This window comes from Sinohyriopsis cumingii, chromosome 6, assembly GCF_028554795.1.
Source record: "Sinohyriopsis cumingii isolate HCF-2022 chromosome 6, ASM2855479v2, whole genome shotgun sequence".
NCBI lineage: Eukaryota > Metazoa > Mollusca > Bivalvia > Unionida > Unionidae > Sinohyriopsis > Sinohyriopsis cumingii.
The window spans coordinates 77,119,311-77,191,399 of record NC_142966.1 but is presented as its reverse complement, the minus strand read 5'-3'; the positions used below and the strand labels follow the sequence as shown (position 1 = coordinate 77,191,399).

The window sequence follows — 72,089 nt, the reverse complement described above, 5'->3', positions numbered from 1 at the left end:
CGTACCTTCCTTCTTTGTCGTCGTTTCGTAGTGACCATGTTGGCACGAAACATGCGATACGGCAACTTCCTCGACACTGGACAATCGTGTTCGGCCACTTCTGTCGATGCTCTCTAATGACGCCCGATCACTCTGCAAGCTTAAGTTCGTGGTGGATAGATATAAATTAATATGTCATTAGGCCCAATGGACCGGGGACAAGGCATTCTTTCTTTTTTTTCTTCCCAAGAGGTCCAGCACAGCAATAGGGCTGGAATGTTATTTTATCGTTGGTGAAAAGCACATCACAGCTTACTGTTGAATTGTTGGTTTATATCATGTCGTACCTTATCTGAGCTCATCTCATCTCATCATTTTATCTATTAGTTCTTAATACTGTATTGGAGTGCAGGTAAATGGCCTCTTCGAAGAAAAAATATAAAGACTGTAAAAAAAATTTTAAAAAAAGATGTAAAAGTTTAAAAATTGGAATGTTAAAACTGTCAAACAATAGACATTACAAAAATGCATTTTAAAAAGTGAGATTTATTACTATATTTTAAATATATGCATCTATCTCATATTCATTCATGGAAATATTTCCCAATATTTAATTACTCGTATTTATCAGTTTATTTATTGTCTCTCCTACAACTCCGATTTCCGGAACTCACAACAGCTGCAAAATAGCAGCTGTTCAAACCACTTCATTTATTTTACATTAAAACACTGATTCCTGCTTAATTTGAAATTTACTTATTTGGTTTAATTTCATATATGCCGGCGGTGGCCTTCCATAAAAGATACGAGTATTTGCAATTATTTGCCTGCCAACAACTTGAACATTACTCTGTTATTTCCGTCAAATCTACTTGACGGAAACTGCCAATCAATGTTTAGATAGTAGTATTTTTTACGAGAAGGATAGCCTGGCTCCCGAACTTGGTATTGCTTCAGCCTATTGTTGGCAGAACTTATTATATAAAAATCATAGATAACCAGTCTATATGCTTAAATAGGGGCCGGACACCAAGCTAATTTCAGACGTGTTTAATAAGTAATGCGCAGATAGCTCCGAAGGTATTCCGATTGATTATCTATTACAGTAAACCAGTCAGATCCGCGTGGATAATGGCGACAGTAGAATCAATGGTTCAAGTGGAAGATCACAGAGAACCTGAAAAACCAATAGATCGAGAGAAGGTATATGCATGAACGCTAATGACGCGCTAATTTTACACTCTTTTCTTCAATATACTTGAAACCAAAATCTTTAGATCGCATCACTTGTGGTTAGTTAGACCTCGGATACCAAATTTAGAGAAGGAACATATTTTCGTACTTCATTGCCTACATCGGAACTATACAATGTAAGGTTAGTAATAATGCTGTGGACAAATTTGGCAGTAAAATACGAACGCAAGCCAAATTATAATACATTTCGGCACGGTGACAGTTTAAACAAAGAAATATTTGTAAACACGACTCGTCTTTTTATTGGATTGTTATTGTTTACCAATCATTAAAATAGCGTACTGTGTAGTCCCACAGTGTAAAACGCCTCCCCATATATTTCTGTTGTTGTGGTAGCTGTCCTTCTGCCTAAATAACAGCGTTATGTAGCGTGTTCCGAGGTCAACGAAATTCGAAATGAGAAATCAAATTTTCAGGAATATCTCACCACAGGAGTCTGATGTTTTAACAATAAATTACAAAATCTCTGACAACACAAAATCATCTTATTGGTACATATTTTTAACACTGCGGTCACAAAGTCTTTCTACAGGACTCCATGGGGCGGAAGTAGCCAGATCAGAGCACAGGATGAATAACACTTTTAAAGTAATTTTACAAAATAAAAAGTTTAACTTGCCTTTTATTTCAGATTGTATCATATGATAATTTTATATAAATTTCCTGAATAGAAACATTCAGTTAAAATTAGTATAGTAGAAATGACAGTTGATGACATCATCACACTTCAGATATTAAGGCCAAGACGAATGCTGGACCCAGTAGTATTAAAAGATAACACAGATTCTGCGCTGTGATCAGTACGAGTATTAGACCCGAACTCTTATTTACTTCATGGTAGAATCTGGTGAAATCAGCTACTTCTGCTTGATGGAGTCCTGTAGAAAGACTTTGACCGTAATGATGAAAATAAAGATCAATTCGCCGAATAAGATTAATGCGATGGTCGTCAGAGAGTTAGGCATTGGTACATTACTGTCTTTTGAATGGATATGTGTAGCTTTTTCAGTCGTCTTGCAATTCTGAAGTGACAAAAGTTGAATCGATTGGATGGTTGGGTCATGCTTGCACTCCTTATGGTAATTTATAGTACAGTGATTTCATCTTGTGTGAGATTTCATTGTACTTTATTGATAAAACATCAGACTTGTGATCTCACACACATGGTAGCCCAATTTGATGATCTTCTTCAAACTGAAGTCATATTCTTTAGTCAAACTTTACTTACTCTGATGTTGTTTCTGATAATTTCAAATTCTGACAGCATGGAATTTTTTTTCTAACAAAATTTAACTTTCTTATTTAGACCTGTCCGCTGCTGCTGAGGGTGTTTTACAATACAGGCAGACATCATGCTATGAGTGAATATTCTCGGGGCAGTGTCCCAACAAATGAGCTTCAGATATACACATGGTAAGACAATAATCCTGATAATATTGTTGACTGTGTCATCCATGCATTAGTAATGAAGGGTACAGTGAGCAATAATGCCACTTTTGAGGTCAAAACAACTCAGCTGTTATAGTAACTGCAGTATACTATTATCTGTATTTCTTGATCTTTTATTTAACTTTTCTTGCTCTTTCATTTAACGATTGTCTCCGTTTCATGACCAACTTGACATTTGTTAGTCTTAAACCATGTATATGATGAGAGGTCAATAAAGAACTATTTTAAAGAAAGATGTTTTGATGCTCTTAACAATTTAATTTTTAAAAAATGATATAACACTGAACAGAGGGTACTATATTTAGCTGGTTATGGTTTCCTTCTGTAAAAAAAATGCTTACTTCACAGCCCAAAGTGACATGATCTTTACATTCTGGTACCAAGCATTACCCAAATGTACTATAGAGCCCTGAACACTGGGATAGACTGGCCAGAGGATTTTAAAACTAGGAGTCCAGCACTCCCATTTTGGTAAAAATAGGAGTCCCACCATCAAAAGTTGCAGTCCCTTCTTTCCTACAGAATCAACACAGACGTGAGTACATCTATTTTTAGGTGGAGAGGTTTTCGTAATGTGATCACTCACTTTAATATAGCTTCATTACAACAGTCCATTGACAGGATTGCAAATTTATGGTTTATTTGTTTACATACTTGTAGTAATTTTAGGCAATGGTTAAATAGTATCTGATTTGCTGTTTTTTCCCCGTATTTTTGCAAATACGTGTTAAGTCAGAAAACAGACCTTAAAGCGCATCTCGCAAATTCCACAACATAGCATTGTCCCATACGTTTCTGACCTACATAATTTGCATTTTAAAGTTAAATCTTTAATAAAAATATCATGCAGGAAATTGATAGTTGCTACCCTACTCAGAAAATAGTTAATGGTCAATCAGCTATCAAAACATATGCTTGTGAATGGGCAAGAGTTTGTTTGTCAACGTAATTGATATCAAAACTAGGCCTAGCTAATGATGTCTTGATGAATACATTTCACTACAACACTAGAACTAACTGAGCTAAGGCGAGGGTCATTTAAAAAAGTATGGTCAGTCAATATACCTCTTAAATAGCTCTTGTTCGTCCATCAGAGTGATACTGAATTTTGTCAATCCAAGTAAGGACTTATTCCAAACACTAAGCTAGGCATCACACACTTTCTTACACTTAGCTACAGTCCCATCCAAACTATCAATTCTAGCAGCTTTAGCACTCTTCTGAATCTCGATACAATCTTTGTAAGTTTGCCGTTTAACCCCAAAATACTTACCCAAATTTACGAATGGCATTTTGTCTAAGTCTTGATTCTGAGGTCACATGCACTACTTATTCCAATCCATTCAGAAATAAACACAATAACGAAAGCTAAAGTTGTTTATTTGATGTACTTTTATAAATGACCACATGTACATCCCTGGGTCTTTCTGCCTCCGAATTCAATCGGTGTAAATATCAGTACATTTTCCCACCCGGCCACCAGTTGAAGCCTTTGAACTTGCCACCCAGCTATTGCATCATGTTCTTTTTGATGTACTCTTACAATGGCAACATGTATGTACATCAAGGGGTCACTGAATTCTGTCACTGTAAATATCAGCACAGCTAATTGATCAACACATTTTCCCACAAAGCAGGTGGCTGAAGCAGGAATAGCAAGTCTTTGAATTTTTCCGCACATCTACTACATGCGTATGGAGGACTCCAGCCTCGGTGATTTTCTGTGTCCCAGATCAAAAATTGGTGTCCAAATACGCATAATTAAGCATTTCTGAGACCGCTGATTGGCATACATGCCAACCATTATGCTTTTGGCGTAATCATTATGCATTTTTTCACCGCATTACGCGTAACTGTATTCGGATTACGCGTTTTCGATATATCCCCTTCCAAAAAAATTAATAATTTGTTTTCTCATTTTTATTAACATTCCATTAATCCAACAGCCCGTATTCTAGAAAAGACAGCTTCATTGTTACTACAACATAAGAGGATGCTAGTCTGAAGACTTGCATGCACTTTCCCAACAGTTATGTTCTATTTATAGCAGTTGCCCTACTTCAAGAAACATGCTGGTTTCTACTTTTAACTTTTGACCTCGGTTACTATTTGTAGCAGCTGTATGGCTTAGTGAGGAGAGAACAGACTGGTTTTCTAACTTTTGATCTTTGTTCGCAGATTCTTTGTTCGAATTCAAACAGAACCAGTCTGTAGGTATTTGGTGACCATTCTGTATGCAAGATTGGCACCGTTTTCATTTTGGATAAACTAGATTGGCACCATTTTCATTTTTGATAAACTACATATTGTTAGCAGAAAACCACTTATTGCAATGACTTCACAATTGTAAGTACCTATGACAATGATTGAATTCAGAAGCAGAAAGACCAGAGGTCTACATGTGGTTATTTGTAAGAGTACATCAAATAAACAACTTTAGATTTTATTATTTCCGAGTGTAGCTGAATAAGTAGTGCATGTGACCTCGAAATCAAATCAAATATGTTGAGACTTAGAGATAATCCCATTTGTAAGATTCAGAAGAGCGCTAAAGTTGCTAGAACTGATAATACAGTTGGAACAGTAGCTAAGTGTAAGAAATGCATGATGCCTGGTTTAGTGTTTGGAATAAGGCCTTTCCTTGGATTGACAAAATTCAGTCACACTCTGATGGACAAACAAGAGCTATATGTCACTGTTGTAAAAAATGTGGAAATCAAACTCGGTGACAACCAATATTTTTTCTTATCTGAAAAGTTCACATTTTCTGGGAGAGGAATGCAACTTTTGCTGGTGGGACTACAATTTTCACCAGAATGTGAGTCCTGGACTCCTAGTTTTAAAATCTTAGCAAGACCTCTGTTAAAGAAGCTGAAGAAAAAAATGACTCATCAACTTACACTTTTCCGTATTACATTGGTAAGTGGAATCTATGATCTTTAACCCTTTATCTTTAACCTAAGCAAATTTAAATACTTTTTACATAATAGTTCAGATATTATCTTATTAGTACTTGACATGGTACACTAGTATTGTATATCTTACTCCCTACTTGGGCAGAGCTATTTAACATGGAATTGTGCAAGAAAAAGCAAACCAGATTACAAAATTGTTAGTGATCTTGGACTGCTTGGAATTTTAGCATAGCAAAATTAGAAATTTTTCGGAAAGTTAAAATGCTTCAGCAATTCAGAAGGGATCAACTGCATGTGGGTTAGACCTGGCAAGTCTGACTAATGTTAATGTCCAGATGTAACAAGAGTGATGCAAGTTGACAAAGACCAGGTGACAGGCTTGACATTGATATCAAAGAGAACTTCCCTGAAACCAGATATTCCATAAAGTCCATCAAATCAGTCTGAAGCAGCCATTTCAGGGAAATTAGAAAATTTGGCCTCAAAAGACATCTGGTTGCTTTATGCAGATTGATTGTTTAAATGTCCTTGACAAAGGTGACTGTTTAGGCTGGGTTAACTACCTGTTTAAATAGCTGTACAAGTTTCCTAGTTAATATATTATTTCTTTTCAGGATGGATGCTACCTTGAAGGAGCTAACAAGTCTTGTTAAGGAAGTTAACCCAGATGCAAGAAGAAAAGGAACATTTTTTGATTTTGCAGTTGTGTTCCCCGATTCCAGGACACAAACCTACAGAATGCGTGAAATTGGCACTACCTGCTCAGGACACAGGGGTGCTGATGATAGCGTTACTCTGGCAACAAAGCGTTTCCAGATTGGGGATTACTTGGATATTGCTGTCACGCCACCACGAGGGGGAGGAGGAGGAGGAGGGCCCATGCAGAGGAGGGGTAGACCATATTGAGAACTGACTGCTATGTTAAAAGACCTGCCTTTTTATTCAGAGATGGTGTTTTTCTCCCAGGACATGTGATCTGTACATATCACCACTAAAGTTAACGAATATATTCTATATCAGAGTACCTGAAAATATCTTAAAGACATGTTAGCCACACAAAACCTGTAAGCACGATTATTAAATGTTATACTGGGTACATGAATGCTTAATTTTTAAGTGCCAAGTTCATGCACTTATTTATGTTAAGAATATGATTAAGGAAATGCTTTTAGTGATTATCTGGTTTTTCAAAGTGTTTCAACAACTGCGTCAAGTAAAGCTGTAAATTTGCAGAAATCTGGCTGTTCTTTGGTTATGTCTCCTATTACCTAACATGTAGTTCCGATTCATAGGATATAGACATTGTCATCGTACATGACTCATTGTGGCTCTGCAGATAATGGGATTAAACAGTTTTAAGTTTAGTCTTTGTTCATTTAAAGTTATTCATAACACATTTATTGAAACATAAGTGGTCTATTTGTGTGAACCTTGATTTCATAAATCACACAAGGTGGACTTGATTGAATTGTGAAATATTGTTTTTAGTCGTACATTAAGAACTGTAATATGGACTTGTGTGTGTACAGTTTTAAATAAATTATTTTATGAAAAACTCTTAATGATTTTTAAAGTTATAATAGTTAAAGGTATTGCATATAGAACACGTAGAATTTATGAAATTTACTTACATATACTGCAAACTCTTGAAATTGCACACATTTGAAATTTAAAAAGTTGGCAAGCTACCACCAGGAAGATATTGTCAAGGCTAAGCGTTTCTCATTACATTGTTATGACTCTATGATCTTAAAGTAACAGAAAAGAGTGAAAACCAACAAGTTTTATAAAATTCAACAAACAATTTATTTTCCTAGAATACAAAGTGAAAACAAAAATGATGGTATTGTGAATTATATCCCAAATAATCCAAGAATTTCTAACACAAGTCCTATGATTAAAGTTCTGAATAAACTTTAGTGGTATTACAAAATAAATCCAATGATAGAAATGTTCATGTGCCTGTGATGGCCTGGATAGTAACAATGTGCCAACAGCCTTTTTTTGAATCACAATAATAAAGAATATATCCTTGTTTGAATTGCACTAGAAATCCAGGTCTCTATTGCCTAGAATATTATTTTAGATGAGCACTTTGTATTTCCAGTGAATAAATTTGAATGGACACTGCAGTTAGAATTATTTCTACATTAGATGTTATTGTAGGAATAAATTTTTCCAATAAACAGGATTTTATGCTCCTACCTGACCAATGTCACAATTTGCATTTCCTATAAAAAGTTATTTTGTAATGGAAAATGTAATTCTAGAAAGTTCCACATGTTTACAAGATAAAATCTTAGTTATAGTTAGAAGGTCTGTTACTAAAATTATAATAAAGAACATGGTAAACACAATGTTCTTGACTGAGTTTAAAATAATTCTAATATTTATCCTTCATTTAGAAAAAGGTATTCTCGTTTTCAAACTGTCACTGATTTTGGACAAGGTCAGCTATACAATTTTACATTTCCCAAAACATATTGAATTATAAAAACATAGAAAAAACTTACAATTCAATTAAATATACATAACAATAACCGAAAAATAAGTACATCAAAAGAAAATGATGCAGAAACTGGTCGGCAAGATCAAAGGCTTTGACTAAGAGTCTTGGTGGGAAAAAGTACTGATATTTACAGTGCTTGAATTCAAAGGCAGAAAGACCCAGAGATGTACATGTGGTTATTTATAAGAGTACATCAAATAAACAACTTTAGCTTTCGTTATAGTGTTCATTTCCGAGTGTAGCTGAATAAGCAGTGCATGTGACCTTGGAATCAAGACATGTTGAGTTAGAGAAAATGCCATTCACAAATTTGGATAAGTATTTGGGGTTAAACAGCACTGATGGTATAACGGTACCAATTGCGCAAGTCTAGGTGGGCGGAGCTTAAGGTGTATGGAACATTGTATTCAGAATTAAAGAACAAAACTAGCTGTGATTGGTGCATTATGTAAGACTTGTACTTTCTGTTTGGCTTAAAAAAAAGTTGAGCCTCTTGGCAACATGTGAGTTTGTGTTAATTTCTATCTAGATCATATTTTGTATTTTTTATGATTTTTTTAAAATATGGTACACATGACTGAAAATGTGCTTGTTGTGACTAGATAACTCTTACCCCTGTCTAGTTCCAGTAGAGTTATCTCTCTTAAATGCAATGGAGTACCTGGTTATGTCATTGTCAAATTGACAATCTAGCGTTGTTCTATATGACAGCGTGTGACATGCATGCCCAAGTAGGACAGAAAGTATATTTATTTCACAAAACATTAGCATTGAGGTATATGGAAAAACAATTGGTACCGTGATACCTAAAGGAAAGAATAGCCTCACAGTGTTTCCATAGAAACGCATGCATGTGGGCGGCATTTATGAACTATACTAGTTTGATGTAGGAAAACAAATGCATGCTGAACACTTTTGGTCAAATATTGAAAGTTCTTTAAGAATAAAATGTATGAAATCTTCAGAAAATAGCACAAGATGGCTTTGGATGGGGACTTTTGATAACTATAGCTATGATAGATATAGACTTGTGTTACCTGATGCCTTTATGTATGTGCTGTTACCTCTTAGATTGGAATGCATGCAACAAAATAAGTTATGTAAACATAATATAGTTGATTTTGGTCAAATATTGGCTATTGTACCTGCAAAAGATGAAAAATCATGTGTACATAAACAACTATCTTGTTCTTGTAAGGCATGCCATAAACCAGGATAGAGAACACTCTAACTTGTAGATAGATCACTTGTACCATGTGGGATGTTCTGGCATGAGTAATTTTTAGGTAATTTATTAAGGATTTGTTATTCCTTCCCATTTTGATTTGAATTGTCCTGCTCTAATTGTCCCTTTTTTTTTACACTCTCCTGCTTTGAAATTGTTCATGTAGTTAGTTCAGTTCTCTTGCATTCCCTTTTGTTGAAGTAGCAGTGAATACCAACAAACAAGACCAGTTTCCTTAAGTCAGCATTTCCCATTGGCACTTGTATAAGCCCAATTATAATCTACTATTGACTTTCAATTAATCCTATTTCTTTCTGTCAAGCTGCTCCTGTGGAATTTCCATGTTTGGTCCAACATTACAGAATGATAACCATTTTAGTCACACAGTGCGTATTCATTCCATTCAAATCCACACTGTTCTTGAAACTTTGAATCCCATCGCAAGAATCCAAATTGGCATGAGATGATATCTGCATGGTTATGGAAGGCTGCACTCTACATGCCGGCATTGTAGAAAATATGAACTATGTGATATGAAAGAGCTGCGTCATCTTAGAAATTAAAATTACATGACTCTTGAGGTCTCCACTAAACATAGGAGTCTAAATGTTAGGTTCTCACTTTGTCAGTAATGTATTTTGAGATAATTTAATTGCAATGAAGTTAATACAGGTTGTTGATGAACTCATCTATATTACATGGATAATGTATTCAAGGTTACCACACCTTATGTATATCATTCAGTTATCTCCCTTACACCAGTCATAACATTTCAAGGAAATAAAATCTCACATTTTCAGTGACTGATTATGAAAATAAAGAGAAGATTTGTGAAGTATTATATTAGCCCTCAATCTTGATGCAAATGTAAGTAGCAGCAATTTGATAATTTCTCACAGTAAAGTTTACAAGTTTAAAAACTGATAAGGTATGTTCTGCTTGGCTCTGAGATAAGTTTCTCTCTATCTTATGCCAATTATTATTAAATTCTTATGTAGAAGAAATATACTTTATATGTATCTATATTATCTAAATTATTCACCCTTTTATATTAGATGGAAATGAACACAACTTCACTTGAAATTTGAGTCCTGTAAGGGATGTTATAGCACAGTTGCCTTTGGGCTGTCCTTTTACCTGTTGGGCCCTGCCCCATATATTTGTCCAAGGTAAGGTCATCAAACTTTCACTTCTCATTTTTCGCATTGCTGATTTTGCCACCTTTAATTCCTTTATCATAAGCTACCTCTCCCTTTTAGATAAACACTTTCCTCCTGTTTTTAACTCCATTTGATGTGCTATACTTAGTGTTTATATTTGGCATTTTTCTGTATTTTATTCCCCTAATTTCACCTCCCAATCCAAACATAACCACTTAGAAGCTGCGATTTACTATATTTGGTGACTGACTGGCTTATTGAAACAATTTTATTCACATTACAAAGGAGGAAAGCTTACTATTTGTGTTACAAAGAGGATGGGTAGGTGGACCTTTGTGTGAGGACTGGTGGTTAGTGACCTCTTGTATCTGTAGATAGTGTAAAGTGGTCAAAGCTTATACTTTATAATAAGATTGGGTCATGTCCACCTGTCTCTGATGTTAAGTTCTGCACCTACCAAACAAATATAAATTCCTTTCTTTTAGGTGAATGGTACATTTTGAAGTAGGACAGGTGCATACTATTTGGTACATTGACCTTTGACCTAGTTATTACATAATATGATATAATGTGATTTATCCCATATCACCTATGTGAAGTTCATTAATTGCTGATATGAATAAGATACAACTCATAGTTGAAAGAATTCATTTTATTTCAAAAGATGATTTTGATGGTGAAGCAAAAGTATGAAAACAATAGTTCAAACAGCTCAATGACATTTCTATACACATTCATATAAGACATAGGTTAGTACCTCATCAAATTGTTTTTCACAAGTGAGACTAAGTATATTTGTTACTTATACAGTCCCGAACTATTTCACAGATTATTGGAAAAATTAAGGTTTGCTATAGGTATAACGGTACCAATTGCGCAAGTCTAGGTGGGCGGAGCTTAAGGTGTATGGAACATTGTATTCAGAATTAAAGAACAAAACTAGCTGTGATTGGTGCATTATGTAAGACTTGTACTTTCTGTTTGGCTTAAAAAAAAGTTGAGCCTCTTGGCAACATGTGAGTTTGTGTTAATTTCTATCTAGATCATATTTTGTATTTTTTATGATTTTTTTAAAATATGGTACACATGACTGAAAATGTGCTTGTTGTGACTAGATAACTCTTACCCCTGTCTAGTTCCAGTAGAGTTATCTCTCTTAAATGCAATGGAGTACCTGGTTATGTCATTGTCAAATTGACAATCTAGCATTGTTCTATATGACAGCGTGTGACATGCATGCCCAAGTAGGACAGAAAGTATATTTATTTCACAAAACATTAGCATTGAGGTATATGGAAAAACAATTGGTACCGTGATACCTAAAGAAGATTATAATGAGATTCAGAAGAGTGCTAAAGTTGCTAGAATTGATAGTTCGGATGGGACAGTAGCCAAGTGTAAGAAAGTGTGTGATGCCTAGCTAAGTGCTTGGAATAAGTCCATCCTTGGATTGACAAAATTCAGTCTCACTCAGATGGACAAACAAGAGCTATGTCAGTGTTATAAAGAATGTAGAAATTAAACTCAGTGGCAACCAATAGTTCTTTAATTTGCTTAGTTTTCTGGGAGAGATTCCTAGTTTTAAAATCCTAGCAAGACCTCTGTTACACATCTAAGACATATATTTATTGAAAACAGCTGAAAAGTTAATGAGATGCAGTGTATACATTCACATGGGACAGAACTGATAGGAATGTAATAAAATATTACATGTATGATGCTGTCAGGCAATCCTGCACACCTAAGGATTGTATCACAATGTTATTTATCTTTGGAGTAAATTCTAATTGTTCATTGTATTCAAAACATCTACCTTAACTTTAAATGAACTAATCATATTTTTTACAGAAAATTTAAGCAGACACAAGTATACCCCTCATGCTCTACCAATTCAGTTTTAGTCTCAATTCTGTGCAGGCACCATTTTACGTGTTCATCTTCAGACTTACTGTTTTCAGCAGCAAATGATTATTTTCCATACTCGTATATAGGTCATTATGTTTTCAGATTTCATGTGTCCATCTAGTTTATATACTGGATACTAATGTTTAGTCCAAGCCGTCATCTGCACTGAAGAAAAATCCAGTTTAAAAGATGTAGCACATTTTTATTTTTTTATTTATCAAATCAGTATCAGTAATTGACCTTTACATCAGGTTTTCAAGAATGAACTGTTTTGTGTAAGAGGTGTTACAGTGCAGTAAAAATGGCTGTTGCAATTTGTTTTTTGTTTTGCAGCAATGATGAACATATTATTTCAGCTGTATTTAACCAGAATTCGCAAATTCAACAATATGAATCTCCAAATCAAAGTCGAATAAAATGTAACGTGGAATTAAGTTACCTAAAAACAATAGGTTTAGGCAGTAAAAATATTGAAAATGCTTAATGCAGGATTAGCTAGCACACAGATATGAATAAAATGGCTCAAGTATATAATATTTTAAACTTTCTATGGAATGATATTAAATAGAAAACTTGTTAAGAAAAATTGTGCACATTTTTTTTTTTAATGGTACAGAATCTTTGTTCTGATGAATGATGCAGAATCTAGCTATTCTATGTTCAAAAAAAAGAAAATTTCAAGGCATTTTATTTTTGAGGATATAATTTTTCCTGAGTTTGCTTAAATTTGGAAATACTGCATAAGCCTTTTTCAGAAATGACATTTATGATAATAACAATTTCCACCGCATCTTTAAATCACACACTTCATAAACGTTAGTTTTCTCACTTTGAGACTTGCAAACACCAACACTTGTGATAGCCGTTCCTAATATTAATCCTCCACATGGTGATTAAGATTCTTGTTGAATATCATGATCCCTCACACACAGAGATAGGAGTAGATAGTAATCCTTGTGTCAGTCAATCCACCATGCAATCTCATTGTCATCATTGGAGTTACGTGTGTGATTTGGATTTTTAACGTAGCTTTAACAAGTTTTCATGACCTGTCAACCAAACTTTATCCTTTGTGGGTGGATTGCACCTGGCATAGGGAAGAGATATTGACTGGGTGAGTCAAAACAGTTCAAGTTCACTGACTGAAAGAAGAAATATATTTTGCATGTAATAAGAATAGTTCTATTTCACAGACCTGGTGCACTTGCACTTAGTGTTAAGTTAGTAATTTCAGTGCCAAAAGGCAGTGGTCAAGGCCATGAGTAAAAGACGAAAAATGGTTTGTGCACATAAATTTTAGTTATAAATGTTAAGGACTATTAAGCATGGGACAGGCATATAAATATGCTGTTCACTGTACTCATTATTGTCCTTTTTAGTGTCGTGATGGACTGTATGACTCAATCTTGCTAGTGCAGTAATAATCCTGCAGGTTTTGATAGATATCTGTTAAGCTGGGTAATTAGTTTGCTTCCAGTATTTATGCACTGGCCATAAAGGCAGAGCATATTTTGTTTATGCCATCTGTCTGTTGCCAGTCTGTTTTGTTTCCACACAATAACTCCACTATCTACACTAACCAAACACTGTGCATGTCTTCCACTTCAAGCAAGTATGAAGAATGCATTACTCACACAGACTTGGGTACAAAAATTAAAGTTGTCATGAACCTTTTTGAATTTTCGAGGAATTAATTTGGCCTCATTTTTATTAAAAAATTTTAGCACCTTACTGGAAATTACTAAAGTTCTGTGTGGATCATGGCATGGATCTTCAATCTGGAAATCACTCTTAGGTCTGTCTGGACTATGACAAAACTTTAAACACATCACATAATTATTTAAGTTTTTAATAATTGAGGCATACATTTTTGTTTTCATAACAGTAAGGATGATTCAGTTGTAAAAAGTACATCTCGTCTATATGTAGTAAACATAAATTACTTGTATCTTTGAAAAAATATTTGATATACATTGGTCTATTTTTGGTCCTACACCAGCAGTTAAGCTTATTTCACTTCATCCAGTATATTATTCAAAGTATCCAACTTTTCCTTTTCTTTTTACTATTCTTTTCCTTGGTAGTTCTCCTCAAAGAGAATTCTTGTGTCACAAAAATTATTTTCCATTGTCTCAGCCTTTTTCCTGGCAGTTCTTCTCAATGAGTTTGCCTAATTCACAAAAATTATTTTCCAAGCTCAAAATATTCAGGGCTGTTAACAGCATTTATGGAAAAATGTATGCTGTGTGTCAAATGCAAGACGCCCCCCCCCCCCCGCCCAGCTCCTGTAATTTATTAATAGCTTTAAAACCCCTACAACTGACCCAGAATTACATAACTCTGCAGCATTTGCTATCCTATCACACATTAGAACAATGTGTGGAAATGTGACAATTGCTGCTGCTATGTCAGAGGTACTGGTACTAGTAACTTATCCATAAGGTTTTATCACTGAACTGTTTAAACAACTTTTCGATATTGTAGTGTGAGTGATTTTGTTTTAAAAGTGACAAGTTTTATTGATCTGATATGACCTTCAAGAGCAACTGAGCCACAATTGCTGTAATTGCTTTGTACACACAAAAAAAAATGCCTGTCCCCGTAAGTCTCACTTAACAAACATGTTGCTTAGTTTAACCGATACCAGTTTGTCTACATTGCAATGCCACACAATGTTCAAACCATTTAATGAAAATTTATTCATGTCGTTGTCAATTTCCTTCCCTCTAAATTCCTTCTTTTTTTGTCAAAATACTCAATTTTTAATGTGTTTTAAATTATTAAAATTTCTTCAGTCACCAACTTTTTCTGCTTTTTTTCTCTCACAAAGATGAATGCAAAATGTTTGATTAGCGGAATGTTACAAAACACACTTGGTAATTGATTAATAATTGCAATCAGATATTTTGATTCTTTTCAGCCAGGCAATAAGTTGTCTAAATCAGTGATGAATGATTATGTCATTGATGCCTTTGTGGATGGATGGCCTACCCCTTCCCTAAAAATTTCTTGAAGTTTTGCCATTCTTAAAAATTACCCTTTGGATGAATAAATACATGGAAGATTCAAAGCCCTGAATATTATTTAATATATATTTGTATATTGAAAACACTCCTTTTTATATCAGTACATCTGCTTATAGGAATGTTAAAAAACATCAAAGAGTTTATAGGAGTTTTCTAGGAAAAAATGCCTTTTTATCAAATTCAAGGAGCAAACCCAAATTAAAGTAATTAATTTTCAAGGACTGTTAGAACCTTGGAATACTAAAATTTCAAGGAAAAATGCTTTAAGGTTAAGACCACTATGACTGAAAGAAAAACAAAATTTTGAACAATAATTAGAGTCATACACCATCTGCAGTATAGTTACCAAACTTGGTGCATGACTTGGTTTACACTTAAGGTCATATATTTAAGGATTTTTCAGGTTACCATCGGGTAAGGAAGAATCTAATCACTTTCTGAATCAAATTATCAATACTTAAGGTCACAGAGTTTGGTTTCTGCACAATAATTAGAGTTGTCCACCATCAACAGTTACCAGACTGTGCACTTAGGGTCATATATTTAAGGATGTTCATACATTACCTTTGGGTAAGGGAGAATCTGAATGCTTTCTGAATCAAAATATCAATGCTCATGGTCACTATGACCACACAAAAAATGTATTTTGCACAATTACTCGAGTTGTCTAAAGTTACAAAACTCTGTGGATGGTTTGCACTTTGGGTAAGGAAGAAACCAATACCTTTAAGAATCAAAGTGACCAAGGTCAATTTCACTGACTGAAGAAAAAAAATTGTTTCTGCACAATAAACTCAAGTTGTCCATTGTCTACAATCTTTGTGTATATTAAGTAATGAAGAACCCTATCAATCTTGCTTTAAGGTCACTGAATGAAAGAAAACTGGTTTCTGCCCAACAACAAGAGTTGTCCACCATGTAGTTTTCAGTCTTTGTGGATGGTCTGCACTTAGGGTCAAGGATTTAAGGATTTGTATATGTTTATCTTTTATTTTGTATACATTTCACAGAATTTTAACATCTGTATGTTTTAAAGGTTATCTTCTTGTACTTTATGTTTTCATTTATTTGGAATGGTTTATCGTTTTAAATTGTATACAGTTCATTTGACACAGCTTGAACTTTTTAGTTGCCACCATAGTCACTATTGCACTGATGTACCATAAAATGCCACATACATACAGACATACCTACATAAATACAGACATACCTACACACATACATATTCATACCTACACACGTACATACAGACATACCTACACACATACATAGTCATACCTACCCACATACATACATACATATCTACACAAATACAGACATATCTATGCACATATATAGACATACCTATACACATACAGGCATACCTGCACACATAGATACAGACACACATACATACAGACATACCCACACATGTTAGGGAGAACCCAATCAATTCTGGGTTCAGATGTCAAAGTCACTGCTAATGAATGAGGAAAACTAGATTTGGCTTGTGTTCTTAATCATCTACAATTGCCAAACTTTGTGGAAGGCTGAACCCTATTACTTTTCGGTTCAAAAAGACATGGTTACTAACTGAAAGAAAATATTTGCCAATACAATTGAGTTTCCATCGTCTACAGCTACTAAACTTTGTGGATGGTTTGCACTTAGAATTAAGAAAGAACCCTATTAATTTAGGGGTCAAAAAGTCAACAGTCAAGGTCACTGAATGAAAGAATAATAAGAGTCCCATGAAGGGAATAATGCTCTGCTGGTCGAAAAGAATTTGCAGGAATTCAAGATAAAACCATTTCTTCTTTTTAACTCCAGAGTGTTGAAACCATTTCTGATATTATTCAGTGATATAGTTTGTTCAAATTAGCTGCTTTGGTGAAGATTTTGTATGTCAGATTGGCACATTTCATAGACAAAATTTGAAGTCTCTGGTTTTCGATATGACCATTCATTCAGGGGTGTAGCAACAGCATGATTTTCATAACAACTGTCATGTCAGCCATATTGGGTGTATAAGTGGCAGCCATATTACACATCAGATACTATTTCTGACTGCCACAAAACTTCAATATTTTGGATGTATTCAAGCAAGTTTTATAAAAATTTTCGTAATGCTGTTTTTTGACTTGTATGCAAGAATTTTGTGGACACAACTAGTTTCAGTTTTTAAGGGATTACTATGAAACTTTCTACACATTATGCTCATCATTTGAAGATGCACATATCGACAGATCACTTTGCTCTCACAGCCTTTTTTTTATGGAGTTATTTTCCTTGCAGCTGTATCCAGTGTAAGACACAATCTTGTGAACACAGCTTGTCTTGCAGTTCTTTTATGGTTTCCTATTTTGGTACATACGATCAACAAAAGAAATGCAAATATTAACAAATCTTCATGTGCCAGTCATTTTGATAAAAGCTGTTGTTGTTATAGGGTTTAACACCATTTTTCAGCACAAGATAGGCTATACATGGTGGCCAGTATAACCTGGAAAACCCAGGAAAGAACCACTGACCCATGAGAAGCTACTGGCAAGCTTTCTCACATACATTGGCCAAGCTTGAGACTTGAACCCACACAGACAGAGGTGAGATGGCAGTGATGTAAATTGTGAGCACTTTAAACCACTAGGCCACTCAGAGGCCCCAGTAAAAGCTGTTGGTCTTCCTTACTTACAAATGGATGCAATGTATCACCAAATACTGTAAATGCAGCTACTCTTATATTTAGTGGATTGCTGTGAAACTTAGCACATAGTATGGTCATCATCAGAAGATAAGTCTTATGTTGTTGTTGTGGGGTTTAACACATTTTTCAGCACACGATAGGCTATACATGCTGGCCAGTATTAATGGTGGAGGAAGAACCCAGGCAAACCCCAGAAAGAACCATCGACCCACGAGAAGCTACTGGCAAGCTTTCTCACATACCCATATTTGCCAAATCCAAGACTCGAACCCATGCAGAGATGAGATGGCAGTGATCTGTAACGGAGAGTGCTTTAGACCACTCGGGGCCCCCTTATAAATCTTTAGTAATCATTTTATATATACTTTCTGTATGAAGACTTGTGCTTTTTTTATTTACTATAGAATCATCTCCATTAATAGGTAAGGATGGGATCCAGGGAAGGTAGGGTTTATATAAGCAAGCTGCTCACCATCCCACTAGCTGGAAAAGAGAATTGCATAAGTGAGCTCTTCCCAGCACATTCATAAATGCTATCTGGCAAAATTAGTCTTTTGTACACTGTTCACCCTTTACAAAAACAGATTTATTCATCATCCAAGCATGCAACTGGACAAAAACTAGTCATCACCCATCACCAAGAGGTATGTTGGGCTCCAACCTAATGTTGAAGAAACTGACCTCAATGCAAACTATAGCAAATGGAATTGAGAGATGGACAGGGAAGGGTGACCTTAAATGCCCATTCATATTTGTGTCCTAGCATTTGAACAAAATCCAACTAAAAATGTGTTCACTTAGCATGTATATCCTGACATCCCCATTCTCAAATGTGCATAAAAAACTAACAAATGAAAACAGAGCCGTAGTCACTAAGGTGTGAAATGGAGATCTCGGTGACCTAATTTTGGAAAGGTGGCTTTGTACTCGTCACAATACACCCAAACACAAGCTGAATGCCTCTGTAAACAATAATGACTGCAAAGAAGTTGAAAGCAAAGCTCAACTGAAGACACTGCTCCATAAAATATAGGTTAGAGCAGCCCACTTTTATTAAAAGTGTTGTACTCAACAACATACAGCTATATACGCCTGTTCTATACTTAAGAGTGCTAATGTGTTAATGTACTCACTATACACATTCACAAATTAAGCTGCAAATCTCTGTGGCTGATAATGCCAGATATATTTACCTAAATGCAAGACCTAACTAAAGGCAAAGAAGAAGGAAATATATGATTCAGTAATGTACTTTTTTGTAAGATGTACCATGCATGACCCTGTGACCAATAATGCCAGAGAAAGGGACCTAAATGCCAAAGATAAAATATGTCACAAAGATATAATCTGGTTGGGTGTGGGATTTTTATTCTTCATGGAACTCAATTAAGGAACTTTACGCCAATGTATAACCAAAGACAGTCTTGAGTATTTTTAGAGAACGCTGTTTTTATGACAGATCTTTACCTTCTTTAATCTTGTAGTAAATCATGTTTACATCTGTCCTTTGTGCCAGACTGATGTCATCATTTTGCCTTCAATTACCATATATACTCACAAGTCAAGACAAACTGCAACAACAACTTGCAGATCAGGGTCTATGTTGTTTGTGCTACTGATTACTTCTAACAAACTACACAAACCCAGATCTGCTAGAGCATTATGCAATGACAGATCTGGGTCTGTGTAGTTGGACTCCATATATAAGTGAATATATATGGTATCAATTCTGTACAGAATTTTATATCTCCTGAATTTCTTCATTAAGTGTCAAGAATGAATCCATTGATAAATATAAAAATTTTATAAATATTTTAAATTATGGACTGTTCACCAAACACACTTGTAAGAGTTCAAATTCGTCTATATAATATGTCGTATTTCTGTTGAACAATTTTTGGAATTTTAGGTTCACCAGTATCAGTTATGACAAAACAAAAAACAAGTGTGGCATTCAAATTTTTTTATACTTCCATCCAATGCTAATATCAATCTAAGGAGACCAATATCGATGCAAGTTGCCAGCTGTCACCTGTGCACTGTAAATTACCAGCATGTACTTTTGTCAATATTATTCTCTTATACTGGTTTAGACATCCATGCCATTGTATGTACACACCCAACAGCTCCCTAGTCACTGACAAGACTTGGACAGGACAGTAGCAAGTCTTGACACTGATGGTATAGATAAATTCTGCCTGCAAGTATGTCCGATTTTAAAAATCCCTTAACAGCTGAATCTTGAAATGGAAATTTATGAACATTTCTTTGATATAAGATTGTCCACAGATCGGATGCAGTATTTGTGAGTCACCAAGTCACTGATTGAGACCCAAGTAAGCCATATCATACATCAAACTTTTCTAAACATATGTTATGTCCATATTCCTCGAATTGTTCCCGTGTCACCAACATTTTCTCAAAGTCTATATCATTGGCAAGCTGGACTCCTCCCTCCCAAGCATAGGTTACAGGACTGGAACAGAGATACAAACTTTTAAAGATATCACTACCTATGAACAAAACCTCAGTGGATAATTTACAAGCTGTAATACAATATGTAGTACATGAAAAGCTGTACAACATGGGACATTCATGTGGAAAGGATAAATGTAAGGTTCAACAAAATCTCTTAACTGTTGTTATGTATATTTAATTTAATTGTTTGTTTGTTAGTTTTAATTTTTTTAAATTTCACTACATGCTATTGTAATGTAACATTGTATGCTGGACTTGACCTTTCCCAAAATTGACTTCATTTCTGCTTGACCTGACTGACTTACTTTTAATTTATTTTGTGTAAACAACTAATACATAGCTAAATTATTCTGTGTATGGTCTTAATATCAGGATCATTATTAACAGAAGCAAATATGTTTATTTGGGTCTATGTTTTGGAATTTCCTGAGTGTAGTCCAGGTTATGGTTTAATTTTTGTAAACCTCAGGATCATTCAAGAAGGTTATTTTCCATTAGGTAATGTTTTTTTTTAGAAAATGCTAATTATGACCTGAGGTCAAGTAGAGAACTATATAATCTTGTAATTGTGAGGACTTGGTCATTTGTGCTCTAACATCTAGCATTTTCAAGTTTTATTATGATGTGTCCAGTTGGGATGATTCTTTTCTTCTTTTTCAAATTATTGAATCCAAGTGATTATTTCTCTGGAAATACAAGTGTTCTGATAAAATTCTTGGACAGAGACATTCATTGGAATTTATACTGAATGTAAACCTGGAATTATATTACTGTGATTCAACAAAAGGCTGTTGACACATCAACATTCTATAAGCTATGACATACATGTCATCGCCATCAGTTTTTGGATTTCTTTGGGACTTTACTGAGTTTTATTCACGACTTTAAATTACTAGGACATGTGTCTGTAATTCTTGGATTATTTTGGGATTTAATTTGCAATACCGTAAGTTCTTATTTCTTTTTCACTTTGTATTCTAGGGAAATAAATTATTTGTAAATTTGACAAAGCTTGTTGTCTTTCACTCTTTTCTATTACTTATTTTAAGAGCACACACTTGAAACACTGTTTCAATTATTAGATTATGTGATTAATACACACTAATACATTTCACTGGGGTCATAATGCTGTCAGAAAAAAGGGCATGATAATGTCTCCTGATCCTTTGGGCAAATATGTTAACTTTATAAACTTTTATATGACTAAGTCTTACATGATCAATTACTATCAATTACCATATGTATTCCTTTTCAAAATAAAAATCTTCTAAGCTATTTATTTACAACCCTGACTCCTGGCAAAGGTTAAAATATTTTACAGATTACCAAGTCTATGCACAGTAATATATAGGTCTGATTACATTCTGTCTCATGTAGATCTTTAATTATGTATGCAGCTCACAAGGCATGGACTGAAATGAACATGTTTACTTATATATGCAGCTCACATGGCATGGACTGAAATGAACATGTTTACTTATGTATGCAGCTCATATGGCATGGACTGAAATGAACATGTTTACTTATGTATGCAGCTCACAAGGCATGGACTGAAATGAACATGTTTACTTATGTATGCAGCTCATATGGCATGGACTGAAATGAACATGTTTACTTATGCATGCAGCTCATATGGCATGGACTGAAATGAACATGTTTACTTATGAATGCAGCTCACATGGCATGGACTGAAATGAACATGTTTACTTATGCATGCAGCTCACATGGCATGGATTGAAATGAACATGTTTACTTACGCATGCAGCTCATATGGCATGGACTGAAAATGAACATGTTTACCTATATATGCAACTCACATGGGATGGACTGAAATGAACATGTTTAGCTATGTATGTAGCTCACAAGGCATGGACTGAAATGATCATGTTTAAAACATTAACTGTTTTTATACGGTATCTATAATTCTAATATTTTAAAACATCTAACAGTTACAAACATAATGCCTCAAATCACTAACATAAAAACAACACATTTTGTAACATACCCATTTAATTTTAAATCTTTTACATAATATTCGATATGGATACTCATTTATAATCTACCACTAAACAATGTAATGGAAATATTTCGATATTTTCAGTGATGTCTGAACATCCAATGAATCAAAATAAACTTAATAAAAATTTCAGTATGCTTTAAATTTGATTAAGTTGTGCTAAAAAATATGCTGAAATGGTAAAAAAATGAGGGTAAGTAACAAATACAAAATGAAATGGTAAGAAATGAGGATAAGTAATAAATACAGAAATGAGGGTAAGTAATAAATACAAAATGACATGCACATTTCCTTCAAAGTTAGGTGAAAGAACTTCTATGATATGTCTCAGTCAGAAAATCTCAAGTTCTTTCCACTGACTGAACAAAACATGCATCTAAATCTGTGTAAATATGACTTACTTTTTTGGCAATGTCATTGAAATATCAAATTCTGTGGGTGCCATACTTCTGACATCCATATAGCTGCAGAAAGGAAATAGAGATGTTTCGATATTAGATAGTTTTAGTACCAAGCTGCACAAAGATCTTCCCATAATTTTAATTTAATAATAATAATAGTAACAATTAATAATAATAATAATAATAACAATAATAATGAATGCTTTGGCTTGTCATTCTGAATCCCCATGCTGTGTATTTGAACTAACCCCAAGATCCCACAACTCACCCTCACAATGACCAAGAGATGATAATGCAAAATCTGTCACCTTCATTATGTTTCTTTCTGCTATGACTGTATAAATAAAGTTTGGTTGAAAAATATAAAGAATGGCTGCTGTAATGACATATTTGTACATCTGACCTTTGACCCCATTCCTAGGGATTCCAAGGGTGAGACCAGGATGACATCCCTCATGCTGATGGTCACCAAAGTAGCAACATAAGTACAAAGTTTTGTGAATTTCCACCCAGCAGGTTGGAGGATATGTTGTAAAATAGAAAAAGGTGGATGGACAGAATATAATATTATCCCCTGAGCTTGTTAGAAAAGTGCAGTAATAATAATAATAATATTAATAATAATAATAACCACTTGAACTGAATTGCACCATAAACACAGCACAGTCAATTCTAAATTCTATCAAAATGTGCAAAGTATGCAGAAATCAAGTATATTGTCATCATCATATAGAAAACAACACCAACATGGGCCTGAGATTGCTCACTTACCTAAATGCATGAGCAGTCATCCAAATAAGATGGGTCAGCAGCAATAACAAGATTTTATATATAGCCACAGTGGTAACCATATTGGAATTACAAGCAGCACAATCACCATTTAGGATCAACTAGATATTATAAGAAATCTTCTGGTGAAAAGCCCATGTCAAGATGACTTTTTGTTCAGGAGTGAATGTAGTTATATAAGAAGATTTCAAGATGCTGCCTTAGCATCCATATTAGACATCAGACTGGCACCATTTTCATTTAGAACCAACCTGACATCACGAAAAAGTCTTCTGGTGAAAACCCTATGTCAGTATGACTTCATACTTGGGAGAAGTAATGAAACAAGATGCCAGGATGGCAACTATATCAGATCAATATCATTTTCACTAAGGACCAACTGGACACCATACAAAATCTTTTAGTGAAAACCCCACCTGGATATGACATCCATTCAGAAGGAGTAGTGATAACAAGATTTTCAAGATGGTTGCTGTGGTTGAATTTCTGGATGTCCAATTTTTGTTTTGGACCAACTAGACCATGGGATAAATGTGTGTGTAAAATGTCATGGCAATCCTCCAGGTAGTTCAGGAACTGAAGATGACTTTATACCAGCATGTTTTGCAGATACCGTTTCTTTTATCCTGTGGACATGAATTTCTTTCTATATAAATGTACTAACATGGTAAGATGACTGGAGGAGTTGTACCAAGTAGAAAAATGCCTACCAAGCTGTCAAACAAAATTACTACTTTCCAGAGACCCAGGAAGCCAATGGAGTGACCCTGAGACCTCAAGGAGCCAAGGATAACACTACTCTCACAAATGGTCATGACAGAAGTAATACATTTACTGAGTTTTGCAAATTTCCACCTATTAGGTTAGATGGATAAGTGGTAATGGTTTGTAGAACCTTGAATTTAATGGTTAACTTGAACACTGTTTTAATGTTTAAACAGTTTGTTTTGTTATAGAAAGGTTATTGAAGCTAATTAAAAACCCTATGAAACATGCAGGAAAAACTCTAATTTTATTGGAGGAAATACAAAATGATAGAACTGAATAAAATATATCACTTTTTAAATTCAAGATGTTTGTTCTTTACATATTTTTCTAATATAATTAATAAATAAATAAAAAACAAATTGGGTGGATGAAATGCCACACAAAATGTCATAGTTACCAAATGGAGTAGTGTTCCAATGCAGTAGTGGCTAATCATATTTACAAATGGATAAGTAATTTTATAACCAACGTGAGCCAACCAGGAATGAACTGTGTTGACAATTCAAAATGGAAAAATGACCTACTTTTCATAAGAAAAAGTATTCCTTGAAAACATGGAAGTACCTTTTAACGGCTGAATGAACCATGCTGAATATCCCTATAGCAACAGGTTTAATAATAATAACAACAATAACAATAATAATTTCTTGTGCTGAATTTGACCATCACCAGAGAACTAAGTCATATGGGGCACCTGTTGGTCAAGTGGTCTATGGCATTTGCATTTACAGATCACTCACAAACTCACCTGTCTGTATGAGTTAAAGTCTCTGATTGACCAACATGGGTATGAGAGAAAGCTTACCAATAGATTCCCATCAGTTGGTGTTGTTTCCTCCACCAAATATACTGACTGCCATATACCAGTCCAACTACGCCAACAGTACTCAAATTGGGCTAGTGTAATCAGATGATGTTCAACTGAACAAAACATGTACTACATTTCTGGTGGTATTCAGAGAGTATCATAAAAAGGTTCTAAGAATTGGGATACAATAATGTTAGAGTTTACGAAAACAAAGAAAAGATAGCAGTGAGTTGGAAATGGGAGTTGAAGTTATATTCCAAACACATTCCCACCATCCTCAATCCCATGGGGAATGGTTCAAGTTTGCTGGATGAAAACAACTCTAACAACATTTTTCAGAGCAATCAATCCCCTTCAACTGTACCCCAAGAGTAAAGGTCTTTCTAGTAGACAACGTACAAGGAACTAAATAACATTTTATTGTATGCCAGTTAGCATAGGCTAGTTGTCATAATCCCAGCATTTTCATCAGAAGCATATGTGGAGTAAATTATCACCTAAGAACCAAGTCTGATATCACTCTTGAAGCAGATTAGAATGGACCATTTTTCTTCAAGCTTCCCTGTACACTGCCAATCAACACCAATGCTGCAGAAAGTTTTGATACAATATTTAATGCAGTTAAACCTGTTTATTAAAGTACACAAGAGATAACAAAATATTGTCCTTGTGCCCATGAACAAAATGAAGATAAATGTTGTCTTGGATGAACATGTTTCCTTTACAATGAAGTTCTTTGGTAAGATGGGTTATACTGCATGCTAGACTAGAAACACCCCATTACAAGAGGCAACTAAAAGCAGCAGGCGCAGTGGCCGAGTTGTTAACATGCTATAATGAAAGGGCACAGGTTCTAATCCTACTATTGGATCAGACCAGGTCAGCTATTTTGGCACTTCAATGCCCTTGGCACTAAATAACCTGCTTGTGCTGTAAAATACCAAGAAAAACCATTTACTTACAATCTCTCCTCAAATCCTGGTAAAATACAGTTCCCTCCTGTCAGCAATATGTTTCCAAGCAGATGTGGCTGCATTTCTGAAACAATGATGCAGTAAAAGATGTTTGATTCATCTTAAAATCTTGATGGTAAGATAAGTATTGGTGTCAGCAATAAATATTAATTGATGGTAAGACCAGAGTTGGTCAGCAGTAAACATTAATTGATGGTAAGACCAGTGTTCATCAGCAGTTAAAATTAACTGACTGTAAGACAGGTGTTGGTCAGCAATAAACATTAATTGATGGTAAGACAGGTGTTGGTCAGCAATAAACATTAACTGACCGTAAGACAGGTGTTGGTCAGCAATAAACATTAATTGATGGTAAGACAGGTGTTGGTAAGCAATAAACATTAATTGATGGTAAGACAGGTGTTGGTCAGCAATAAACATTAAGTGAAATCACTGGCATCTTATTACTTTAGTGAAGTAAAAACAACAAAAATAAGAAATACCCTTCAACCACAGAATCGTTTCTTTTCTCAATGTTTAAGACCAATGGTCTTGAATGTCCTTAACATCTAGGGCATTTATAAAGTAACCTTGATATTGCAGTGTTATTTTACTTGCTTTGCACATCTATGGTCCTAAATTTAATTCCAAGCTCAAACATATACAAGACTGTTCCAGTGACCTAGTGGTTAGAGTGTCCGCCTCAGATGCGGGAGGTCGTGGGTTCAATCCCTGGCCGAGTATACCAAAGACTTACAAAAATGGTACTAACAGCTGCCACGCTTGGCACTCAGCATTAAGAGGTTAGTGTTAGGACTGGTCAGCCTGGTGTAAGGATAATGTGACTGGGTTGGACATCATGCTACATGTCTGCGGCATGATGCCCCAGTGCTAGACATCACTATAAACTGCCACACTGCAGACATTATAGCGATATGACAGAAAAATTGTTAAAGCTACACTAAAAATCCAAATCACACACACAAACATATACAATGGGTCCCAATAAATGTTGTTGGTTTCTGTTAAATTGTTCCAACAAGTATCTCAGCCTTGAAGAATATGTTGTATAACTTCATGAACATGATGTCCTAATCACAACATGATCTTCTGTCTGTCAAAGCACAACAAGACATATTGGATGCACCCATTCTCCAAGCACTGGCATCTCAAATTGACTAAATCATTTTTTAGGAGAAGAGACAGGCAGGATTCAAGTGACAAATACCATGGGAAGTGCAGAATGCTGAACTAATCACAGGCTCATAGTCTCAAAGTTCAATATCCTGATTCAACCTAGATAATGGCCACAAGGTAAAAAAGTGCCTAGAAAACTCAATGTCTCCAGACTGAAACAGGAGAATGTAAAAAGGTATTTTTTGAAGAACTGTATAGCCAACAAACCATTTAACATGTATTCTCTTTTGCACAACTTGCAAATCACTTTTGTCAGGTTTAGATTGTCTTTATTTGCCTGACCATCTCCTTTTTCCTTGAACCCAAAGTAGGCCCACACTTTTGATTGTTTCTTCAGGAAATAAAAAAATTCACTTTCCATTTTTAAAGCGGGTCGCTTACATCATGGCTAAATTATATTTCAAAATGGAAAAATGTATTAATTTAACAAAATATTCTTCATATGGTCATTAATTTATTATAGTTTATACTATCATATTTATAACTGTAATATTAAATTTTTATATTTTGGGGTTTTCCCATGTCAATCATAATTATAATTTCACAAATTTATCGGTATGTCATACTCGATTAATTAATCAAACTGCATCAATGAGTGATGCTCAGGAAACATGGATTAATCAGAACAGTAATAAACAGTACAAATTATTATTAACCAAACGACTTTATGACTCTACACTTATGTGATTACAAGCTGTGATAAGAGCCAATGGACAGAGTTCTTCTGAAAGTACCATTTTCTTTCATATTTTATGTCAGGAAATTCTCTGAAAATAACAATGATGTTAGTTTTGCTCTGATGACGTCAGTGTAAATGACTACTCGCTTTTGACCTGGTACTGTAGCTTTTCTAAAGTACCAAACTCTGTAACACATCATAATGTACAGTAAAAGAGATACATTACAGGTAAGTTAAGTTAATGTGTTATTTACATATGTTTTCATCACTGACGTGGGTAGGACACTGTTCAAATGTGTACACACAGCTCTGCTTCATTCACTAGACTGTAAATTAATAAAAGAAGTCATATGTTGATTAACCTGATAGACTGGAATTCCATTTAGACATTTACAAAATAAGGGTTTTAAAAAAAATGTAAAGGCATGTTTTTATGTCAAGATCTTTTAATAAGCTTGGAGAAAATCTTTCTTTCTTCACATCTTCATGGAAGAAAGCTAAACATCACATTGGATAAAATCAATGAGGAAAGCTAAATATTACATAGGATGAAATCAATGAGGAACGCTAAACATCACACAGGATGAAATCAATGAGGAAAGCTAAATATTACTCAGGATGAAATCAATGAGGAAACATCATACCTTTACTTGTCGATTCAACAGACAACATCAAAGCTTCAGCTATCCCCATCTCATGAATCCCAACATCAGATGGATGAAACAGTAACTCGGGTATGGCAAAGCGCTCATTATTCATTCGAATGATCTGGTGATGAAAACAAAGAAAGAAAAACCATTTATCGTTACTACACTAAAATGGCATTGAAATTGTATTCCGTTCACTTAGAATGCTAGAAAGTACTGATTACAAAGAAGAGTAAGTATGACCATGTGTCACAGCAATGATCAGTTTCTTGTTAAATTCCAAACCTATGATAACCAGTGCAAGATTTATTACAAGGTGTTTACTTGTAAACATGAATTCCCTTGCTAACAGGAGCACTAGAGTACCTGACAATATATTATAATTTAATTGGTTAAATGTAGTTTAAGTAATACATAGTGCATCCTTCTCTGGCCCCTCTTTGTCTACTATGGTTCTCTGCCCAGACATGATGTCATTGCAGCCAATATATGTTAATAAGCTAGTAACGAAATTTAGATACATTGTCATACTGAACCAATCAGATCTGAGTTGAAGCATGTGATCAAACAATGTCAGTTAGGCGTCATTCATAGAACTGATATACCTGTAGAGATGCATTCCTTTTAGTGCAGATGGTGCATTTAATTTGTAACATTATTTGTGGAAAGAAACCATCCTTCTTCAGTTTGCTGATACCACATGTTACTTTGCATCTTTTGGGAATCATCTGTTTATTCAACTCGCAATGGCTTCTTGTATATCAAGACGAACTGTTAATTGTTTGACCAGCGTTCGCAATACAGAACTTAACCAGGGCGCCATCACTGCGACAAAGTCAACTTGGGCGGACATTCCAGAAAATTGGACTGCATCAAAAATTGGTTAAACCATTAGCTGAGAAGAACATCAAGGTCTTAGTTTCAACTGGAAGGAAGCTTCTTCTTCAACTGTACAGAGATAATGTGCAGCAGACAGGTGATTCTTCTTTGTGTTCAACAGCATCATCCTGTGACCAGGTGGGTGTTTCATATGTGTCTTCAAACAGCTAAAGCTATCTGGAAACGTAATTTGTATCATAGCAACTTTAGTGAAATATGGCTAAAGGCATGAATTGTTAAAACCCAGGACAGACTCCATTTCAGAACAGAGTGAAGGATTTTGGTCAACTGAGATCAAAACTGGCTAAAAGACCTGACAGATCTTTATTGTTACTTATATTTAACTTATACTTTTTTAAATTTAATTATTTGTAAGTTTTAAAATCTTTTTATTTTTAATTTCATTACATGTCAAAGTAATGTAATTTTGTTCACTAGGAATTTGATATTTTCCAGAAAATTCAGTTTGACCTGACTCTTTTCATAAACACCTAATAACAGAAACACTGTTTCTATTTTGACTTAGTTTCCAACCTTGATTCAGAAATCACTGAGACAAGTAAACAACTTTCTATTTTTATTTTATTCTTGGAGTAAAATGATTAGTTTTTATCAAGGTCATACTGGGAGTACGTGATTTTTAAGACTTAAACAGCCTGTATTTCACAATTCTGGGTTTTCTGAAATTATTTATATTTAATAGTGATGTTTTGAGAGATATTTCTCAGTTTGGACACCAGAAAAGTGTTTGTTTGTGACCAGTTTGGAGTTATATTTTAATTTTTATTAAAATTATTTGGATTCTAAAAGATTAATTCTTTTTCCTGGAAATATTTGAGTGCTCATATAGAATTCTTTGATAAAGACATTTCTTTAAATTTTATTCGGAAATTCAAACACCGAAATATTATTGTCTGTGGAATAACAAAGATCTGTAAACACATCAGTGTATTACTGACTACAGTATACGTCATCGCCTTCCATTTTGGATTTTTCGTTGGGACTCAAACTTGAATTCATTAGAACATTTCAATACTAGGACTTCTAAACTTTAATTCGTGGATTATTTTTAGATTTGATTTCTTAAAACCGTAAGTTCTTACCTTTCCACTTTTCCAGGGAAATAAATTATTTGTTAATTTTTTCAAAGCTTGCTGTTTTCACTCTTTCTTTTGTTACTGTTTATTAGAGCCTAAACATATAACAAGATTATCATGCCTGATATCACATCTACAAGGATGCCAGAATGTGTCCAATATCATGGAGTGGTACCCTTTGATAGGAATTGGGGTTCTCTATTTCTCTTCAAAGAGCCAAAGACAAAGGTCAGCCAGATATGGTATGAAGGCACTCAGAGGGATGATATTACTAATATGGCACCAGTCCCTGAAAACATGCCACTATCCATCGTAAACTTTGAGAGAAGAGGGCCTTCTAAATTGCTTGCCTTGCAAGGATGTCCAGACAAGAGCCAAGCATGAAGAAGAAGATGGTCCAATCAGGGATGGAACACCCATTACCATGGCAGTTTGAGAAGAATGGGGCTGGACATAATCATCCTAGGCAGATCTATCGCTTAATTGAGTAGATAGGTAACCCAGGACTTTTTCCAATCTGAGTGGGGCTGTCAGAATCAGCTTGGATTTCTGACCCCGTAACTTCTGGATTATTCTGGTATCAAGAATATGGGGTGGGGGAGGCATATACCCACAACCCCTCTCAACTGTTTGATTTATCCAATGGCATTTTCATGGTCAGCCAAACCAGATTCCACCACTGATGCAGGAAAAATCAACATGATCATGACTGTTTCATAGAGGGGACTTGAAAAGAGGCACATTTTTGTGCAAGCAAAATCTTTTGTAAGGGGTTGTTGTTGTTGTGGGGTTTAACGCCATTTTTCAGCACATGATAGGCTATGCATGGCGGCCAGTATTAATGGTGGAGGAAGAACCCGGGAAAACCCTGAGAAGAACCACCGACCCACGAGAAGCTACTGGCAAGCTTTCTCACATACCCACATTGGCCGAATCCTGGACTCGAACCCACGCAGACAGAGGTGAGATGGCAGTGATCCGTAATGGAGAGCGCTTTAGACCACTCGGCCACTCGGGGTACATACAAAGACGGCTGAGTGGGATCAAGTCCGCTGCTGCATGGAATAATCAGAGGTGCTGCAAGAACTCTCTCACTGAAATCCAAGTCTTGCTGGAAATGGACTCAACTAGTTCAATGATTCTGATTATACAAACACAAGGAAGCCATAACCAGATTCAGGTTTGTGATAAACTTGATACCCAAATGGGCAAAAAGTTGGGATGCATGGAAGTCAGACTTTTCCAAGTTCACTAGAAAGCTTACATGATCTAAAAGTGAAAGAAGACCAATCCTGCCATGGAGAAGAATACAAGTTACCATATGTTTCTGGAGGATGTCATCCAGGTATGCTGCCATCACTGTCGATGAAGTTGACTGGAACTGGGTGATGATGCAATCTATAACTCGGCAAAAACCCAATGGCTGATGTTGAGGCCACATGGTAGGAATTTGAATTTATAAACCATATTGCAGTATGCAAAATGGAAAAATTCTGTGAGGCAGGGCTGATAGGGACATGAAAATATGCATTGGTCATATAAAGACTGATAGCATACTCATCCCATCAGATGGAGAAACATATTGATCTCACCATCTCCATCTCGAATTTCTGAGGTAAAATGAATTGGTGAGGCAACTCAGGTTGCTGTTCACATTCCAAATAAGAAACAGCCTTGAATAAAACCCAAGATTGTGGACTTTGCACAACTTCCACCACCTGTTTTTCAATGTAAAAAGGCATCCTTCTCCCAATCTGACTGTATGGCTGGGAGAGGAGAGAGGAGAAAATGGGAGTTGGTAGGATAAATGAAAGCAGAAGCCCCTCTGAACTGAAGTGGATCTCCCAATCGGTCTGGATCACCAAAGTGGTCTGAGGAAGTTGGGAGATCCAGTGAACCTGATATTGAAGGAGGCAGGCAACCACAGGTAGGCTGTCTGTGGACACTGGGATGGGTAGGTCAATGTCTAGAGTTAGGAAGTTTCTTGCTGCCTTTGTATGGTTGCCTCCTACCTCTGTTAGAATGTTGTCTCCTGGCATGACAAAAGATCCCTTTACCTTAGTCTGCTTATCTTCTCTCCACAATGGTGGTGCCCTCCAACTTGCCACTCAACCCACACAGGTGTTTTGAAATAATCAGATGTAATGACTACATTCTGCACGAGCTTGGACATGGCATGGACCACATTTTGCCCTCTTTAAAACAGTTAAATGGATACGTGACCTGCTGCTAGATTTCTTTTTTTTAATCAGGGGCCAGGACATCAGTGCTGAAGACAAAGTGAGTGCTGTACCAGTAAAATGAAAATGTCTCTGATACTTGGCTTCCTAAAAAAAAAAGTTTTAGAATTCGCTGAATCTGCACTTCTATCCAACATGTTGATTCATCTCCTTAATTTTAGCCAATTGGGAAAGGAGCAGATAGGACTGAGTCTCTTCCTCCTGGTTGAAATCTACCGATGCTTTAACTTTACAGTTTTAAGTAACAGCAGGAGGGGAGGGCATTCTGAAGTTTCCAACACCCTATAAATGTCTTCAACTGTGGCATTATGGCTAAATTCAGTCTGTTCATTGAATGGGTCTGAGTATGGCTGATTGTAGGAGCTTTGTCACACTAATTGTGTGTCGAGTCCTGACCAGGTTCTGCTTTCAGTTCTAGATAAGCCATACCAGGTGGCATTGATGACTCAATGCCATCTTGAAAGGTCTGTAACCCTCCCATGTAGATAAGTAGTGAACATATGGAAGTCTGGTACTTCTGGGACAGCTGGCTGGTTTGCAACATGTATGGTTGGCCTGGCGATATAGAAAACAGTCCAGCTATCAATGGTACCGGCTGCTCCAAGGGTCCGGCTGAACAGATTTCTCACTGAAATCTCAGCCACAGTAAGCACATGTTGCTGGCGGTATGGCTAAAAAGACAGATCTGTCACTAAGATCCCTATAAATCATAGTTGGCTGGACCATTTGATCAAAAAAGTCCCCATGCTGTGAAGGTTGGATGGCAGCACTGGCCTGTTTGGACAGAGAGATTTGTCACTAAATAGAAGCATATTATTTCAAATTATGCAAGACAATTAAATTTTTAGTATACATATCACTCCTGCCATAATCATCTGGCAACATTTTAGAACTGCTGTGCCAGATCTGATCAACTGTACAATGCTGCACGCCAAGTCACATTTGTCCCTTTAATTTCATTATTATTTTTAGTTCAAAACCTTAACTCACACCACAGGCATTTCCGAAGAGTCTGGTGTGCCACTACTGGCACATGTGCCATAGGTTGGTGACACCATGTTTATATTTTAAAGTGATGTTTTATTCAATATAACTATGAGATCAATATAAGTTTAGGATGCTTTTGCACATTTGAAATAATGGTAATTATTATATGCTCATTTGTTTCTCTGTTAACTTTACATTGTCAGAATCATTCAGTATTTTATGATATTGCACTCGCATGCACAATTCATATTACACTCATAAAGGAACTACTTTCTATTGTAAACAAACAATGGATGCACATGCCAGCACTTTTAATTTATCTTATTTGTTTGTGGATGAAGTTAACCAACTGTTTGAGCCATATGAATGTAGAGATGCCAAAGTTGACAATGTGGATGAAATCATAGACTCACAAAAGAAACTTTCAATGAAGCAGGCAACTGAAAGTGATATCAGAAATGTGCAGTGATGGCTGTATGATAACTACTTTGTAAACAAATCATGTACACTCTCGTAGTAGACACTTTATGTTTTGATTGATTAAATTTGTATCTGAATGAAATAAACAAGATGTTTTGTGGACTACCACATACCAGCTGCTTTGGCACATTCCACGTTAACTTTTTTGATTTAGGCTAGCTATAGATGCCAGACAGGGTCCTTACAAATATCATGCAAGTGATAAGACATAAACTGTCTGCTTTAGCTGGTAAAAAGAATGGCAAACAATATACTTAAAGTTTTACATCCTGAAATTCCTCAAAATGTACTTTATTAGTTCTACAAATCCAAATTACAAAAGCCATGTCATAGGTTCTCAAGTTGTAATTTCGACTATATTCCAAGTGCAATTATATCCTCCTTACTCGCTCAAAATGAAATAAACATTAAATTCCATAGCATCTTCTTAATAACTGCAACTGAAAGACATCATATTTTTCCCACATTATGAATTCAAACATTCAATGACAGAACAAAAACACACTTGCAGATGTCAACACACTTCTCCCTCGCTACTTCAATCCGATGTATTTCATGTAGAACTGGCACATATAAATCCAGTCTATAATCACAAAATTTAGTAGAACTGACAAAAATACAAAAATCTATTCATTCCAGATCAAATGGAAAAGTTGCTTCAATGCGCATTCATTCACAATATGACTCCAAATTTCAATTTTAAGTACAGCAAAAAGATATTTTCTTTCAAAAGTCATGTCTAGCGTGCGACTAAGTTCAAATTTATCTGGGCGGAGTTATGTGCGCATTAATAATGTTGTTGTTGTGTAATGATGAATCTGTGGTTGTGTATTTAGCTTGGAATACAGCATACATTCAGTTACTTTGTTTCTTGAAGTATATTTTTGTTTATATGATTGAGCATTAGGTAGAATAAGAAATTTAGCATGTAATAAAAAGGTTACTGCATTTGTATGGAAAAATATGAACTCACTTTGTCAGATGGATATACTGCACTCCCAAGGTCATATTTTCTCATACAAATGCAGTAACCTTGAATTAATCACTGTGAGAACACATACTGAACAGTCATATAAATGAATGCACCTAACATTTAGCCTGGCCATCAAACCTTTTGAGGCTTTCAGTCTGGAATAATAAATATGTTTTTGAGGTGTACACAAATTACCATCAAATATAAAAAATGCAATTGGCTCCAATCCATGAAATAAAATACTCAGTTTAAAATCCTTATCTGTACTAACACCAAACAATAATGCTTTCAATTTTGTGCATTAGAACATTGTTATAAATCAATTTTATGTCTCTCTGTAGCCCTACAAGAACAGATTGGGGATGATTCTTACACATTTGCTTTGGTAACTTTAAACAAAAGCCCAGAACTGCAAATTCGGAATTTAAGATTGATGCAGATAATACTCCCACCTGAAGTTAAGATACCTACCTGTTCATTGCCTTGTGCTTTTCCTGTGGTCTCTTCAATGGGACGAACATAACCCCTCTTTATATGTGTGTAGTCGGGCAGCACATAATCCCGCATCACTGTATTTTCAGGGCCTTTCTTCCTGTAAAAGATAAATCAGCAATCCATATTAGCTGTGACATGAGCTGATATAATGCCTACATTAAGTGACACAAGTTTCTACAATACCTACATTAAGTGACACAAGTCTCCACAATACCTACATTAAGTGACACAAGTTTCCACACTACCTACATTAAGTGACACAAGTTATTACCATACATACACTGAGATGAGTTATAACATAAATTCACCTACACAACTTACTACATTACCTATACCAAGCAACATGAGTTACTCCAATAATTACACAAAGTTGTTGTCAGTGTGGGCGTAACATTTGTCATCACATGATAAGCAATACACAATGGACATTATACCTGATAGAGGAAAGACCAGGAAAATTCCCCAGGGAAAACCAAGGACTTAAGGAAAGCTGCTGGCAAGCCTTTCCACATATCCATGATGGTTGAGCCTGACACTAAAACCCATGCAGACAGAGGTGAGATGTTCAGTGATCTGTAAAGGCCATTCAGCCACCTCATATGCCCCATGTGACAGGAGTTACAACAATATCTATACAAGTGACATGAGTTACTATAATATCTACACAGTTATATAGTTTACTGCAATATGTAAACAAGAGACATGAGTTACTACAAAATCTACACTAAGTGTCAAAGGTAACTACCATACCTACACTAAGTGACATGAGCTACTACAATATCTACACCAAAGTAACTTAAGTTACCTCAATATCTACACTAAAGTGACATGAGTTACAATATCCACACAGTGATGTAAGTCACTACAATATCCACATTGAGTAAAATATTTTTCAAACAAGTATGGGTCTACATATTTATCATGTATCACCTACCTGAATGTTGTTTTCTTTAAACTGTTTTTAAAATGTAATGATTCAATTTACTGAAAAATACAGGTGACATTTTATGTATAATCTGAATAATTGCTTGCTGCATTTAAAGCATGCTTCTTTTTTGCTCAGACACACCAATAAAAACAAAAGTTACATTGTACAACTTAAATGTTCTGTATATACCTTGTGTAACATCACAAAATTGTATTAATGTATGTAATGGTGAAAATAAGAGCATATATATATATATATATATATATATAAATCATAAAAAGATTATCTGATGAAGAAATTATACTGTATCCAAATCTATTGTTGCAATTCACTTATCCTCACAAATCGTGTCAAATCACATCAAATACCTCAGGGAATTATCTTATTAAAATGCACAATTTATTTTCAAAACAGATTTGATATTTAATATCTTGCAGATCTAAAGAAACATTGTTATTTCTTTGAGAATCAATTAAATACAGCTTAAAGTAACAGATTTTTCTCATCTATCAATTATTTATAAAATGATGATTATAAAGCAAAAAACACTTGTAATTAAAATCTAACCTTAAAAGTCAGAGACATTTAAATAAAATGAAAATAAAACCATCTAAAATGTGAGGTAAGAAGTTTAGGGACACTGTACTCTAGAAAGTACTTATGACTACCATTCAATTCTTCTATAGGAATTCCATTTTGTTTTTGCAAGAATGAAACATTATTATCAAGAACAACTATTTGATTCATGGAATAGATGAAAAACAAAAATAATTTTCCAGTGTACTTGTTCTGGATTTCTCTCCTCAATACAAAGTAAAGAAACACTGAAATATCTGAAATGAATATGACAAGCATTGGTTTGCCCACTCCATGGTTTGTGCCATTGCACTAGCATTGCAAATTTACAAAAAATGAACATGACAACTGTGAATCAAAGCTATTAAAGATATGTACTGATTTTCTGGATATTCATCACCTACAAATGCAAAATTATCTTTGAAATGGACTGTTCCAATTTTGTAAACAATATCCAGTGTTAAATCAGAACTTAAACTATGGGAACCATAAACTTAAAACACAGAAAGTAAGACAAGCTGAAACAAATTAACAGGAATCAGTCTAAATGTACACCCTAACATTTGGTCATATCTGTTCCTCAACATTATTGCAGATTTATATTCATAACAACAAATAAACATGCAATCATGTTAATGTCAAGAACTATGTTTTCCATGGTTAGTAAACATGAGAAGGCGTATCTTTTACAAAAGCTGGTCATGTTCGGCATCTCTTTAGTTGTGATCTGTATGAAACTTGTGAAATCAATTTATATGGTTTTCCATGGTTAGTATTCATGACAGGGCATATCTTTTACAAAAGCTGCTGTATTTGGCATCTCTTTAGTTTTGGACTGTACAAGACTCTCCAATGATACTGCTGACTCGTCAGATCCATACAATTTCAGAATTTTCAGAAAAACTAACCTAGCAATCTCCATGTCCTTCATAAACTGTGTGGAGACATAACAAACATCTTCCTTCAGCTGGTTTATCACGTATGTCTCATCCATTACCATCAGCTGTCTGAAATATAAACAGATAAAACCTTTTCAAAGAAACCACTGAATATGAATCCGATACATTATCAGTGTTGGTATGGGTCATTTTCCAGTCTTGACAAGAAACCACTGAATATGAATCTGATACATTATCAATGTTGGTATGGGTCATTTTCCAGTCTTGACAAGAAAGCACTGAATATGAATCTGATACATTATCAGTGTCGGTATGGGTCATTTTCCAGTCTTGACAAGAAACCACTGAATATGAATCTGATACATTATCAGTGTTGGTATGGGTCATTTTCCAGTCTTGACAAGAAAGCACTGAATATGAATCTGATACATTATCAGTGTTGGTATGGGTCATTTTCCAGTCTTGACAAGAAACCACTGAATATGAATCTGATACATTATCAATGTTGGTATGGGTCATTTTCCAGTCTTGACAAGAAAGCACTGAATATGAATCTGATACATTATCAATGTTGGTATGGGTCATTTTCCAGTCTTGACAAGAAACCACTGAATATGAATCTGATACATTATCAATGTTGGTATGGGTCATTTTCCAGTCTTGACAAGAAAGCACTGAATATGAATCTGATACATTATCAGTGTTGGTATGGGTCATTTTCCAGTCTTGACAAGAAACCACTGAATATGAATCTGATACATTATCAGTGTTGGTATGGGTCATTTTCCAGTCTTGACAAGAAAGCACTGAATATGAATCTGATACATTATCAATGTTGGTATGGGTCATTTTCCAGTCTTGACAAGAAACCACTGAATATGAATCTGATACATTATCAATGTTGGTATGGGTCATTTTCCAGTCTTGACAAGAAACCACTGAATATGAATCTGATACATTATCAGTGTTGGTATGGGTCATTTTCCAGTCTTGACAAGAAAGCACTGAATATGAATCTGATACATTATCAATGTTGGTATGGGTCATTTTCCAGTCTTGACAAGAAACCACTGAATATGAATCTGATACATTATCAGTGTTGGTATGGGTCATTTTCTAGTATTGACAAGAAACCACTAAATATGAACCTGATACATTATCAGTGTTGGTATGGGTCATTTTCCAGTCATGACAAGAAACCACTGAATATGAATCTGATACATTATCAATGTTGGTATGGGTCATTTTCCAGTCTTGACAAGAAACCACTGAATATGAATCTGATACATTATCAATGTTGGTATGGGTCATTTTCCAGTCTTGACAAGAAACCACTGAATATGAATCTGATACATTATCAATGTTGGTATGGGTCATTTTCCAGTCTTGACAAGAAAGCACTGAATATGAATCTGATACATTATCAGTGTTGGTATGGGTCATTTTCCAGTCTTGACAAGAAACCACTGAATATGAATCTGATACATTATCAGTGTTGGTATGGGTCATTTTCTAGTATTGACAAGAAACCACTAAATATGAACCTGATACATTATCAGTGTTGGTATGGGTCATTTTCCAGTCTTGACAAGAAAGCACTGAATATGAATCTGATACATTATCAATGTTGGTATGGGTCATTTTCCAGTCTTGACAAGAAACCACTGAATATGAATCTGATACATTATCAGTGTCGGTATGGGTCATTTTCCAGTCTTGACAAGAAAGCACTGAATATGAATCTGATACATTATCAGTGTTGGTATGGGTCATTTTCCAGTCTTGACAAGAAACCACTGAATATGAATCTGATACTTTATCAGTGTTGGTATGGATCATTTTCCAGTCTTGACAAGAAAGCACTGAATATGAATCTGATACATTATCAGTGTCGGTATGGGTCATTTTCCAGTCTTGACAAGAAACCACTAAATATGAATCTGATACTTTATCAGTGTTGGTATGGATCATTTTCCAGTATTAACAAGAAACCACTAAATATGAATCTGATACATTATCAATGTTGAACTGGGTCATTTTCCAGTCATGACAAGAAACCACTGAATATGAATCTGATACATTATGAGTGTTGGTATTGGTCATTTTCCAGTCATGACAAGCTGTACAAGTTTAACATACTTTTTTGTTATTATTTTAAAGTAAGCTTTACAAATGTATGCATAGTACTCCTGAAGGTTAAGACAAACATGTATGGTAGTGATGCTTTTTTGGAAACCCACCATAATAAAATCAGCAAACCAACTCATTCACAGTTTGAAAACAACAACAAAGCAATGAAATGATGGGATAGCAGAAGTACAAAATAAGTATACCACCAGTGTGCTATTCAGACCCTTCTTGACCTATCCAGGTACCTGATGACCTTTTTCAGACATTTGATAACCTATTCAGGCACTTGATGGAGGGGCCCCGAGTGGCCGAGTGGTCTAAAGCGCTGTCCGTCACGGATCACTGCCATCTCACCTCTGTCTACGTGGGTTCGAGTCTCGGGCTCGGTCAATGTGGATATGTGAGAAAGCTTGCCGGTAGCTTCTCGTGGGTCGGTGGTTCTTTCCGGGGATTTCCCTGGTTCTTCCTCCACCATTAATACTGGCCGCCATGTATAGCCTATCTTGTGCTGAAAAATGGCGTTAAACCCCATAACAACAACAACAACAATCAGGCACTTGATGACCTATTCAAGTACTTGATGATCTATTTAGGCTTATGATGACCTATTTCTGACACTTGATGACCTATTCATACACTTGATGACCTATTTCAGACACTTGATGACCTATTCAGGCACTTGATGACTTATTTCTGACACTTGATGACCTATTCAGGAACCTGAAATACCTTGGACACTGTTTTCGCCAGTTGCTGCCAGAGACTGCAATTACAGTGGAACCCCGCTATAACGCGCCCCACCATAACGCGAATTCGGATATAACGCGGTCATAGCATGGCTCCCGAAATTTCGTATATTCATTCACACATGGAGAAAAAAAATTTGGAGAAAAGTAAAAAAAAAACAAAACAAGAAATTAACTTCATTTTGGGCATGAGATTAGTTGTGACTTTTAAAATAATATGATCGTGGCATGGTTCCTGAAATTTGAAATTCATTTACGTGTATTTTTATCGGACCGTGAAAATATTTGTTTAACGTACGAGAAATAGTGTGTAAAACGTTTATTATAATTTGGTGGAAGAATTCGCGTATGACTTTTAATAATAAACGATCGGAACTTAACAATTTATCCAGGTTCTTTAAGTGATTTTGGAGAAGTGATCGTGTATGAATTCTAAAATAATACGATATATATAACGTACGAGAAATAGTGTGTACAACGCTTGGCTTCTGAAATTTATCAATTTGAACAGGTTGTGGCGAAGCTCCGTATTCTACTCTAGAAGAGAAAACTGGTTTCATTAGGTTTTTGAATTGTTAAGCCGAAGTAAACATTATCGGAAGTGTTACTTATTACGGATCCATGAGTAAAGCCAGTAAATCGTCTTTGTGATTGTCTTCCATGAATTCTGTATACAGTCGTTGCTCAAACAATAGCCGACATGGGCTTCTTATTTAACTGCAATCACAGCCAAGCAGCAGACAAAGCTGTGGTTGATACAAGAGTCGCACAATTTAATAAACATCAAAGGACGAAAGCCGCCAACATGTATGCTGTGCTTGGCGGTGTGATCAAACAACAAACAGTTGAAATTAAATAATATCCACTTTATTATCTGTAAATTAAAAGGGTATGAAATTGTACATCCGTTCAGCTTAATTTTGTTTTATATAAAAAGTGATTCGTAACCATTGCAGGCCTTCATTACTTAGTTAAAGAGCTTTATCTGTGTACGTTGTTTGCTTATATAAAAAAATATTTTACTGTTATGGAAAAGCAAGTTCAAAAACGCAAGTCGTTTTCTGCTAAAGAGAAACTGTATGCCCTAGATCAACTAAAGAAGGGCAAACAACAAACTCAGCTTGCCAGAGATCTAGGAATCAGCGAGTCCACTTTGCGAGGGTGGAAAACAGATGAAGGAAAGCTCCGTAGTCTACCCAACATTCTTGAAGAGGAAACTGGTTTACAGCGTAAAAGGGTTAAGTTAGCTAATGACAATGTCCTAGATTCAGCTTTGTACCAATAGTTTGTACAAGCTCGCTCAGAAGGTGTTCCAATTTCTGGCCCAATTCTGAAAGCCCAAGCAGAGAAATTTGATCGCCGTATCAATGGAGATGATTCCAAATTTAAGGTGAGTAATGGCTGGCTAGACAGATTCAAGAAAAGGCACGCTATCAGCCAAGTTCTTGTGTCTGGGGAAATCTGCTCCGCTGACAAAGAGGCTGCCAATTCCTACCCGATTGGGCTTAAAAAGTTGCTGGAGGACGGTTGCTACACAGCCGACCAAGTTTACAACTGCGATGAGACTGGTTTATGCTATAAAATGTTACCCGATCGCACCCTTGCAACCAAGACTGACAGTCACAAACGAGAAGGTTTCAAGAAGAGGAAGGACAGAGTGACTCTCTTATTTTGTGTTAACAAGTCTGGCAGCCACAAAGTCAGACCTCTGATGATTGGAAAATCGAAAGCTCCCAGATGTTTTCATCATGTAAATATGAAGACACTTCCATTTCAGTACACTAACAGCAAGAATGCTTGGATGAATAGCTCCATATCTGACGAATGGTTTCACAAAATATTTGTTCCAGATGTTCGGGCTCATTTACGAAAACTCAAGCTGGAGGAAAAAGCTCTCCTCCTGCTGGATAATTGCCCTGCCCACCCCCCAGCGGAAAATCTTGTCAGCAGTGATGGCAAGATCAAAGTTTCATACCTCCCGAAAAACACTACGTCAGAAATCCAGCCACTTGACCAAGGCATAATTTCCGTATTTAAACAAAATTATCGCCGTGAAATGATAAAGGGAATGGCAGCAGATAATAACGCATCCGTCGACACATCATTGGCATTACTCAACTTAAAAGAAGTATGTCACCTTGGAGGTAAAGCCTGGGATGCTATCACTGCACGCTGCATTGAACGAACACGTATATGTTCTCGGAAAAAAAGTTAAATATTGTAAAACCCCGCATTAACGCGATCCCGCTTTTAACTCAATCCGATTTTATGGACCCCGATCATCGCGTTATAGCGGGGTTCCACTGTACAAATGATCCTCCATGCTCATACTAAAAACTACTGACATATTACGCAGACTTTTCAAATATTTTTCTACAATTTTTGACTTGTAAGCACACATCCATTTTTATGTATGTACTGCCAGCCTATATTCAGGAAATTTCGCGACAAAAACCCAAAGTTATTCTTCTCTACATGTTTTTGTTTGCAGCCTGTTAACCTAAAACCTTTTTTAAAGCATGTAGATACATAAAAAACTTGGGAAATGATTCAAAATTATTTGCAAGCTGTTCAGTTTTTTTTTTAAATTCATATTTGTAGACATTATTAACGTATGTCTGCTCCATATTATTACATAACACATACAGCATTTCCTAAACTACAAGGCAATTCACTGTAACATATGTGTCTAGTACGTAACACATACAGCATTTCCTAAACTATAAGGCAATTCATTGTAACATATGTGTCTAGTACATAACACATACAGCATATCCTAAACTATAAGGCAATTCATTGTAACGTATGTGTCTACTACATAAAACATACAGCATTTCCTAAACTATAAGGCAATTCATTGTAACATATGTGTCTACTACATAAGACAGCACTTCCTAAACTATAAGGTGATAAACTGTAACATAACATCTGTTAAAAAGAAGGTACAGTCATGATCTCATTTCGTTATTTGTAGTAGGGCTATAAGTACTTCATTTTAAGGCAGTCTCAATATAAAGGGGGTATACTCTATAGGTCCTATTGACAGCAATAGGACTCTTTCATGTATTTCAATAACAGGTAGTCTCACTATAAAGGGGGCATACTCTATAGCTCCTACTGACAGCAATAGGAATCTATCATGTATTTCAATAACAGGTAGTCTCATCATAAAGGTGGTATACTCTATAGCTCCTACAGACAGCATAATAACGAGGACTCTATCATGAATTTCAATAACAGGTAGTCTCATTATAAAGGTGGTATACTCTATAACTCCTATAGACAGCATAATAACAAGGACTCTATCATGTATTTCAATAACAGGTAGTCTCACTATAAAGGGGGTATATTCACTGGCTCCTACTGACAGCAATATAATGAAAAGTGTATGGAAATGTGCACAATAATTATTCAGTCCAGCTGGCAGGCTATGTACATACCCACAAACAAAAACACAAACATACAAACACTCAAGTCCTTTATAAAACTCAACTTACCTGTAAGAAATGACCTCCTTTAGATGATTAGTCAGCAATTTTCCACCAACATGGACCCTGTAATAAGAAATTATTCTGACTTCCAGACTTTTACCTGGACATAATCTCAATCACACGTTCAATAATTATGAATTCATAGGAAAATTTAAAGAGATAAAAGTCTACATAGATATACCTTGATATCTCCAGATGTCTATTAGCAATTATAAAAAAAATATCTCATTTGCAAGTGTCAGTTTTTCTTGAATACTGTGCCATCATGAAAAACTGGTGAACAAGACACATTAAATTTACTGGACTGAAAATATAATTTCACTGATTTTTGTGACACATTTAAATATGCATGAAAAATTAATAATACACTTCTGATATAGCTGACTGTCTTATGAACCATAACCTCAGTCTGATTACAATCAGAGATCTCCATTGTCCTATGTAAAGATCCAACAGCAACTGCTTGGGGGTCATGTTCTGGTGACCTATGCTATTATCATAATCACTAATGTTATCAGCCAATCAGACAAAGACTTACATCTTCACATCTGGGAGACTAAACAGTGTGGCTGAAGAGCATAACAATTTGCTTCACTTTCAGATTTTTGAAAGCTGCATTTCCATTGGCTAATTCAAAGGTCACCAAAACGTGACCCCATATGATCACTGTCAGATCTTCATGTAGGACAGTGGAGATCTGATTTTAATCAGGTTAACCATAACCTTTCAACAAAAATTTATAATGCATGCCCTGAGAAATTAATTTGTTTATTAATATAATACAAAATATTCTTTGATGATTTAATTTTGAGCCCTCTTACAATGAAGATAATTAAATAAACACCTTTTGATTGCCTCAGCTAACTTCTTTCCTTTTAAGTAGGGGACAATGTGTGAGAACGAGTATCCTGAATCTAGTACCAGGGTACAGAGGGGGTTCTGAGAGTCGTCTTGATTCTTCTTGTACTGACTTAGGTAACTAGCTGCAATAATGAACAAGGTTTCTACAGAACATCATGCATCACTGGCAAACAATGCTACAGAACTAATCGTAGGAAAAGTGACAGCAACATTTTTTTCTGTTAACACCTTTATAGTCATGCATACAAAAAACATCCAGAACACACAACCCAACTGTGACGTTTGTTTCTTAAGTTAAAGTTGTTGTTGTTGGGTTTAACGCCATATTTCAGCATTAAGATAGACTATACATGGTGGCCAGTATAACTGGTGGAGGAAGACTCCAGGAAGAACCACCGACCCACAAGAAGCTACTAGCAGGCTTTCTCACATACCCACGTTAGCTGAGCCTGAGACTCGAACCCACACAGATAGAGGTGAGATGGCAGTGATCTGTAATGGTGAGTGCTTTAGACCACTTGGCCACCCAGGACCCCCATGTTAAAGTATTGTGATAGACATTGCATGTTCTTTAATAAGCATCAATATGAAATCTGATGAGAATTCACTGATTCAGTGTAGACGTGACATCTCTGTACTAGTAAATCTCCAGTCTGTTGACACTCAAACACTTAAGGGGGGCCCCAAGTGGCTGAGTAGTCTAAAGCGCTGTTCGTTACAGATTACTGCCATCTCACCTCTGTATGCATGGGTTCGAGTCTTGGATTCAGCCAATGTGGGTATGTAAGAAAGCTTGCCAGACGCTTCTCATGGGTCGGTGTTTCTTTCCGGGGGTTTTCCTCCACCATTAATACTGGCCGCCATGTATAGCCTACTATGTGCTGAAAAATGGCGTCAAACCCTACAACAACAACAACTTAAGTATAATGCCCTTGACAAAACATTAGCTAACTCATCAAAGCCTTCAGCACAATAATAAAACAAAAAGGACCGAAATCTGTGTTAACATTTTATGTTACCAAACTATTGAAAAAACATTTACGACTTAAAATTTGAATTTAAAATTAGCAATATCAAGCTAATTGCATTAGAGAATATGATTTTCTTTTGATGTTTTCAACCAGCAGTTTCATCAATTTGTCAACATTAAGTCCTTCCAAACCATTAGTCCTGAGGACAGATTTAAACTGGTATTCCTCAAAAAGAATTTCATTCATCGCCTCCTGTATGGACCTGAAGTTGAAGTAAGGTTCAGTCATAATGATGCTGGCTTCATTAAAGTCAACCTGAAAAGAAAATGTTTAATTAAATTTCTAAGATTTATATAGAAGCTAACTTATTATTTCCCCTGCATTTCATGACAAGGCAATGGTGTAACTTTTCTGGTGTAAATGGAGGCATAAATTTTTTTAAAGTTCTGAAGTTTATAAAGTCAGATACAGTCATGATACATGTGTGTGTGATTAGGATTTTTAACGTAGCTTTAACAATTTTTCAGTAATATCACTATGATGTCTGCAGTGTGGCAGTTTTTAGTGATGTCTAGCACTGGGGCGTCATGTTGCAGACACGATGATACAAGAACACTGTTGATATCAGATAATCATGATACACGAACACAGGTGAGATCAAATTGTATTATCCATGAACACATGGACACAGGTGAAGTCAGATACAGTCATGATATATGAACACATGGACACAGAAGAGATCAGATAGTCATGATACATGAACACAGGTGAAACTGTTTCTGCATAACATGTACTAAAGTACATCCTGTAACTAATACCCAATAGGTACCATTTCTACCTGTAAATCTATAAATAACACCATATACATGTATAAGAAATTTTGTATTCTCATTAGATTTCATTTGTTCTTCAACATGCCACAATGAAATGGAATTTCAAATATTTTGTGTCCAAAATATTGTAGGAAAGCAATATTTTTGCTCTTTAAAGAAACAATATTTAGAAAATGTATAAAAGATGAGTTTCATAAAGGAAGACATCTATATAAATATATTTTAAAACTATGAGACTTTGCAAACTTTTTGTCCATGCATGCTACAAGATAAATTTATATTCATACAGGTCATGTACTTGTATTTACCGAAATTAAATTTTAATTGTTATAAAATTTAATTCTGAAACCAGTAACTAACCAAAGCTGATTCGATCATGAATGTTGAATGCTCTGCACTTTAAATGCCATGAAAACCTGGGGCCCCGAGTGGCCGAGTGGTCTAAAGCGCTCTCCGTTACGGATCACTGCCATCTCACCTCTGTCTGCGGCGGTTCGAGTCTAGGATTCAGCCAATGTGGGTATGTGAGAAAGCTTGCCAGTAGCTTCTCGTGGGTCGGTGGTTCTTTCCGGGGTTTTCCCGGGTTCTTCCTCCACCATTAATACTGGCCGCCATGTATAGCCTATTGTGTGCTGAAAAATGGCGTTAAGCCCCAAAACAACAAAGCCATGAAAACCTTCAAGAAAAAAATTATTGATTGCTTGTAAAGGCAGCACTATTTTGTTTTCAAGTAGACAATCCTTTTGATTGAGTTGCAAATACATGTACTTTTCAAGTGCCAAGCTGAGGTCTACCTCTTCCAGTAAATAATTGACCTTAATCACATAACTCTTTTATCCACATGACAACTCTTTGATTGAGCCTGAGTGTGGTACAGTGGCAAGTAACCAAGAGTGGTTATTTGATCTTGCCACACAAATGACATGTTTAGTTGCAACCTTGAATAGATTTCACAATTGTGGTGTGTGTGTGTGTGTATCTGTGTGTGATTTGGATTTTTAACATAGCCTTAACAATTTTTCAGTCATGTCTAGCACCGGGATCATGCTACATACATGTAGCATTATGTCCCACCCAGTCACATCATTCTGACACCACGATAACTATTCGTAACACTAGCATCTTAATGCTCAGCACAATTGCTAGTACCATTTTAATAAGTCTTTGGTATGGCTCGGCAGGGCTTCTCATGACCTCCCGCATCCAAGGCGGACGTTCTAACCATTTAGGCCACTAGAGCGGTATTTCACAAATTGAAAGATCAAGGCTCAATCTCAGTCTCTAAATAAGAATTATCAGTGAGGCCAAGGACAGGGAGTCAGATGACATTTATGACAACTTGACCACAACAATTTACTAGATAATGATGAAGGATTTCAGAACTTTAACAGAAAATGAGGATGAATTCTTGAACTTTGTACTGGATGACATTAGGTATTGATATTTACAGGATACAATGAATTAAAAAAATGCTGACTAAATTTCAGGTTTGTACACATTTAATATATTTTCCCCTTGATCAGGTACCCAGGTAACCAATCGTTAGGATCGATGGGCACAAGATGTTTTCTAAAAATTTTACTGCTGGGAAACACTCAACAAAGTGTGCATGAAATTTTTTGAGTAAATTGTTGACATCAGAAATTCAGCATGATTCTGAAATATGTTAAGTTGGGCTCATAGGGACTTTAGTTTCTGAGAATCTTGAAAAAAATCACTGCAACCCATAGTCCTATGTTGGAGATGTGTCAACATTTTAAAGCCCCTGTAAACATCTACCTTAACTCTCTAAATTCATCAGGAAACATAGCAGGAGACTTAAGTGGATCTAATTTTGCTCACCTGGCCATCATCAGCCTAAAAATCTGTATGCAATAGCAGTCAGCCAAGTAATGGTGCAACCCATCAATTTCTTTATCACTTAGGGGATGGGATTAATCTAAATTGTGACAAACTTGTAGCCTGACCATGTCTTTTTAAATTTATTGCTGATTAAATATTGTTAAACAACACAATCTGGGATGGAAATGAGAGCTATATTTTATGGCAGATTGGCATCACTGTACACATTTGAATGATACAGACACTATGAATAACTGTTAAATATGCTCAAATTCTGATGAGTTACTTTTGAGATCAAGTCGTTTCAAGGTGGTTTGGTTAGTCAAGGAAGCTGTAACTCACGTTACATTACCATCATTAATGCAAATCTGAATGGTCATGACACCACAATCCTTTACAGTTGATCAAATTCAGTTGTGAGGTTACTTCAGAAATGTCTTTCAATTGTTTTTTATTTTAATAACTGGTTAATTCTCATGGATGATTGGCATCATTTAAAAGAACTTGATGTCATATTTGGTCAATTCTGTTTGGAGATATTTGAGAACTGGTTGTTTAAAAAGAGTTTTTACTAACTGGGTCCATATCTGGTAGTGGGGCAACGTCTTACATGGCCACCCCTTCTGCACCAGGAGAGTGGCCATATAAGATAGGTGGCCTTTCTAGAGAGGGACTACATTTGTGAGAAGTATATGTATGTGTAAGAAAGCTAAATATAACTTCAAAGCATTCATTTAAAAGTAATATTAATTATTAAAAGGTTCTTCTTGTCTTAAGGACAGACTTATTTAGAGTTAACGTGCATTATTAATTGTGAAACATAAGTGGAGTATTGTTGGCATGTGCATTGGACAACCATTCAAAATCATCATTTAAATCTTGGTATGCACTTTGCATAGAGAATAATTATCTTTCCATTTACTCCATTTTCCACTGCTGAAGAATTCTCCTTATCTGTTACAGTGTTGTTTATTTGAGTCTTCCCAACATAACATTTTTTGGAAACAACTCTTGAACTCTCCCCATTGTTGCCAAGTTGAATAGCTTTTACTTTTTCTTGTAAAGTATAAGTTCTCCATTAATATGATAACACGTTCAAGTTTTGTACTGATTTATTCTTATGTTGCCAATTGTTCTGTAGTGCAATTTAATTATGCAGACAAAATTCTAGTTGTGTAATAAATGCCTTATTTATTTAACGCAGTGATACATGTAATGTCACATGATTTTTTTAAAAAGTCTTTGTCTGGTACCCTGTTTTGCTGAAGGTTAATTTCTGTGTTAAGCCACAAAATCTATATTTTGCATATGCTGACCATGTTATGATCCATCAAAGAGAAGAATTCAGCCACTGTGTGAAGCCCAAAACTCTATCAAAACACTGTTGATCCTATTCCCTGTAAATTTTGTCATTGTTAATTATATAATATTCATTTTAACGGTACATGTACTTTAGCCAACACTACTTTCAGTAATGAAAACCTGACATTGGTGCAGATAATTGGATTACTTACCGTTCATAGGAATTAAATATTGGTTCTGGACACATAATAAAATAAAATACAGCCAATTGTATTTTATGCTTGCTGCTGGTCATGTTGGTTGGCTTTTCTTGAGGGGTACTTTTGAACACAAACTCGGGATTCAGGCCATAAAAAGTTGGTGGACACTGGTCAGGAGAGCCATTCACGTGGGGGGACCACTTAAGTAGATCAATATCATTTGTCCAAAATTAGGTCCTAAATTCAGAATGCACTGGGTGAAATTTTGACAATTTAGCTGAACATTTGTAAAGAAGTCATTTTTAATTTTATTTTTATCTTTAGTGAAAGAGTCATATTTAATGGAGGAACAGTGTCACTTATATAAAATGTGAAGACATTTTGCCAGAACTCTTCCAATAAAATCTGAATGAATTCTGCTGAGTGACTTTTAAGACAAAGTTGTGTAAACAAATTATGTTGCGGAATATGGTTGCATTTGAGGATAGATCAACAAAATTTGCACAAATCTGCAAGACCCCATCATACCAGAATCCTTTTTAGAATTCGCTAAGCAATTGTTGTTTGTTCAGAAGTTCATTGAAAATCTTGTTCTTTTTTAGTTGTTGCAATAATGGCCATATTTGATCGTTGATTGGCCAAAATTCTACAAACTTAAAATGTTTCAATGCGGAGATTACCTGTAACATGTCTTTTCCAAACATATGGTCCCATACTTGTTTTTCCACCTCCCAGTTGACTAGATAACCCTGAAAATAATTATGGACTTTTTCCAATTATATCAAGATAACATTTAAACCGAAGCACAAGATAATATGTTGCTGAGATCCATAAAGGCTTGACATCAACAATTTGGAAATCCTATGTCAAAATATATAAAATACTTCAGAATGTCACAAAATTTGTTGAGTTTAAATCAGTCTCTCTTCTGTCCTATGAACAGGCAGCTATTCAATATTTACTATTTCTTCCCTAACAATTTACTTTGACATGTCACAGATCTGCACAAAAAAGCACAATGATGAACTCATTAATGTCTTCAGCATGTTCAAGTTATAAGACAAAGTCTGTTAGAAACCATAACCTATCCAACCATGTGCTAGATTCCATTTTATACATTTACTTGATTGCATTTTCACCAAGATTTTCATTAAATACATTACTTGTTCAACATGGCCTAACAAAAGTTGACATCAATAGATGCAATTACCTTTTGAAAAGGAAGTAAATAGTACAACCCTGAGAGATCCTTGCACTCATCTATCTGATCACCAATAAAAATTCTGGTCCGGACATTTTTAGCCTTGGTGACACAATTTGGAATAACTCTAAAATAAACAAAATGAAGTTAAGTTGAAACTAAATATATATTTTACAGTTACTACTACTCCTGCTAGTACAACTATTACAAGTACTACTACTACTACTACTATTACAGTGACTACTAATACTACTATTACAGCTACTACTAATACTACTATTAAAGTTACAACTAATACTACAATTAAAGCTACTACTATTACAACCACTACTAATACACAACTACTGCTATAACAATCACTGATAATACACAGCTACTACTACTATTACAAATACTAATAATGCTACTACTATTGCTACTATTATAACTACTACTAATACTACTATTAAAGCTACTACTACACAGAGGTCTTGGAAATGCTTAATAATGTGTATCTGGATGCCAATTAGTTATCTGGGATGCAGAAAATCACTTACGCGGGAGTCCTCTGTACACATGTAATAGGTGAGTGGCACAATTCAAATACTTGCCAGTCCTGCTTCAGCCATGTGCTTATTGGGAAAATGTGTTGATCAGTTAGCTGTGCTGATATTTACAATGACATAATTCAGTGTCTGAAAGAGCCCTTGATGTACATGTTGCCATTATGACAGTACATCAAACAAACATGATGCAATTGCTGGGGGGCAAGTTCAAAGACTTGGACTGGCAGCTGGTTGGGAAAATGTATTGATCAGTTAGCTGTGCTGATATCTACAATTACAGAATTCAGTGGCTCAAAGACCTCCTGATGTACATTTTGCCATTATAAGAGTACATCAAAAGAACATGATGCAATAACTGGTCGGCAAGATCAAAGGCTTTGACTGGCTACTGAGTGGGAAAATTTACTGATATTTACAGTGGTTGAATTCAGAGGCAGAAAGACCCAGAGATGTACATGTGGTCATTTATAAGAGTACATCAAATAAACAACCTAAGCCTTCATTATTGTGTTCATTTCCGAGTGTAGCAGTGCATGTGACCTCAGAAATCAAGACAGAGAAACAAAATGCCATTTGCAAATTTGGATAAATATTTTGGGGTTAAATGGCAAACTGACAAAGATTGTAATGAGATTCAGGAGAGTGCAAAAGTTGCTAAAATTGAAAGTTTGGATGGGACAGTAGCCAATGAAAGAAAAGTGTGTGATGTAGGCTTAGTGCTTGGAATAAGACCTTCCTTGGATTGACAAAATTCAGTCTCACTCTGACAGACAAACAAGAGCTATGTCAGTGTTATAAAGAATCTTGGCATCCGTCCGTCTACGGGAGACGATGGCATAGCTCCAAAGTACGCTTTTGCTTATCCTTCTTTTTAGCTCTCTTTTCAGCTTGCTTTATTCTTCTCTTTTCCTCTGCGTTTTGAACTCCCTGCCTGACAGCTAGACGCCAGCTGGAACGGTTGTTTGCACAGCTCTCCCAGTCACTGACATTGACATTGACATTGATATTGATATAAAGAATATAGAAATTAAACTCAATGGCAACCATTAGTTCTTCTAATTTGCATAGTTTTCTGCGAGGGGACTGCACCTTTTCCTGGTGGGACTCCTAGTTTTAAAATCTTACCAAGACCTCTGACTACTACTATTATATTATTAATACTACTATTACAACTACTACTAATATACAACCACTACAACTACTACTACTACTATTATTACAACTACTACTACTATTACAACTGTTACTAATGCTATTATTACAACTGCTACTAATACTATTATTACAGCTACTACTAAAACTACTATTACAACTACTACTATTACAATCACTAATAATACACAACTACTATTACAAATACCATAAATATTACAACTACTTATGTTACTATTACACTTACACATTACTTTTGCTACTATTACAGCTACCACTAATACTATTATTAAAGCTACTATTAATACTATAAAAGCTATTACTAATACTACTATTTCTACTTATACTACTACTTTTGCTCATGCCAAATTAATAATAGGAATACTGCAAATGCTACTTTTTCCCAAAACACTGCTTTACTGTTGGCTCAATAAAAAAAAACTTAAATATCATTTGGAAAACCTTGTTCTAATATATGTCATGTAAATGTGTGTCACAATTATATGTTGTTGTTGTTGTAGGGTTCAACGCCATTTTTCAGCACACAATAGGCTATACATGGCGGCCAGTATTATATGTAATATATGCTATAATTATTTATAATATATGCTACTTTTTTTCTGTAACCTTATCTGCAATGTTTTTACATTTTATGTAAACTACATTTTAATTTTTGCCATTTGTTTTATGTGTGTTCTTATATGACCGGGATATGCAATTCTGCTAGGTCTGATGTCATACACTTTTGTGATATCATCTATATTCGACACAAATTTTATATGACACTTGAGCAGTTATTATTAAGTTCAAAACGTTTTTCTTTTTAAGACATTTGGCATAAATGTTATACATCAAGTAACTGATCATGTAAGAATACCAGTGATACAGGGTTTGATGTGTGCAAATGTTTGCCAGAGCAATCTGAATGTGAACAAATAATGTTGTATAAAAGACAAGCAAAAAAAAAATGTTTCTTATGTCCTAGGTCTCAACAGTTTACGGCTGAAAAAATCTAACCATTTTTGCTTTCCAATCATAGACTTACAAATTGCTGAAAACTCATGATTTCCATGTATTTTCCTAAAAAAAATTCTCTACATTTTATAGACAATATTTCTTGTGCTGCAAAATTATCCAGTTGTCCAGGGGAGTTAAACAATGTATTTTACCAGTTCTGTAGGTGTAATTTTCCAACAATTTTCTTCACATTTGTTTAATTTATTTTTAAAAGATAATATTTTGGGGAAATCATTTTAGATGCAGTTTGATCAGACCAAATATGAGATACAAATGAAAATGTTTTTAACAAGATCTGCACGCTGGTAATATGTTTGTTTTCATGATTTGTTTCAATAAATTAGGAGCCTAAAACATGATCAATATTGTACTTACAAAAAAAATTGTATCCAGGTGTTACATCTCAAGCTAACCCTGTATGACCACCACAAATCATGAACGATGATGCTTGCAGTCTTGGCACAATTCACACAGAATTGTCTTTGTTGATTTCTGAGTCGCTAGTTTCATGATAGAAATGATTTTTACCTATAACAATAGTGAAATATTTCATTGTATTTTCCTTAATACATGTAAGTGTTTTGATCACAGGCGCTCGTATTGTTGCTTACAATTTCCGTGTCATATTTGTACTATATAATAACAATACAATAACTACAAGGAAAGCCACTTCTCTCCTTTCTTGCACAACCTATTTAAGAACAAACGCTGATATTTCAAGCTACATTTCGCCTAGCGTAATAAATTTGGTACAGATGTTTAGCTCAGACATAAAACTTTGTATGCGTATCCGAAATTTGGCATACTATGATACCTTAAGGAATGCCAGACCATTAACATGCAAGAAAATGGAATACTGCCTTCTCATTGGCCAACTGAAAATGAGTTATAAATAAATGCAGGACGTCATTTTCTTTTAACCAGTGAGAGGATAGTATTCCATTCAGGGTTCTTTTACTTGCGTATTAAGCAGGCGCGATCAGGGCCATGTGGAGAGGTAGCGTGGGTAAATGGTCTGGCATTTCTTAAAGGTATTATAGTAAGTCAGACTTTGGACAGCGGTACACAGTCAAATGCCCGAGCTAAATATGGGTACCAGATTTATTAAGCTCTGCAAAGCTTAGCTTGAAATATCAGCGTTTATTCTTAAATAGGTCTCGCGAGAAAGGAGAAAAGTGTCATCCCCTGTAGTTATTATATAGCACATGTATGACAGGTAAATTGTAAGCAACGATACGAGCCCGTGGTTTTGACTGCATAGCTCTTAAGACTTAATGCGACTCTGAAGCACTTAATGCCTTTTTATCATAGTGTTTTAAGCGGTATTTACCAGGATCGCATAATTAATCTTTTATTATTCATTGTCGATTCATTTCTCATAAAGTTTATATACCGTGGTTGTTTATCTGTTGAATATCCAACTTTTGCAGTTCCCGCTCCATTGTCCAGTACAATTACCACCATCTTAGAATATTAATCATGGCGGAGAAAGCGCTTTACATTTTATATGGATAAATCAAGCATCATTATCACAAAGGTTGTGGACCGCTATAATGTTCTGTCGTGTGTTGCCGAGTCCGGACTAATTTATTATATATATATTACCTCATGATATCAAGTAATCTTTCTTTTTTTGTAATTAAAGATTGAAATGGCAAAATTTTACATCGATTGTTTGGAAGAATTTTGTACAAATTGCTAACATTAGAAGGTTCCTTAAGCGATAGATTTTCTGATGGGCTTGTTGAACACTCCAAAAGCCTACATTTCCTCATACCGTTTTAAATGGCTGACAAATAAAAAACATTTGAGGCATCTTAAGTAGCTGTATGATGGGAATGGGGGTTATACGGGAACTACTACTGCGCAGTAGGTAAATACGCGGGAGGCGATGTGGGATCATAATGGAAATTCTAGGTTAACATTATCCATAGGTATAACATTGAGGGTAAATGGTAACATTGTTAGAAGCAGTTTACGTCGAGTAGAATTAGATGGTAACATTGCTAGAAGCAGTTTACGTCGAGTAGAATTAGATGGTAACATTGCTAGAAGCAGTTTACGTCGAGTAGAATTAGATGGTAACATTGCTAGAAGCAGTTTACGTCGAGTAGAATTAGATGGTAACATTGCTAGAAGCAGTTTACGTCGAGTAGAATTAGATGGTAACATTGCTAGAGTTTACCTCTAAATGAGCCAATATAGGTACTTACTAGAAATCGTATGTTAAAATTGTCCATAGCTCTCATATAAGGATGATATTATGGGGTCAAAAGTTTTATAGGGACAAAGGGTCGAAAGCTTATGCGTAAAAATGGGAAAGGTAATATCGAATTTTTTATTACAATCCATCACACACCCTTGCTATGAAAACACATCATACAATGAAGAAACCGTATTCCGATTACCATCCAAACGCACACATACTGTCCAAAGGTCGCAATTTGATTATAATCCAACAAAGAGGGTAGCATTATTATGCACAATTTTAACATAAACAAAAACACACGAGAGGGGGTAGGATGCAAATGAAGGGGGGGGGGGGGTATAGACACACTCTCACACAAACATAATATGATACACTCTTATGTTACGTGTTTAGGCTGTAATAAACAGCAACAAAGAAAAGTGAAAACAACAAGCTATTACAAATTTAACAAATAATTTAATTCCCTGGAAAAACAATGTAAATATTTATATATATAAAAAAAGAACTTACGGTTTTAAGAATCAAATTCAAAAATAATCAAAGAATAATCTGTGAACTAAATTTTAGAAGTCCTAGTAATGAAATGTTCTAATAAATTCAAGTTCGAGTCCCGACGAAAAATCCAAAATGGAAGGCGATGACGTATACTGTAGCCTTTGTATTACGGATGTGTCTATAGTTCTTTGTTGATCCACAAACAATATTCCGGTGTTTAAATTTCCGAATAAAATTTCAATAAATGTCTTTGTCAAAGAATTCTGCAGGAGCATTTAAATATTACAAAAGAAACGAATTAACTTTTATAATCCAAATAGTTTGAAGAAAATTTAAAATATAACTCAACTGGTCACAATAGAAGAAAAAACACCTTACGTCTCAGTGTTTAGAAGCCCGACTGACTAATTTCTCAATAGACAAAGGTTATAAAGTAACTTGAGACGCAAAACAGATTCCCAGATGAGGGTCAACCCTATAGAATTTCGAGAACAGCTTAGAAGTATTGACGTCTAAAGTCACGTAGTCCGAGTCAGTCTCGATTTTACTATTATCATTCACACATTAAGAATGAATTTTAAAAAAGTTGTTTACTTGATTCGCAATCAAGGTCAGGAACCAGGTCAGCAAAAAGATACAAAGTTCTATTTTTAGGTATTTTCAACTAAACAGTCAGGTCAAACTAAATTCCTAGGAAACAAAATTATATTACTTAACATGTAATGAAATAAAAATAAAAAGATTTTAAAATTTACAAACAATTAAATTAAATCAAATATAAATAACAAAATCATGTTTCTTACATCTTCAGAATAAAATGAATTTGTGAATCAAAAAGAACTTGAAGAGGAGAGAAGAATAAAACAAAAAGGTAAACTTTGAATTGTGAACGTCAGATGGGAAGGAGAGAAAACGAATTAGAGAAGGATAAAGAGGGAACATGAGAGAAATGTGTCCGATTTCTTTAACTGACCCCAAAATAAAAACACATTTACAATTCAAGACTTCTGGTTAACTTTCTATAACCATATCGATATTCATCGCCACGGAGACGCCATCAGTAGTAGCAGTTAATGCTACCATAGCAGCAACAACAGGATGATGACTTGGTCATAAAAAGGGATCAATACAGTTAAAGCTGACGATGTATCAGTTTTTGTGTTTACATAAAAAGTCAACGATCATTTCTCAATGACACTAATTTCTCTAAGAAAAGAGACATATCTCGGTGATTGCCAAATCAATTAAAACGTCATTTCCTTCCTAATATACAAAGTGTTTTTGAGTGTGTATGTGAGTGTGTTTAAGTACGTTACCCATACTAAAAGAAAAAAGTAAAGACAAAGAGACACTTTTGTTTTAAGTGGAATATTCTCTTTGAATAAGAACCATATCTTCTTATAACAAACACATCAGGACAATATTATTAGTGATAATGATTAATATAACCTGTTCCATTCAACAAGACTTGGCATCAGTGGGAAAGACATGATAATAGCTGATATCCTCACTACGAACAAGACCCGGGGGCGGACCAGAAAAAAAATATATGAACATCTCTAGGACGTTTTTGTTTCCACCGTTAGTAGTTGGACCTCGGCCCTTTTTAGGACTACTAACCTAAATACCTCTTTTATCAAGGGTTTTTAATTTGACTTGAAAAACTAAATTTGATAATAACCATTAATATGCAAGCATAGACCACATTCGATATATACTGATGAAAAATAGTGTGCTATGCACACAAAATTCACACCCACGAAAGGCATGCGTTTGCGCCAAATAATGGCAAAATCTCGGAATTCGCTAGCAGTTGATGTTAGATATATTTGATTTAATTTATATTTGATTTAATTTAACTGTCTGTAAGTTTTCATTTTTTTTATTATTTCATTACATGTTAAAATAATGTAATTTTGTTTACTGGAATTTGATATTTTCCAGAAATTAGTTTGACCTGACTGTTCTGTCGAAAACACCTAAAAATAGAACTTTGTATCCTTAAGCTGACCTAGCTCCCGAACTTGATTCAGAAACCAGTGAGTCAAGTAAACAACTTTCTATTTTTTTAATCTTATTCTTAGAGTAAAATTATTAGTTTTCGTCGAGGTCATACTGGGAATACGTGACTTTAGATGTTGGTAGAGAATTTAGTCAGTTTGGGCTTTAAAAAACGTTTGATGTCAATGTGTTCGTTTTGTTGTGACCAGTTTGGAGTTACATTTTAATTTTTATTCAAATTATTTGGATTCTAAAAGATTAATTCTTTTTTCTTTACATATTTGAGTGCTCATCTAGAATTCTTGGACAAAGACATTTCTTTAAATTTTATTCGGAATTCAATCACCGGAATATTATTGTCTATGGAACAACAAAGAACTGTAGACATCACAGCACAATACTAGCTATAGCATACGTCATCGCCTTCCATTTTGGATTTTCGTCGGGACTCTATCTCAAATTTCAGTAGAACATTTCATTACTAGACTTCTAAAATTTAATTCGTGGATTATTCTTGGATTATTTTGGGATTTGATTCTTAAAACCGTTTATTCTTTTCCTCATTTTTACATTGTTTCTTCCAGGGAAATAAATTATTTGTTAAATTTTACAAAGCTTATTTTCACTTTTTCTTTGTTACTGTTTATTAGAGCCTAAACACGTAACCTCAGATTGACAAGTTGACGTAAATGGCAGAATGGACACACACGTCAGTACTAAATGGGGTCACCCTAGCGACAATGGGAATTAGCATTACAGAGACCCCTGGGTCACTCTAGCGACAATGGAAATTTAACATGGAGAAAAATCGTGGGTCACTCTGGCGACAAGGGAAATTTAACATGGAGAAAAATCGTGGGTCACTCTGGCGACAAGGGGAATTGAACATGGAGAAAAATCGTGGGTCACTCTAGGGACAAGGGGAATTGAACATGGGGAATAGAGTTTGGGTCTGTCTAGGGACAAGGGGAATTGAATATGGGAATTTTTTTTAAAAATTTTTTTAAATTTAAATTTAAATTTAAATTTAAAAAAAGGGGGTAGGCAATTGAAAGGCTATCTCTTTTCGAGAAATATGGCTGGCCCTGAAAAGGGCCTTTGGGTTTATGTTAATATTAACATAGATGGCATCTGTCACATCTTCTTCTTCTTCTTCTTAAACTCCTTCTAACTGCCGGTCCATACACAAGTACCCTCTTGAGACATCCTTGTCTTTCTATGTAAACTCTCCTCATCCATTGACTAGTATCTGTCCTATCAACAACAGTCCACTTGGACCTGACATACATGAGCATGTCCGTCCTAAACATCATGGAAGACACAAGGGTGGATGACTCAACTGTGGTCCACATCTTGAAGCGACGAGAATAGGTGAATCAATGCAGTGAACTGCGCTTATTTATAGGTACAGGAAGGATTGAAACGGATTGAATTCATTCACCAATCCGAACACGCGTTACAAAATTCAGTCAGCTCGCATCCAATCCGAAGAGAGCAGTCTGTGACGTCACGTGGTCTATATAGATTCGTTAGCGCTTGTGTGCAGTCAATCTATGCGACAGTGATTCAACATGACGGAAACTCAGAAAACGATCCATTGGGGTGCACCAGCAGGGGAGACTGCCCAAGGGAACCCGGACTTACTTTCAGAAGAGGTGAATTGGGATTTTGTGGATTTTCTTACCTCGCAAGAATTTGTTCCGGAACCTTCGTTACCTTCTTCATTACCGCAAGTGGAGAATTTTAGACAGAGACAGAAAGAAGAATTGGAGAAATTTATGCAACGACAAAAGGAAGTGGAACAAGCTTTTCTCCTACAGCAACAGCAACAGCAACAAGAAGAGGTAAGAAAAAAACAACAGCAACAACAGCAAGAAGAAGTAGCAGCAAAGAAACAAGAGGGTGAAAATCAAACAGCTACGGTACTGTTGGACATTTTAGCGGAGTTAAGAAGTCTGAAACAAATGTATCAGACTTCTTTATCACGACCGAAGAGAATACGACCTTCCCGAGCTAAACACACCAACCCTGTGACTAAGCCTATCGTACCACCCTTAGTGATTTCAACCCAATCATCAGAAGTAGGCCTTGGCCGTGGCAAAGGCTTAAGGCAGTTAAAGTTGATTGCTTAAACTCACCCTTACACCAAAAAAGGCCCTTTTCAGGGCCACCCACATTTCTCGAAAAGAAATACAATTTCAATTTGCCAATAACTCAAAAATAAACCCCACCCATTTTACCCTTATAGTACGTGTCTGTGTATGAGTGCGTGAGTGTAGCTTCTTATTTTAAAATCAAAACTCAAAGACACTTACCTTATATCATTCATGTATTCTTTTCTCCATTTTTTACAATCCAATTCACAATTCACAACACATCACTTTAATAAAAAGTTCATTGACTTCTTCTTTCTCCTTATTTAGTCTCTCTGTTTTTTGAATTTCTTCACCGTCTTTTCCTCTTCTTTCTCCTGATTTTCTTCCCTTCTTCTTTTCTTCTCCTGTTTCTTTGCCTCTTGTAAATAGAATTTTCTTCTTTCTTCCTCTTCTTCCTCTGAAGAATCCCTCTCTTCTTTCGAAGAATCCCTCTCTTCTTCTGAAGAATTCCTCTTTTCTTCTGACTCCTCTTGTTTCTTTTTTGGGCAATCTGGAGACCAATGTCCTTTTTCTTTACAATAATAACAGGTATCTTGACTTTTGTCTTTTTTAGCCCCTGTTTTTTTTTTCTTTTTTGACGGTCTGGACACTCTGAAGACCAATGCCCTCTCTTCTGACAGATATAGCAAGTATCTTGACTTTTATCTCGAAAGGAAGGAGAGTAGTCCGTGGGCTGGTCTGAAGAGAATTTTCTAATGACCCCTCGCAAAGCTCTGACGAAACGTTCCATCTGGGTAGTCTCTTCCATCGTTCTCCTCGGTTTGAGAGTGAAATGAATAGTGAAAGGACAAGACACACCCTTTTTATATACGCTGGTTTGCCATGACTATAAATAAGTCTATGGTGTTTGAACTTGAGTCATTTGACGTTTTTCACTCAAGATGAAACGATCCTATTCATTCGAGAAGAAAGAAGAAGAAGAAAGTAAGAGGCAGAAACGTGATCTATCGCCTCGTACCAGGGCTGAAATCTCGGCACAAATTCATGCCAGTGATTTTGAAGAGGACATGAGTGAACCAGAATCCGAACCCTCTAAACCAAGTTCACCACCCTTAGTCAACCCTGAAAAGTACTATTCCATTCGAGAGACGGAAAAGCGCTCGTCTAGAAAATTTAGAACCACGGCTTACACCTACACGGTGAAGTTTAAAGATTTCAAGGCCGACGTACCCTTGGAGAAAGCAGAAGGGTTTATCACCGAGATGTGGGATTCTTTGCTCACCGCACTCAAGCGACAATGTCAACCCAAAGAAGACGATCGCTTGACACTATCCATAGATCACGACGGTTTGAAATCCCCTGTTTGGATCGAGTTTAGCAGACCCGCAGAACTAACCCCTTCCAAAATCATGGACAAGATTCAACACGTACAACAATCTAATGACCAGTTTGACATCACCGATGGTAAATCCACACTGAAAATGGCCCACGTCTCTCTTCCTCAAGGGACAGGACGCAAAAAGATGTTATTGGTGGACGACCTTCGCAACACCAAAACAAGTCTCGTCCGAATTCACAACCCTCAAGACCAGATGTGTTTAGCCCGTGCCATCGTGGTGGGACGAACCTATGCCAACAAGAACGACACGGTAGAATGGAAAAGAACCTGGAGAACTATTCAACGATCGGACTGAGCCAAACAACGAAACGAAGCAGAACTCCTGTTACAACAAGCCGGACTGTCCAAAGACACACCCTGTGGCATTCCTGAGATGCAAAAATTGCAAGATGCCCTAGCTCCACGCTACACCTTGAAAGTGCACCCTCAAGAAATGCGTGGGTCTCTGTTGTTTCGAGGCCAAGATTTTAAGGACGGAAAATACATTCATGTCTATCATCACGATGAACATTTCGATACCATTACCAGTATCACCGGATTCCTGGGATATGTTTATTATTGTGAGAAATGTGACTATGGTTATAACAATCGAGAGCAACACAAACATTGTGGATGGAAATGCCCAGGATGTTTAGTCTCTCCACCCTGTCTGAGCGAAGAACCAGTGCCTTGTTCAACTTGTCTGCGCACGTTTGTAAGTCCTACCTGTTACCAACAACATTTGAAAACACAAGGTTCACAGAAGAAATGTGCTTGTCAACTGCTGAGAATGTGTCCTACCTGTGGACAAGGCATACGTACCAATAGTACCAAGGCACACGTATGTCGAGGAAAGAAAAAATGTCACATTTGTCACCACATCGTGGACTTGGAACACGAATGCTACGTGCAAAAATACCAACCCCCACCAGAGAAAGACGGTCACAAGAAGAAAGGCAATTTCATCTTTTTCGATTTCGAATGCATGCAAGAGACTGGCATTCACATTCCTAATTTCTGCGTGGCTCATCGAGCGTGCGAGAAGTGCATTCAAGAACCTATCTTCAGTCATTGCCCTCACTGCAGCAAGATTCCTGGAGGGCGTGAAAAAATCTTTCGGGGACCGAACACGTTAGCTGATTTTGCCCAATGGGTCTTAGACCCCATCGACAAGACGTGGAGCCAAGAGGACATCGAACGTTACGGAGATTGTCATCGTCATGCCACGGTGATGGCTCACAATTTCTCCGGATACGATGGACAGTTTCTTTTGAGATACTATACGGAACAAGGCACCGAGCGTCCTAAAGTCACTTTGAACGGAGCCAAAATCATTTTCATGCAAGTGGGACAAGTACAGTTTAAAGATTCGATGAGCTATTTGGCCATGCCTTTGAGCCGAATGCCTAAAACGTTTGGAATGACAGAAGTGGCTAAAGGGTACTTTCCACACTTTTTCAATACGGAAGCCAATCAACACGCCGTTCTACCCCATTTGCCTGAGGCTCACTATTACGACCCCGACAACATGCGTACCGAACAACGAGAAGCTTTCTACGCTTGGTACCAGGCTCACGTCTCGGACCCTTTCGACTTTCAGGAAGAAATGCTAAAGTATTGTCGTTCCGACGTGGACATTTTACGACGTTGCTGTGGAAAATTTCGAGAACTGTTCATGGAACACGGAGGGGTCGATCCTTTGAAAGAAGCTTGCACCATTGCCAAAGCGTGTTCCTTAGTGTACCGCCAACGATTCATGCCTGAAAACACCGTGGCTGTCATCAGTCCTCAAACGACCCACTTTGTCAAACGTCAATACTCGGTCAAAGCCCTACGCTGGTTACATTACTTGTGCGACAAGGAAGACAAATGGATTCAGCATGCCCGCAACGGAGGAGGCGAAAAGACCATCGGAACGTATTCGGTCGATGGCTGGGACTTAGAAAACCCCAAGATCGTGTACGAGTTTAACGGTTGCTTATTTCACGGATGTCCCGTCTGTTACCCTGACCGTGACACTAAAAATCAGTTTTTACAACGAACCATGGAAGACTTGTACCAGGACACTTGTCAGCGGCGCCTAAATTTAGAACAGCAAGGATACCAAGTGGTGGAAATGTGGGAACACGAGTACGATCACCGTATGAAAACCGATCCCGAGTTTAAACGCCTCGTGGAAAGTTACCAGTTCATCGACCCGCTGAACCCGAGGGATAGTTTGTACGGAGGAAGGACCAATGCCACCTGTTTGCTGTACCAAGCCGACGAAGAGAAAGGAGAAGAAATCAAATACTTGGACGTGTGTTCGCTGTATCCCTACGTGTGCAAATATTGTCGCTTTCCCGTAGGGCACCCGCAATTGCTGACGGAACACATCGACCTGAAAAACATTCGACAATACGAAGGCTTGATCAAGTGCAAAGTTTTGCCTCCCACGAACCTATACCATCCCGTCTTACCTCACCATTGTCAAGGCAAACTGATGTTTCCCTTGTGCCGTACTTGTGCCGAAACGTGCAACCAGGACCAACCTTGCCATCACAGCCAGGAAGAACGTGCCTTGACGGGAACCTGGGTCAGCGTGGAATTGTTCAAAGCTCTGGACATGGGATACCAACTGTTAGAAGTGTACGAAATTTGCCACTTTCCCAAGACACAACAGTACCACAAGGGTGACCCTACTCAGAAAGGCATTTTCGCCGACTACGTGGATGCCTTTTTGAAACTGAAACAAGAAGCCAGCGGCTATCCTTCCTGGTGTCACACTCCCGAAGACCAAATACAATTCAAAGAGAAATACTACGAACAAGAAGGCATCTCTTTAGACCACATCGAAAAAAACGAAGGCAGGCGATCGTTTGCCAAAGTGATGTTAAATTGCTTGTGGGGTAAAATGGCACAACGACCGTGTTTACCCAAGACGGAATATTTGACAGAACCTTCCCGCTACTTCCAGATGATTCACGACAAAACCAAATACATGAAACACGTGGACGTCGTTCGAGAGGATTTGATCTTGGTCAATTACGAAGAAGATCTGGACTTTGTACAAGACGACCCTTTTGGAAATGTCATCATTGCGGCTTACGTGACAGATCATGCTCGCTTAAAATTGTACGAAGCTTTAGAACTGTTAGAAGAACGCGTCCTGTACTTTGACACGGACAGTTGCATTTACATCCATCACCCGAGTCAACATCACCATGACATCGAAGGAGACCGTTTAGGAGCCTGGACAGACGAGCATCCCGACGATAAGATTCTAAGTTTCGTCAGTGGCGGCCCCAAAAATTACGGCTACGAATACCGGGACAAACAAGGAGAAGTGCACACGACGTGCAAAGTGAAAGGACTGACTCTGAATCATCGTACCAGTCGAGTGGTCAACTTTGGGGTATTGAAAGAAGCCTTGCAATCGGGAGAGGATGGAAACTTTAAAGTGACCACCTATCAACCGAACAAGATTGTACGTTTACCCACTCACCACATCGTCAGTCGACCCTTGGAAAAAGTCTATCAAATTGTATACCAGAAGCGAGTGCGACTTCCCAATCACTTTACGTTGCCGTACGGTCACGTCGGTATTGGTCTGTATATGAAAAGGAACCCTAGGCAAGATCGATAGTTCATTGTTCACTGAAGTAACTTACCATGTCGTTGACGAAGAAGAAACCAGATTGGTTAGGAGTCAAATGTTGGACATCACCGAGACCAGGGTTTTGAGGCTTGGACACAAGAGGTGGCCCAGTATGCACGAGAGTTATTCAAGGAAAAAAGTTACTTTTCAACCCGTGTTAGTGACGGTGCCAGACGAAACCCGTCACCCAGGACGGGACTGTCGTGGACAGGCCTGAAAGACCCTTTCGGGAGGACACTTGTGTGACCTTACCCCCTACTATAGAACTGGTTAGAACTTTACCCAAAACATGTGGTTGTTGTACAGACACTTGTTTTTATTCCACGTTCATGGTTATCATGTGGCTTTTATTCTTGTACTTAAGCCTTTGGCTTTTATGTATTTTTGTCTTTCGTATTCATGTTTGAAAAAAAACATTCAATAAACGTGTTCTGATAAAAAGTATATAAACTCTTGTCTTGTTTGTTTTTCGTGTCACAAGTGACATTCCTCACACTATGGCTACCTCTGCTGTCTCTGCTCCCTCTTCCTCTACTGTCAAAGTCATCGACGAACACTTAGATCGTGCCAGTTGGGAGGCTTTGTATCTTCGCCATCCCTTTAACATGCTCATTGCTGGACCTAGCGGTTCTGGCAAAACCGAATTCGTCAAACGTTTGATCGAACATAAACATCATTTGATCGATCGGCCACCTCAGCGGATCGTGTGGTGTTACAAAGAGTGGCAATCGGCGTACAGCCTCTTGCGAGAAAGTCAAGGCGATTCCATCGTGTTTGTGGAAGGCATTCCTAAAGAAGACGATGGCATCGTCTCTGACTCCCGTCAAACCCATTTGGTCATTTTCGACGATATGTTAGGAGAAGACGAAGAAGAAATTAAACTGTGGTTCACGCGCAAAGGGCATCACCGTAATGCCAGTGTCGTTTACATCACCCAAAATTTGTTTCAACAAAGTAAAGCCCATCGCACCATCAGTCTCAATGCGCATTACGTGGTCTTGTTTAAAAGCCCTCGAGATAAATCGCAAGTGCAAGTCTTAGCCAAACAGTTAGGAACGCCTTGGCTGACTCAGGCGTACGACGATGCCACTCAAACTCCACACGCCTATTTACTCGTGGATTTGAAACCTACGAGCCACGAGGATTTGCGATTTCGTACCCACTTGTTTCACCACTGGTGCCAAGACGGAGGGCCTGTCCTGTACACGTCTCCGTCCTCGACTTAATTTCACTCCACATAAAAAAATCTGTAAAAACCTCAGACCTTTTTTCGTCTGTCTCACACAGTGTGAACATGACGTCCCTTCAGTCGCATCTTCCCGTCAAATTGATTCGTGCCTTGTATGGCATCAGTCGAGAAAAAAATCCACAAACACGAGCTCGTGTGTTAGAAGCTAGTCTCAAAGAAGTCTTACGATGGTTCACGGTGACGGCACGTCAATTACTCCAAGGAATCATTCAGATTCCTCATCAAACCAAACGCTTTTTCGATCGAAACAAAGTCGCTTTGGTCCAACTGGCCGATCCCCGCATCGACACTCAAACCAAAAAAACAATTCATTTTGAAACCTGGAGGGAACGGTACTCTAGGAGGGGTCATCATTCGCTCACTCTTAAGATGGGATCCTAATGCCCCCAAAGTTATACCCAAGACAAAAGTCCAACGAAGCCCCAAGAAGAAAAAGACCAGGTCCCCAAGGAGAACTTCTCCAGTGGCAGGGCCCTCCTCTGACCAGACACCACCACCACCACCCCGGAAAAAGAAAAGAAGCCCCCAGAAAAAGAAACAGAGAAAAAGTCCCCAGAAAAAGAAAAGTCCACAGAAAACTAGTCGCAAGAGAGGCACTTCGGCCAGGACGCAACCTTACACTCGCAAACCACGACCTGCCACGGCGGTGACTGCGTCTCCGGCATCCTCACGTTTGTCCACTTCTCCGTTAATGACACCCAGAACTGAAGAGTACTTGGAGACGTTGATCACACCAAGAACTTCTCCGTTGATGACCCCCAAAAGAACTTCCCCAGTGGCAGGACCCTCCAATTTAGTGGCAGTGGCTGCTGCTCACAAAGTACCTTCTCCCAAAATCAAAGTTCAAGAAAGATCGGGCATGTTACAAGGTTTACTGGATTTGTCCAAGCAAGAACTGGCTCGATTTAGTCCGTTACGTACCCCTGCACGACGTGTCATGCCTGTCCTCAAACTAATACGACGTCAAGACAATCAGTGGCGACGCGTTCCAGTATAAAAAAGGCCTGTGACCAAGTCGGGTATCAGTGTTTTTTGGTGCTCCTGAAGACTCAAAGATGTCACCCTCCAGAAAACCCCAAGGAAAGAAAAGGAAAGGACTGCCACCACGTTTAGCCAAACATGGGGACATGTTATCTGTCCTGTCCAAAGCTTCTCCACCCCTACGAAAAAAACTCATTCAAACGGCCTCCAAAGAGGTCATCGATACCGTGTGCGAATGTTGTTTGAACGTTTTGAAAGGCACGATCCCTTTGTCCAAACACCAGAAACAATGCTTAGGCAAACATCGTCACGTTCTTCGCCAAATGGTTCAAAAGAAAATTCCCATTCGTCAAAAAAAGAAGATGTTAGTGCAACGTGGAGGTATTTTACCTCTCTTGTTAGGCCCCATACTGAAAGGAGTCTTGGGAACCATGTTGGGAGGACTGGTGGGAGCAAGATAAAAAGGCCTCGGAAGTTCCAAGATCTCAGAATCGACCCCTGACAACCCCATGGAAGGACGAAAACTAGCTTTAGTGCCTTACAAACGATGGATGGAATACCATCGGTGGCAAGAACAACACACCCCGCATTTACCTCCCAATCCCCATTTGAGCGAGATGTCCCAGTTACAACACGAATTGCAGTCCTTGATGGATCGCCAAGATTTGTCCGAAACAGAAAAATCGCAAAAGTACGGTCAACTCTTGCAACGACTGCAACTCTTTCACCAGAAAGCTTTAGACGAAACAGCTCTACCCACTCTGAAAGATTTTAAGACCTTGATGAAAAGTCCAGCACCATCACCAGTACCAGTACCAGTACCACCAGTACCAGTGACCAAGACAGAAAAAGGAAAAGAAGAAGAAGAAGAAGGGTTTCAAACTCCACCAGAAAAAGTACGCAAGTTAACAACACCACCTACCTCCAGAATTGGATGGATTAAAAAGATGATGGCCACCCCTTCTTCCTCACAAGAGAAAAAGAAAGTGAAGACAGAAGTGAAGACAGAAGTGAAACAAGAACCGATATCCCCCGCTCAGACATCCTCCTCCTCTTCAACACCTATTGCCGGTCGCACACGCAAAGCATTGCAATCCAAGAAAATACCCCAAGAGAAAAAGAGTAGCCTCCTCCAAGAGTGGGTGCCTTATTAACACACCAACCAACACAAAAAAATGGAAAAAGTCTTATCCAGCATTTACTACGATCCCTCCCATCCTGCAGGTTACGCAGGAGTTGAAAAATTGTATCGTGCTGCCAAAACGCAACTGAAAAGTCTCCGTTTACCTCAAGTGCAACGATGGTTACAAGAACAAGCTACCTACACTTTACACAAACCCATTCGACGCAAGTTTGCCAGAAGTCGCACCCGAGTGGAAGGCATCGATCATCAATGGCAAGCCGATTTAGCCGATGTCTCTCATTTGGCCAGCTACAATCGTGGCTACAAATATTTGTTTTGTGTCATCGACGTCTTTTCCAAATTTGCTTGGGTCGTACCCTTGACTTCCAAATCGAGCAGCGAGTTAGTGCGAGCCCTGCAACGGGTGTTGAAACAAAGCGGTCGTCACCCTCTTCGATGGCAAACGGACAAAGGTACCGAATTTCTGAACCAAGCTTTCCAAAAAGAATTAAAGAAACGTGACATTCATTTTTTTACCACCGAGAATCCCGAAACCAAAGCCAGCATCGTGGAACGTTTTCAACGCACTTTGAAAGAACGCATGTGGAAATATTTTACGCATCACCACACTCTGAAGTACATCGACATCTTACCGCACCTGGTGCAAGCGTACAACCAATCTTACCATCGAAGCATCGGACGTGCCCCGCAAGACGTGACTCCCGACAACGAAGTGCTGGTGTTTGAGCGTCTGTTTGGTACGCCCCCGACGAGGGCTGTCCCCAAGAAAAGTGGAGAGTTGGCCGTAGGAGATTGGGTGCGCATTGGCAAAACCAAACGCACTTTCGACAAAGGTTACTTACCTAACTGGACCACCGAACTGTTTCGCGTCACTGGACGAGTGCATGGCCGTCATCCTGCCGTCTATAAATTGGAAGACATGAACGGAGAAGTGCTCAAAGGAACGTTTTATTTGCCCGAGTTACAACGTGTCACCAAAAAAGAAGACGACGTGTACGACATCGAAAGCATTCTCGAACGCAGAACCCGTAAAGTGGGCAAACGACGTGTCAAAGAAGTCAAAGTACGTTGGAAAGGATATCCGCCCAGTTTTGATTCTTGGATCGACGCTTCGCAAGTCATCGACTATAAAAAGAAGTGACCATCATGCCTTTTCACACAGACGCAGCTACGTCGACCACTCCTCCTTCACCCAGTTCTTCTGTGCAAGATTTACAAAAACAACCCTTGTGGGTGTGGTGTGGAGAACGTGTGCCTAAAACGCAAATCGTCTTTTTCTGCCAATTCTTCGTGGTGTATTGTGTCATCGGGGCAGCCATCGCCAATTTGAGTTTGCAACAAGGAGACAAACAATTGTGGACCATTTTATTGAGCAGTTGCATCGGTTACCTGCTTCCTAATCCCTCCCTGAAATTCACCTCGAACGGGAACCACGGGAACCTTGTGTCCAGTGGCAGTGCCAGTCACCACTCCAACCACAACCAGAACCCCATTTTGGGCGGAGACACGCCTCTGACGTCCACTAACCCCTCGGACAGCCACAGAACTCTGGAATTATGAGTCACCAAAACCAATTTTACTTAACCTTACCCAGTGACAGTTCCATGGAGGTGTTTCCCAAGAACACGTTGTGCTGTTACACGGCCAAATTACCTCAAGCCATCCCATTAGATCACGAAGCCCATTGGGAAGTGGCTTTAGTAGAAATGATTCACCCGACCCAAGTCCTCAATGTCCTTCCCAATCAAAATTTTTTTGATGTGGAAGTTCATGACGAACAATTGCAACAGTGGATGGATAGCAATGTCAAATATGACAAGAAAACCCGTACACAAAAGTACACCACCTATCACTTGTTCATTTCCCCAGGCTATTATTTTAGTGGTCAACATTTGGTCAGCACCATAGCCTCCAGGTTTAATGCCGTGTTTCTGAAAGCTTTGGAGCATGTTAACAAAAGTGTCACCATGGAGTACCACAAAACAGCTCGTCGCTTCTTGATGAAATTTGAACGGAGTAAAATCCTGTCCATTTTATTTTGTCCTGAATTGTATGACATGTTGGGCGGAGACATGAACCTGAGAATGAGCATGATGAAGAAAAGCGAATTACCCATCGTTTACGACAACGAGTCTTTTAGCAAGTTATTTCGTGCCCCGGTAGAACTGAACCAAGGACTGAATTTGATGCTTGTGTACTCCGATGTGGTGGA

At 36.8% G+C, this 72,089-nt stretch overlaps 2 protein-coding genes across 2 annotated transcripts; one reads left to right on the top strand and one right to left on the bottom strand.

The window, feature by feature from the left end:
- The first annotated feature begins 1,022 nt into the window (after nt 1-1,022).
- On the top strand, nt 1,023-7,729 carry LOC149797263 (histone deacetylase complex subunit SAP18-like). The gene is made up of 3 exons (XM_089961966.1): nt 1,023-1,182; nt 2,540-2,646; nt 6,212-7,729. The coding sequence occupies exons 1-3, from the start codon at nt 1,111-1,113 to the stop codon at nt 6,501-6,503; spliced, it is 471 nt and encodes a 156-aa protein (XP_089818092.1). The 5' UTR covers nt 1,023-1,110; the 3' UTR covers nt 6,504-7,729.
- A 12,324-nt stretch (nt 7,730-20,053) lies between these two features.
- On the bottom strand, nt 20,054-56,176 carry LOC149797262 (actin-related protein 6-like). The gene is made up of 12 exons (XM_089961965.1): nt 56,081-56,176; nt 51,983-52,100; nt 51,453-51,521; nt 46,787-46,910; nt 45,608-45,746; nt 44,770-44,826; nt 38,406-38,504; nt 35,970-36,090; nt 28,840-28,963; nt 26,329-26,404; nt 23,002-23,064; nt 20,054-20,581 (listed from the first exon to the last, which is right to left on the bottom strand). Exons 1-12 carry the CDS (start codon nt 56,149-56,151, stop codon nt 20,452-20,454), a joined length of 1,191 nt encoding a protein of 396 aa, XP_089818091.1. The 5' UTR covers nt 56,152-56,176; the 3' UTR covers nt 20,054-20,451.
- Nucleotides 56,177-72,089: the final 15,913 nt, after the last annotated feature.

What these genes read in the sequence shown, in the direction of transcription:
- LOC149797263 (XM_089961966.1), top strand. Translation starts at nt 1,111, where the DNA reads ATGGCGACAGTAGAATCAATGGTTCAAGTGGAAGATCACAGAGAACCT. An exon ending in AACCAATAGATCGAGAGAAG is followed by an intron (nt 1,183 to 2,539) that starts GTATATGCATGA and finishes TTTCTTATTTAG; the next exon opens with ACCTGTCCGCTGCTGCTGAG. An exon ending in GAGCTTCAGATATACACATG is followed by an intron (nt 2,647 to 6,211) that starts GTAAGACAATAA and finishes ATTTCTTTTCAG; the next exon opens with GATGGATGCTACCTTGAAGG.
- LOC149797262 (XM_089961965.1), bottom strand. Translation starts at nt 56,151, where the DNA reads ATGGTGGTAATTGTACTGGACAATGGAGCGGGAACTGCAAAAGTTGGA. An exon ending in AAGCACAAGGCAATGAACAG is followed by an intron (nt 28,964 to 35,969) that starts GTAGGTATCTTA and finishes TTTCATCACCAG; the next exon opens with ATCATTCGAATGAATAATGA. An exon ending in CCAGGATTTGAGGAGAGATT is followed by an intron (nt 23,065 to 26,328) that starts GTAAGTAAATGG and finishes TCCTTTCTGCAG; the next exon opens with CTATATGGATGTCAGAAGTA.